General features: G+C 45.7%; 2 protein-coding genes across 2 annotated transcripts; both read left to right on the top strand.

Annotated features, from left to right (window-relative positions):
• The first annotated feature begins 15,622 nt into the window (after nt 1-15,622).
• On the top strand, nt 15,623-23,065 carry LOC142563356 (uncharacterized). Its single transcript, XM_075673919.1, has 4 exons — nt 15,623-16,133; nt 16,272-16,955; nt 17,118-17,610; nt 22,927-23,065. The coding sequence occupies exons 1-4, from the start codon at nt 15,623-15,625 to the stop codon at nt 23,063-23,065; spliced, it is 1,827 nt and encodes a 608-aa protein (XP_075530034.1).
• Nucleotides 23,066-42,625: 19,560 nt separating this feature from the next.
• LOC142564364 (uncharacterized) lies at nt 42,626-46,867 on the top strand. Its single transcript, XM_075675343.1, has 3 exons — nt 42,626-42,686; nt 43,094-43,150; nt 46,764-46,867. The coding sequence occupies exons 1-3, from the start codon at nt 42,644-42,646 to the stop codon at nt 46,865-46,867; spliced, it is 204 nt and encodes a 67-aa protein (XP_075531458.1). The 5' UTR covers nt 42,626-42,643.
• The last annotated feature ends 25,222 nt before the right edge of the window (nt 46,868-72,089 follow it).

Raw genomic sequence — 72,089 nt, 5'->3', positions numbered from 1 at the left:
TTACCGGTTCCTATGGTACTGTTTCGCCAGCTCGTATTCTTCTATGTGCGTAGTGTGCTGGTGCTATGCTTGCGCGAGACGCAAGAAGAAGTTAGGAAGGAGTGGAGCAATGACCAGTAGATAAATGTACCAAGCGGCGTCTTCCGTTTGCATAACAGAATGTTGATTGGGAGGACACTGAGTGGATCCGTTCAGCAACAACATTTAGCAAACGCTGTGTCGGATTTACTTAGACGATCTTGAGTGGCCCTAAGTTCCACGTAACTCCTGCATAAACATTCTTTTCTTTCCTTCTTAATCTACTTGTTTCTTCTTGCGTCCCTTTGCCGCCTTGTGACCCAACAATGGTGGTGAGCCGGATGATCCATAAGTGTTTTGCACATTTCAAAGACAATCTGCGGGGAACATAGCAGTAATAAAAGAGGTGTATGAGTTGTAGTTGCAAACAAACATTTCTGAACGAACAATATGACAGCGATTGATGTGTGCATATGATCAGTGGTTTAGTGCGATTTTTGGCTGTGTTCGTTATCAACATAAGACAGTATTTTGAAAAAGCTTCAGCCACCCTACTCTGAAATTTGTTATAAAGTCATCCCTGATCCAGTTTATGGTAGCATAGGCCAAGTCATTTTTCAAAATGAGATATTTAACAAAACCTAAAACGTCGTTTAAGCATGTGGTGAATGTAAATATGCGTTGCCATCACAAATAATTATGTATCCGGTTTCCGCCGCCTGAGTACATTGTCCTCAAAGGCTTCATCGCTTTACGATTTAATATCACCTGAAGCACGTGGATAACCCCGACCGAGAAATAGCAAAACGAACATAGCGCATCCGTTAACCAGCTACGCTAAACCTCGCCCCATGCACGTGAAATTCCGGGCTCGGAGAGATTTAAAGATGCTCAGTGTGTTGCCTTTGTCAGTCTTGCAGTTGCAGAGCAGTTGCAAGCGAAAGAGGCACGTAAGACAACGAAGCGCCACATACAGTTGATGAAACATATCGTCTTCCTTTTACATGCATTCATTGGGCTTATCAAAAGCAGTGAATGAGAGTAGCACGTGTGCCTGTCGTGGTACGATTGCAGTTGAAGTACACGATTTTACCGTTTAGAGAGACAGTTCACGAAGGAAGGTCACTATTGTCACTGAGGCCCTTTCGCTTTTCTGCAGTTCGCGCGTCTGGCTGCAAGGCCGACGCTTGCAAGAGTCACTGCAAGTCACTGGGCTCTCGCGGCGGATATTGCGACCAAGGCACGTGGTGCGTGTGCAACTAGTCAAGGAACGCTGGTCCAGTCTGATGACAATATAATGCTACTGTGCAAGCACACCGTGTTCTGTGTTGTTTTCACGTGCTTCCTAAGACAATACAATATGAATGCCACTTCTGCTCGCACAGCCGAAAATTTTCGAAGCTATTTTCAACACACACACAACGAATACGCCACGGACCTTCGTCATATCTTAAACTATTGCGCTTACTCGCGAGGTCAGTAATGATATTACTAAGGAGGTAGAGTGGGTCACTATTTAACAAAGCACACATTGAATGCCTTGCCATGAATGAAGAGACTAAGGCGTTAATTCTGTGCAAATTAATGTGTCTGTTATCGAAGTAGAAAATGCAAGCGAGCTTAGCAACGACAACTGGGATATGGGAGACGTGGGTGCCATTCAATGTAATTAAAAAACTGCAGCTAACAATAGACTATCTCTAAGCAGCAAAACTCCACGTTAGAAATATTTTGGCGCTTTGTTAATCTGTGCTTTTGATTTTGAGCTAATACGAGATAAAAAGAATAGCGGAACCTTTATTCAAGCAACGTTATCATTGGTGTTCTGGCATGATGTCTATCGCAGCATCTCCCATTCCGCAGACGATCACGCCATCTTTATAAAAGCGGTGGATGGTGAAGAGTTAGGGAAAGAGATGGCGAAGGGCCACGAAGATCAAGCGCATTACAACCTTTTTATATATAAAGGCGTTACTGTAAGAGAAGAATACAGTTCGAAGTGGCTGAAAGCTTTTAGGTCTGTTTTGCACCTGCACTGATAGATGTTGTTTATAAGCATGCTGTATCACGGCTCCGGGATGATATTTACGATTAAAGACAACCAACTGCGGAGTTTTCAAAGCATTAGGCCCGTGAATAACCTGATCAAATAGGTTGTGTGCGGCCATAGAGGGGTGTTGATTTTAAGAACGTAGTCGCAGCATGAGCAAATCTTGCAGTCTAAGTGTCCTATTATTAAATTTCGCATTACAGGCAGTCCACTACAGAGGAGTTGTCCACGATTGCTAAAATTTCATACCACCAAAGTAATCGGCAGAACATGAATGTTAGACTCGTTATAAACTTGAAGAAAAGAATAATGATGGGTGTAACGTTAAGGGATAAGAAGAGAGCAGATTGGGTGAGGGAGCAACCGCGAGGTAATGACATCTTAGTCTAAATCAAGAAACGAATTGGACATTGGCAGGGCATGTAATGAGGAGGGAAGATAACCGGTGATCATTAAGGGTTACAGACTAGATTCCAAGAAAATGGAAGCGCACCAGGTTGCGGCAGAAAGTTAGGCAGGGGGATGGGATTAAGAAGTTTCCAGGGACAATATGGCCACCATTAGCACATGCCCGGGGTTGTTGGAGAAGTATGACAGAGGCTTTGCACTTCAGTGTGCGTAGCCAGACTGGTTATGATAATGATGAAACTTGATCTAGCAAACGTATTCTTAAAGAACATCAGGACCATTGCGGACCTAATTTTCATGTTCACGGCCACACAGCTGAATTCACATTCAATTGTTATTAGCGGTCTATTACATGGGAACCAGTTTTGTGACGGTCTTCTTGCATAGCTACTATTTACAGGCCTTCTACTTTCTACCAGCTGCCATTGACTGGTAGTAGAAGCTTTGCAGGGCACAATAAATGGTGTTCCATAAGTGGCATGCGCTTTTCTTCAATCAGCTTCCTAGCACGAAGTCAGAAGGGCTCCCCCACTGTTGGTCTAATATGTAAACCTCGCATATTTCCTCTTAGATATAGAGACAACTCATGAGACTCAACTGAGAGGCTCGGTATTTGGTATGTTCGGAAGGCATCGGTCACAAGGTGTATGCCTAATCGTGAACAGGGTCCAGCGTCCTCAGGGAACTCGGTGTAGCATACTGATATAGGGTGGCGCCGTATTCTCAAGATGTACGTGTAAGGCTCTTGTATAGGTTGACGAGGAACTTTCGGTGGCCACCCTACGTTCTGTGCGACAAAAACTTCAGAAGTTTTATCATTTTTAGTCATTTACATTTAACGTATTTGATACGACGAATGAAGCTTAGCCATGAATCAAGTACAATGCCAGGAAATTTGCGTTCTTTGACAACAGGTATCTGCTGTCCGTGTGCCTTGAATTTGTGAAAGGGCACAAAGAAGAGAACGAAGAGAGTGAACAGGACGCGGCAGTTAATAACAACTCAACATTTCTTTATTCATCATACATTTTTTTATAACAAACAATTGCAGAGAGAGCCAAAGAATGTATTTATAGTCCTTTTAGCATTCTTGTCTCGTTCCGTATGGTAGTAGGCTGAGTGTAGGAATTTATACGTGAAAGAAACCTCTTCCAGTTTGCCTTCCTTGCTTGTCGTCGCATCCTTCTTCCCTGTGGTTTAGCATGCTTAAATTGAAAAAGAATTTCAGTAGTGGGACCTTCACGTAGTTTACACCAGGGTTTATTTGGTCTCCTTCGTGCCATCTGCGATTAGTATTCCACCAGGAAAGCCGTGTTTTGAATTAGCCGCCACCTGCTTGAGGAGTGACCTCAGCTGCGTCAATGATAAAGGCGATAAAGTATGATACGGCATGATTTATGCTAAAATTACTTCTAAAATACCGTGTTGAGTAAGTAGATTTCTTAAAACGTTTCCGATCAGGCAATGCCAATTTCCAGCGAGGGGCAATTGGAGGGGAGTCTTGTTGTGTTATTCAGATTAACATTAGTGGGAAGAGCTCAATTCCAAATGGATTTTTGATTACATGTCGTTCCAAGTCAAAGAAAAAGGAAGCGTAGCCAATGGACAGTTCTGTTGATGAATATTAATTATGGTGAAGATTACAATACATTGGTTAGGTCTGACTGAAGAGACACACTCTAGAAGTTACAAGGAGGTTTTCTATGAGGCCACCACGCACCTCGCATCGCGAGTCTCCCCACAACGTGTTGTGAGCGTTGAAATGACCCACTAGTATGTAGGATTGTGGAAGTGGATATATGAGCTTTCAAATCCTGTTTTACTGAGATGATTATTTGGCGGCATATTTCTGTAACGCAACAGTAATGAATTTATTAAAGAAATGCCCGAACTGATACAGCCTCAAGGACCCCAAGAACTCAAACAGCCTCACAGCTTCAAGGGCCACATGTTGGCAAGCTACAGAACTACGGTTAAACCACTGAATGACGCGAAAGCGTCGTCTCGGTGTTTCTGTTAAACAGCGTATTGCCGAAGAAAGTTGGGTTGTGTAGATTTAATGTATGTCTCTTAAACTCACAGCACATTGGAATGAACTTCTGTAGCATTTCTTTCATGCCGTCCAGGTTGCGGTCGGGTCTGGTGACGTTCCACTGTAATATAAAAATAACAGGAAAACTGTATTGGTGCACCCTTGTATTAGAGGATGATTTTTGTGGGAGGGGGTGAAGGGACAGCATTTGCAAAGTAAGCCGTGGAAAATTCGACGGCGAGGATAGCCCCCAATACTGAAGACCAACAAGGGGACGCTACTGTGCTGGATGAACACTTAGAAACGCCGGCTATGCATCAACGTTACAACCTAATATATATTTTCCCGAAACTACATATATTAGACAAGGTAACGGTTGCCGTCAGAAAATAAGAAGTTAAATGAACTGACTAGAAGACAGGAAAGATTGACAGTGAGAGAGAAAGACGAAGATATAACAATTCTTGGTCGCCATTCCACAAGGGAACAAAAACAATCCCCCAGTGTGGGTACGAGTCATTGTATCAGGCCATCATCACCATCATCAGAATAGGAAAATGCGACTACTGGTTTCCTCCAGATGGGTGAATCTGGAGCCGCCGCCTATGTGAAGCAGTGGCAAAGGAGGTATGTTGCCTCCGCCCGAGGTGGGGGGGGGGGCAGGTCTGGCTTAAAGCTCCAAACACGCAACTAATACGCTCGAGTAAATACAGTATTGCTGTTAAGCAAATGCATTCACGGGGTCTCGTTACTTAGAGTTTCTTAATCACGAAATTGCAATTTTTTTAGACACCTAACGCGGTAAGCAATATCTTGAGCCCTCCGGAAATTGTTCTAACTCGCCTGTCATTTACTAGAGCAGCAGTAAGCCGTAACAGCCGACACTGCCATAGAAGTAATTATTGGCGATGTGAACAAGTTCGTCCACCTGCGACACAGCAGTGGTTTTTTAGCGATGCGCGCATGGTTGTCCTATAATGCCACGACACTGCCTGTGTCCGCCCCTAAAAACACGCAGAGGCACAGCCACTTTCGGGCTGTGTGGGTCATAAATCTACACAGATAGGAAGTTCGAAACTTTCGAGACTTTACAGGTGGTAGAACATGCAGCCCTCAAGCGAACAACCCAAAAGGCGCTAAAGCGGCGAGGCGGTTTAGTTGGTTGTTGGATCCCACATTGTTGTTTGCAGCGCAGATTTTAACAATACACTGAGCGAAACATGTAGATTAGACGAGCGCGGGACTGCAAGAGCGCTGGCTAGTGCTCGTACAGTCTAATAATAATAATATTTGGGGTTTTACGTGCCAAAACCACTTTCTGATTATGAGGCACGCCGTAGTGGAGGACTCCGGAAATTTTGACCACCTGGGGTTCTTTAACGTGCACCTAAATCTAAGCACACGGGTGTTTTTGCATTTCGCCCCCATCGAAATGCGGCCGCCGTGGCCGGGATTCGATCCCGCGACCTCGTGCTCAGCAGCCCAACACCATAGCCACTGAGCAACCACGGCGGGTAGTGCTCGTACAGTCTATTTGCTTTCTCCTGTGCGTGTGTTCTTCAAGTCCGCTTTAAAAAACATGAATGCGGGAACTCTAAAGCCATATGTGATGTATGTTTTCATTCGTTTCGCCGTCACTGTCCCAGTTTATGGGTTCTGCCGCAAGGGCCTGCGTGTATTCACGAAATATATTTGACATGACAACAATAAAAGCAAGACGGAAACATAAAAACTGGCTTAAAAGGTATTACTGGAACAATATTTCAGGTGACGCCAGTCACTACGGCAGGGGTTACCATCACAAACTTATCTAATGCTTGTTCGCTCAAAATGACATCCCCGTAATGATCCATCAAGAATAGAGTCCGCTCCCTTAACGTTACACCCACCATTCTTCTTTGCAGAGCTCGGTGCGTCGTCCTCAATTTAAGTAGAACCCTTTTCGTAAGCCTCCAGGTTTCTACCCCGTACGTGAGTAGTGGTAAGACACAGTTGTTATAAACTTTTCTCTTGAGGGATAATGGCAACCTGCTGTTCATGATCTGAGAATGCTTGCTAATTGCACCCCAGCCCATTCTTATTCTTCTGATTCTTTCAGTCTCATGATCCGTATCCGCTGTCACTACCTGTCCTAAGTAGATGTATTCCCTTACCACTTCCAGTGCCTCACTACCTATCGTAAACTGCTGCTCTCTTCCGAGACTGGTAAACATGACTTTAGTTTTCTGCAGATTAATTTTTAGACCCACCCTTCGGCTTTGCCTCTCCAGCTCAGTGAGCATGCATTGCAGTTGGTCCCCTGTGTGACAGCTCGTATCTAAGCAAGGCAATATCATTAGCGATTCGCAAGTTACTAAGGTATTCGCCATTAACTCTTATCCCCAATTCTTCCCAATCTAGGTATCTGAATACCTCCTGTAAACACACTGTGAATAGCATTGGAGAGATCGTATCTGCCTGACTGACGCCTTTTTTTATTGAAATTTTGTTCCTTTCTTTATGGAGGACTACGGTGGCGTTGGAGCCGCTATAGATATCTTTCTGTATATTTACATACGGCTCGTCTACACCCTGATTCTGCAATGCCTCCATGATTGCTGAGGTTTTGACTGAATGAAGCGCTTCCTCGTAATCAATGAAAGCTATATATAAAGGTTGGTTATATTCCGCACATTTTTCTATCATCTGATTGATAGTGTGAGTATGTTCTATGGTTGAGTAGCCTTTACGGAATCCTGCCTGGTCCTTTGGTTGACGGAAGTCTAAGGTGTTCCTGATTCTATTTGCAATTACCTTAGAAAATACTTTGTAGGCAACGGACAGTAAGCTGATCGGTCTATAATTTTTCAAGGCTTTGGCGTCCCCTTTCTTATAGATAAGGATTATGCTAGCGTTTGTCCAAGATTCCGGTACGCTCGAAGTCATGAGGCATTGCGTATACAGGGTGGCCAGTTCCTTTAGAACAATCTGCCCACCATCCTTCAACAAATCTGCTGTTACCTGATCCTCCCCAGCTGCCTTCCCCCTTTGCATAGCTCGAAAGGCTTTCCTTACTTCTTCCGGCGTTACCTTAGGGATTTCGAATTCCTCTAGACTATTCTCACTTCAACTATTGTCGTGGGAGCCGCCGGTAGTGTATAAATCTGTATCGAACTCCTCAGCCACTTGAACTATCTCATTCATATTAGTAATGATATTGCCGGCTTTATCTCTTAACGCGTACATCTGATTCTTGCCAATTCCTAGTTTCTTGTTCACTGCTTTTAGGCTTCCTCCGTTCCTGAGAGCATGTTCAATTCAATCCATATTATACTTCCTTATGTCAGCTGTCTTACGTTTGCTGATTAACTTCGAAAGTTCTGCCATGTCTATTCTAGCTGTAGGGTTAGAGGCTTTCATACATTGGCGTTTCTTGATCAGATCTTTTGTCTCCTGCGATAGCTTACTGCTATCCTGTCTAACGGAGTTACCACCGACTTCTATTGCACACTCCTTAATGATGCCCACAAGATTGTCGTTCATTGCTTCAACACTAAGGTCCTCTTTCTGAGTTAAAGCCGAATACCTGTTCTGTAGCTTAATCTGGAATTCCTCTAGTTTCCCTCTTACCGCTAACTCATTGATCGGATTCTTATGTACCAGTTTCTTCCGTTCCCTCCTCAGGTCTAGCCTAATTCGTGTTCTTACCATGCTATGGTAACTGCAACGCACCTTGCTGAGGACGTCCACATCTTGTATGAAGCCAGGGTTAGCGCAGAGTATAAAGTCTATTTCATTTCTAGTCCCGCCGATCGGGCTCCTACACGTCCACTTTCGGATATCCCGCTTGCGGAAGAACGTATTCCATATCCGCATATTATTCTGTTCCGCAAACTCCACTAATAACTCTCCCCTGCTATTCCCAGTGCCTATGCCATATTCCACCACTGCCTTGTGTCCAGCCTGCTTCTTGCCTACCTTGGCATTGAAGTCGCCCATCAGTATACTGTATATTGTTTTGACTTTACCCATCGCCGATTCCACGTCTTCATAGAAGCTCTTATTAAGTTTCACAACAAGACCTGCCACCTTCTCGTTAATGCTATAGAATTTCTGTATGTTACCAGCTATATTCTTATTAATCAGGAATCCGACTCCAAGTTCTCGTCTCTCCGCTAAGCCCCGGTAGCACAGGACGAGCCCGCTTTTATTGCGAAAGCATTACTGCTCGCATCTTCGGCCCATTGGTGGTCGTGGCGCCTCCTTACACAGCTGCGCGTTACGTGGCCGTGTGACGTAACGCCAGACGGAGAGACGGGGCCCCAGCTCGCGGCATCGATGGTGGAGTCGAAGCCTTGCGCGCCACCGCTGCGGCGCTACCGAGAGAGGGCGCTCGCTGGTGTGACGTCACGCGGGTGTTCTACTTCTGCGCCACCGCTGCACTCTCTCTCTCTCCCTCTCTCTCTGTCTGTCTCTCTCTCTCTCTCTCTATACATATATATATATATATATATATATACATATATATATATATATATATATATATATATATATATATATATATATATATATATATATATATATGGTGCAGCGGTGTATATATAAACCAACGGTAGAATCAGGGAACAGCACAGAACAAAAGGTTGCAAAAGGAAGCTCAGAGAGAAACTTTTCTGGCGCATATCTTTAACTAATAACTAATTCATCCTTTGATAATAAAGTCGGCCTATTTGATCGTAATACTTTATTTCTTATCAGTTATGTTAAAAGAGACACGTACATGCGTCCCTTTTTATAGTTACCATCGCCACTACGCATTTCATCACTTCTGTCCGCTGCAGTGATCATGGCTAGGAAAGCTGCGCAAAGGTGGGAGCCCCAGATCAGAACGACAAATCTCCGAAAGAATGAATATTTTGCAAGCAGAGCTAAATAGCTTGTACTGATGTCATCCTGGGCACCGAAGTGGTGAACCGCCATATTGAGTAGCTGCAACCCTGTGCTAACGTGCAAGCTATTTGTAACTTCATCAAATGCTAAAGTAGGAGTCACCAGCGAATCACATGGCTTCTGACATGGTAACATTAGAGAGCATTGATGAGGGTATATTGCGTAATCTCACCGTTAAAATCATTGAACCTGCCATTCGTGCCTGAGTTTGCTCCTCTCTAGCACCTTTGTTTGTCTACTTTTCCATCTTTACGAGTTCAATTGACTTTTATGTTGAAAATGATTTTGTTATTAGTATCAAGCAATGCAGTCCCAACCGCCTTGGTTGCTCAGTGGCTATGGTGTTGTGCTGCTGAGCACGAGGTCGCGGGATTGAATCTCGGCCACGGCGGCCGCATCTCGATGGGGGCGAAATGTGAAAACACCCGTGTGCTTAGATTTACGTGCACGTTAAAGAACCCCAGATGGTCGAAATTTCCGGAGTCCTCAACTACGGCGTGCCTCATAATCAGAAAGTGGTTTTGGCACGTAAAACCCCAAATATTATTATAATTATTGCAGTCCCATTTGGCACGACACACTTACCTGCAAGTACTGTAAAGAGCAAGATCGCAGAGCCGAACCTCATGTTATCAATGGGTCTGACTTTCCTGCCTGCGTAGACAAAGAGAGTTGTGCATCACTTGTGAGTTACGAAACACAGCTTCCATAATCCCAAAACAGAAAGTCCATCTTCTATATACAATCAGTGACCTCAGCATTTAAAAAAATGTAAACATTTGTAGACCTGTTTGTTCTTTAATTAGCCTTCATTTAAAAAAAAACGTGTGCTTTTCTATAGCAGCGCTCCTTTAGGTCCCCGCTGTAACTATACTTAATAAGTGGCATTTTGTAAATGGGACACTACACCTAAGTGATGCTGTTCATGCGTGGAAGAGTGGCCTTCCACTGCGCAATGGTTACAGGAGCGAAAAATAGTTACGGCATTTGTATACTATGCTGGCGCAAAATGTCACCGCATTAGTTGTCAGTGTGATGTGAACTGCTTGCACATATAATGGAAGGTGATAATTAAGTTCCTTCTCGCTAAGTCTGCGCTGCTGTTTGAACCTTTTTGGAACGCTATAAGAACAATGAAATCGCTTATTCTGGCAATGGTGCTACTTCTAGAACAAAAAGCGCAATGACGGATTTCCAAGTGTGTCTCATGTGGAGTTTTCGAACACGAATGTATTGTACACATCGGCTCAAGCCCATCAAAGAACTCTTGTTATGCGTCACAATCACGAAAGCAATATTTTTGTTTGTACCTTCTGATTTAAAAAAAAATGTCCCAATTTGGTGTTCATGCTATATGAGCATGTGGTGCTCACGCAATGAAAGATCTACATATAACAAATACGGCATAAGATAACACACTACTAGTGGAAAGAACTAGCAAGAAGTAGCAGTAACAAGTAATGCAACCTATACAGGATACAAGGTGTCGAGTGCCCCCAGAGATAGGAAATACCTACCTCGGGAAACGAAATGCGGGTCTTACACGATGTAGTTAGTCGCGCAACAGATCAAGGCTGACAAAGACGACAACGAGTCTGTTTTAAATCTCTCTGTTTGCCGGGAGGTCAGATGCACGTGGTGAGAAAGTTGACGTGCCTGTTTACCAGTCATACTGTGTGCGGCTGATTGCATTTGCTGTAGGCTGAGCAATGCCCGTAAAGTTGATTTAAATCCTAAAGCGGCGAAGGCTTGGAGGATCATATACCCCAAACAAGGATACCAGTTATATATATATATATATATATATATATATATATATATATATATATATATATATATATATGTATGTAAAAGCCATCGACATTTATGTGCACGACATATTTCCAGTACGCTTTAGGTTTGATATATTCTCTCTTCTACAAAAGTAAGCAGGAATACATGCTTATACGAGCAATTAGAGAACCGTGTTTAGCACGATCTTCTACGACGTTTGATAATAATTTAGCTTACTGCTCTACGATGCTTCGACACAATGCCCAGTAAAGGAACACGAATACAGAAATACCTGTCGTCACTCAAGGAAGAATGGCGCGACCGAACAGGGATGAGATATAAAAACACGATCTATTGCGCACTAGCAGCAATGGTTTTTTGCAAGAAACACGCAAATTATATGCTCTGGCGCAAATACGTGTAACAAAATAAAGCTTAGTGGTTAAAAAATCAATTTCCGTGTTTGTGCAGACTCACCGTTGGCCTCGCGACACACATATTACCGGAGTTATGAATAAAGAATGCTTCGGCAACCTCCCTCGCTATCTTATTTTTGCTCCTGAATTTTTGCCACACTGAATCACTGAAGTTTTCTGTGCCACGATTACCTCGGCACAACTTATTTCAGCCGGCAGCTTCATCAGAACGGGTGGACTTACATCCACTTTACACAATCCTGACTCAATGTGCCTCCTGACCACCACACCGAGAAAGATGAATGGTGTTTTTGTCCATACTGTAGAATTGTGGAAAGCATTACACGGTCATGTTCGTTCATTGTCACTAAGTTGAATTCTTCGATCTTGTATATGTTAACCACCGATCTTGCATTACATCTTTTGTTATTCTTGTTTTCGCTTCTTCATTCTTTGTTAAATTTGTATTCTGTACTCCGCACTCTGAAATGGCCGTTCAGGCCTACTGTATGCAGAAATAAATAAAGGTAATAAATTTTAATGTGATGACTGTGCTAATTTGAAAGTAGGCAATTTAGCATTCAGAAGCCTTAATCCTACACTAACCAGAAGAACAGTATAAACCGAGGCAGGTGCACCATAACTAATATGCATCACAGCATACTAACATGTACGCGAGACAGCCCCAGCCTACAGTTCTGTGCACTCCAAGTAACTCTAGACTATAATGTTGTGTGAAAACCAGACAACGCTTGTATGTAGATGCCGTAGCATAAACCATCCTGATGTGCACACCACATGACACTACACCACCCTGATATGCCTAACAAAACACACGCAGTCACTGTCGTGTGCACAACAGAAGACACCAAGCTCCTCTGGTGTGCACACCAGAAAACACCAAGCCACTCTCCTTTGTACACCACAACACACCAGTCCACTTTGTCGTGCAGCCAATGTAACAGCAGAGCCTGCTGGTGTTTACACTAGAAAACATCAGAACACATCAAACCGGTCTCGCGTATTCTTCAACTGGGTTCGGTTCACCTATTATTGTTGTCCGCATCAGTTACAACACCGGATATCCAGGTACCTGCAAAATAATTCGAATAAAATACTTTCACAGCTCGGGGAATCTTCGCAATATACAGCGAAAATCACGATTTTAGAAGCGCATCGCACCTTGACGGTCACTTCCAATATTGCGGTCCACGTTACGGTTGCAATTAGTTTACGGCAAAAGCAAGCGGTTCACTTGTCTCACCGTCTGGTTTACGCTCACTTAATAAGCTGCAGCTTGTCCTAGAGAGGACAAAGGCGTGATTATACTAGACACAGCGGCACATACAATACAGTTATACAATATGCCGTTGAAACGATCAATCCAAAATAAGTACATTACTATCACAGTGATTAACACACGTGCCGGATGAAAATTCTTATGCAGAATTAGAAATGCAACAGTTGTTTGTGCAATCTGGCCTTCATGTGGGTTACGTGCGGTTATTGATAGCTAATGTATCACTCCGTGCAACATAAGAGCTTAATAATTGTGGAGCAGTTGCACTATCGCAAAGTTGCTTGCAGCAATGCAGATTGGCTTAAAGTGTAGAGCACACGTCAATTAGAATCAGATGAAATGAACTCTTTATTTTGGTATAAACAGGATACATTTATAGAGCCGTTGTGTACCGACACTATTGTCAAAGGCACAGACAGAGGTCCAGTAGAGGTTTAAGGCATATGCCTAGGTTCAAACCCTGTGATCGTCAGCTTTTGGTGCAGCCGACGGCGTCTGGGCATCCGCTGTCAAATACTGCAGAAAAGCAAGATGTTACTTGGAGGCACCTTCAACTAACATTCTCAAGTGAGTCAATGGAGACGAAAATACAACTTCCAACATCCCTAACGTGTGAAGCAAGAACATACGTAAATAAAAGTGCGCAATAGTTATGTGGTTATTAACCACAATAGTAAATGACTTTTGAAGTGAACACAGCGGAATTGTTAAGAACAAATGCTTGCTGAATCAGACAACGTAGTCAAATTTCGCGATACTACAGTTTGTTCCGGGCTCCAGAAAGCACGCGCCGACACCGCCACTTGCCGACAGTGCGGGATACAAAGCAATTCATATGAGTGAGATCTACAGCCTCGACATTGAAGGGACGGAACCGCCAGTTAAAAACGGGAAATCCATTAATGCGTTTGAGGTGTGTCTGACACAGCAGATTGATTTAGTATGACGAAATGAGGACACAGCCATATGAGATTTGTTATCAGTATAACGAAAGACAACCATGCGAACATATACAACATTTTCCAAAAAGAAGTGATGAAAGAGTATTTCAGTTCGCTCTATTGACACTGAACTTCCTTCTATGTGACGTATCAAGTGGCCCTACGCTTCACTGTGTCAACGGACATTCTGGTCGCAGTCTCAGCTATTTGGAATTTACTGAAAGATATATACAGGAAAATATTGTTGAAAAACAGTGTGTGTTTATTGTTGCCACATTCTGACGCAATCAAAGGCAATCTAGAACCATGCATGTCTACATGAATACAGACGGGAAAGTATGCCTGAATAGCTAAGTTTCACGTATGAAACGGCATTTTCACTTCATTAATTTATGCTCGCCTTAAAGGCCACGAGGCAATCCAAAAGGGAGGACTATAATCCTTGCGACAATGTTAGAACAAATGTACGTAGCAGTAAAGAAACAACAATAAAAAAACAAGCCAGGAACAATTGTGAAAAAAGGGGAGCATCGTGTTCGAGTAACAGTTGGTGGGATCGGTAAATAAGCAATGCGGTAATTTAACATTTCGGGGAATGATTTACGGTCAGTGCATGAGACGGTATCTTCTGGGAGACGGTACTAATATGTTATTGGGTCAGAGAAGAATGAAGTGTTCAAGGCAGATGATTGGGTGATAATGTTTGCTATGGGACGGCTTTGCCTTAAGCGGAAGGATGTACGTAAGGCTGTATATAACAGGAAATGGCTGGAGTGTGGATGGTAATAAAAGGTGTGAAGCAAGCAGAGACAAGACATGATCCGGTGGGAACCAAGTGATGATAGTTAAAGTGTACTTTTTCGTTCGGTGAAGCTCGTTTCACGAGAATAATAGGCGCCATTAGATATGCCTAAAATCATATAGGTTCCTGCAGACCGCACACGTTCTCACAGTCCGTCAGTAAAACAAGGTAGAGCCACAATTACTCTTAGATACCCCTTCACATCAGAAAAACTTCAATTTCTCAGTGTACCAGAAAACCTTAAATGCTGTAAAGCAGTGATTTGGGCTTGTTGGTAAGACATCGTGAGGCTTATAGCGCGTAAAAAAGACAAGGACGAACGTGCCTGTGTGTGTCACGTCTCACGTTCGTCCTTGTCTTTTTAACGCGCTATAAGCCTACCTGAAATGCTACTGTGGCGACGAGCGACCACGTAGACCGGTAAGGTCTCGGGCTGTATCAGGAGAGGAAGAACCGACACTCGATCTCTTAGCGTAGCATTCTTTTAAAATTAATCTCTTTCGGAACAGCGGTCAAGCGCAGAGCCACCTCCTCCCAGGGTACTGTTGAGGACGTGAACACGGCGGAGGCTGCCATGCAGAGGTCCTTGGACCGCATGCAAAAATCATTTGCCGAGCTGGTACAGAGTAACCAGGCTCTTCTACTCAGAGTGCAACTGCTTGAGAACGAGCTTGCCAAGCGATGTGACGTACACTACGGCGACGCCGCCAGGGCGGAGGCGGTGTCCAGTGAAATGCTACAAGACAACCAGCAGTCGTGGTCTGACGAGCAAGATGGCATCTCAGCCCAGCTCCGGTCCAACATGCCCAACCATGGCCAGACCGGATAGCAAACTCATCGTGTGGCAGTGGAACTGCGCCAGCTTTCGGAGGCGCAGGCCTCAATTGGTGCAGTTCATCAAGGCCCGGGAACCGCAAGAGAGGCCCCACGTCATTTTGCTACAGGAAACGGGAATGGAAACGATTTCTCTCCAGGGGTATCGAGCTGTCTCCTCGTTGGCGGAGAATGGGCTCGGCATCGCGATACTTATTGCAAATAAGTGCGCCTTCCAGGAGCACGATCTCCGTCTTGGCAACACCAAGCTGGAAGCGTTGCTCGTCGAGATCATACCAAACAGTTGGCTCAAGAACAGCGTCTTCGTTATCAATGTGTACTGCTCGCCTAGGGACAACCGGCAGACCTTCTACAGCCTAACAACCAAGGCATCGTCCAAGGCGCGGGAGACGCCGCTCGTTATGGCTGGAGATTTCAACGCGCCGCACGAAGCCTGGGGCTACGTGAGAAGCATTCTCAAAGGCTGCAGACTCCTGCAGGCAGCGACTGACAGCTCCCTAGAACTGATAACCGACCCCCATTACCCCACACGCATGGGAAACTCGGTCTCGAGAGACACCACCCCGGATCTGGCCTTCGTCAAGAACGCGCCGGGAGCGGAGTGGCACAACTTGGAAGAGAACCTGGGAAGTGACCACTACATCGTGGAAATCTCCCTACCGGTCAGCGCGGCCCCGCAGAGGGCCTTCGAAATAGTCGACTGGGACGCCTTCCGAAAGAGAAGGAAGGACGACCACGAAAAATACGAGTCGTTTGCGGACCTCGTAGCGCAGCTCAAGAAGGATGTAGCTGCGGTCACCAGGACCGTCGAAACGGACCTCAAGCTCGATCGCATGGACGCTCGATTGGCGCACCTGCTCGAAGCCAAGAATTCCCTCACGGCCAGATGGAAGACGCAGAAGCTGAATCGCAACCTCCGCAGGAGGATTGCGGCCCTCAACCACGAGATCGAATCGCACTGCAAGGAGCTCGGCCAGCAGCAATGGAACGAAGTATGCGCGTCCGTCGACGGCCAGATGCGTGCGGGAGGCAAGTGGAACCTCCTCAAGCAGTTATTGGACGACATCCAGTCTAAGAGAAACCACACTCTGGCTATCGATAGGCTGGTCCACAAGCTTAATAGCGAAGGCGCATCTGTGAACGAAGTGATGGACGAAGTCGCGCGTCGCTACCTCCCCATCGGGCAGACCGGGCCAGAAGATTACCCGGCCTATGGCGGCAAGGCGGACGAGGAGCTCGACGCCCCCTTCTCCGTCTCGGAAGTCAGAGCGGCCCTTCAAGGCCTCAACGGAAGATCGGCGCCCGGGCCGGATGGAATCTCGAACAGACTCCTTCGAAATTTAGACGACGGCTCGATCGAACTGCTCACCAAAGAAATAAACGATGTCTGGGAGGCCGGCATCGTACCGGATGCCTGGAAGGAAGCCTCGGTGATCCTAATTCCGAAGCCGGGCAAGACACCAGCCATAGACAGCCTGCGACCCATTTCGCTCACGTCTTGCGTGGGCAAGGTGGCGGAGCATGTCATCCACAACAGAATATCGAGGCATGTCGAGGAACGACACCTGCTCCCGCCGAATATGGTCGGCTTCAGACCCTCGCTGTCCACTCAAGAGGTCATGCTGCTGATCAAGAGGCAGATAGTCGACGTGGTCACGAGAGAGGTCCGAGGCATCTTGGCGCTGGACATCGCCAAGGCCTTCGACACGGTCAAGCACAAGCACGTCCTCGACTCTGTGACGAGATTGAACCTCGGCGAACGCTTTCACGCGTTCGTGAGCTCTTTTCTAAGGGATCGCAAGGCCACGATCAAATTGGGCCAGATCAAGTCGGACGGATACGCGCTGGGAGCCTGCGGCACGCCGCAGGGTGCGGTGTTATCTCCACTGCTCTTCAACATCTCCATGAGCGACCTATCAGTCCGACTCGACCGAATCGGGGCCGTCAATCTCAATCACGCTATCTACGCGGACGACATCACCGTCTGGTGCGGCGGTGGGTCGGACGCAGCGGTGAAGCGGGCCCTGCAAGAAGCCTTGCAAGTCACGGAAGAATTCCTCGAGGGCACGGGACTGGTCCTTTCGCCGACTAAGTCGGAACTCTTGCTGTATCGACCCGACAGAAAAGGCCGCAAGTTCGACACGACGCTGGACCAAGTACCGATCGAACTCAGAACGAAGACGGGTCAGCGCATCCAGAGGGTGGATTCTCTCAGAGTGCTCGGCCTGGTCCTCAATGCAAAGGGCAGCAACGCGCAAACGATCGCGCGCCTGAGTGCGAAGACGGAGAACATGCTCAGACTTGTTTCGCGAGTGACAAGCAGGAGGGGGGGCATCAGCGAAGCCAACCTCGTAAGGATCTACCACGCCTTCCTTATGAGCCATATCAACTACGTGGCTTCTGCGCTAAACTGGTCACGTTCGGAGGAGAACAAGATCGACGCACTCATGAGGAAGAGTATTAAACGAGTCCTCGGCATCCCCATGACGACCAGCACGGAGAAGTTGATGCAACTCGGGGTCCACAACACCCTGAGCGAAGTCGTCGAAGCGCAGAAAACGGCACAGATCGTTCGCCTCTCTACCACCAAGGCCGGCCGCCGAATACTCGAGATGGCGGGTCTGGCAGCCATGGCCGAGGAGTCGTGCGCCGTCCCGCTTTGCCAGAGTGAAAGGGAAACCTTTCGAGTCTCCCCCTTCCCGAGGAATGTTCATCCACAACACAACGAGGCCCGGCGCGCACCCAGAGCCCGAGCACTCATCAAGACTGCCCTGCAAACTCCAGAGCTCGCGTCCTTTGTCGACGCGGCGCGGTATCCCGGATCAAACTCGTACGTGGCCACGGTGGTTGACCCCCAGGGCAAGATCCTGAATGCGGCGTCTATACAACGCTCGACGGCGTCCGTCGCAGAGCAAGTCGCAGTGGCGCTGGCTCTGTGCGAACCCGGGCGCACGCATATCTTCACGGACTCCAGGTCGGCGGCAATGGCCTTTCTCGCCGGCTCTGTCTCGGCCGAGGCTGCGGCAGTGCTGAGGACCCGCAAGACAGGCACGGCCCGTCATGTCATCACTTGGTTCCCGGCTCACATGGGCCGGAACGTCTCCCCCGGCTCGATCAACCCTAATGAGCTGGCCCACGACCAGGCGCGAGGTCTCATCAACCGCGCCAGTCCGAGGCGCCCGGCTTCGCAGGGGATCGACCGAACCACGGACCCGCTGCTTACTTTCCACGAGATCACTACTCATTACCAGCTGGGACGCAGACAGTATCCGGCTCCTCACCCGAAGCTGGGCAGACCCCAGGCCTCGGTGCTGAGAATGCTGCAGACGGGCTCCTTTCCGTCTCGCTCGAGGCTGAGCCACTACACTCCGGATGTGGATCCCCGCTGCCCAGACTGCGGCGAGGAACAGTCGATCTTGAACCACACGCTGTGGCAATGTTCTGCGTTGCGCCACTCGCCTTTAAACCGGCAAGAAGACTGGGATGAAGCCGTCAAGAGCAACGACCTTCAAGTCCAGCTTCGGGTTGTCCAAAGGGCCTGCGACAGGGCTGAAGATCACGGTCTTCCGCCCCCGGCGCAGGTGCAGCCCGCGACTACGGCAACGTAGTCCCTTAGGACCAATTAAAGTTTCTTGTCTGTCTGTCTGAGTCTTTCGGAACGCTAGCCCGCGCCGGAGCGTGCCAGCCGCTCGAGCCTCGTGTACACGCGAGCGTCTACGTCATCTCTCGTGCGACGCCGATGCTGCTACCGCTACAGAGGGCTCCGCCCCCCCCCCTAGAGAGGAGGAAAGTTCGACGAACGATGGAAAGTCCACGTTACGCGGCGTGTCTGGGCGTTGGTCTGGGGTGTCACGTGCGCAGGCGGCGGCGTAGGATGCAGCAGGGTGGCGTCGCACATTGGTGGAGCTGATGGCACGGCTGCTTCGATGTAGGCAGGTTTGAGACGTTCCAGGGCAATCTTGTCTGATCGGACGTTCACAACAAAAGTCGTCGGACGACGCTCTAGAACACAATATGGACCGGAGTAGTGTGGCCGCAAAGGCTTCCGCACAGCACAGTTACGTACGAAAACGTGGGTAGCAGAAGTGAGTGCGGGAGAAACGTACGGGGACCTTGCTTCTTGTGAACATGTAGGTACGGGGCGCATCTGGCTGAAGAAGGCTTGCAGTTCGGCAACGGATTCGGCAGGTGGTGGCATAGGCGTTTTGGGGGGGATGACAAAGAAACCGCACGGAAGGCGTAGGTGAGTGCCGTAAACTAGCTCGGCACAGGAGCAACCTAAGTTGCTCTTGAGTGTGGCTCTGATGCCAAGTAAGACGAGGGGCAAATGCAGGACCCACTTCTCCGGCAATTTATGCGCCAGAAGGGAGGCCTTGAGATGCCGGTGAAAACGTTCAACTAGTCCATTGGATTGCGGGTGGTAAGCAGTTGTGCAAAAACGTGTCGTTCCCAGTAGTTTGAGTAGCTCGTTGAAGAGTGCTGAATCAAACTGCCGACCGCGATCCCTGATTGTTGTGGATGGGCAGCCGAACCTTGCAATCCACGTAGACACGAAAGCTGCTGCAACAGTGGGCGCTGAAATGTCAGATATAGGTGTAAGTTCTGGCCACCGTGTATAACGGTGGATGAATGTCAGTATGTAGCAGTGACCTTTCGAAGGTGGGAGAGGGCCGACAAGGTCCAACTGTACGGTGTCAAGAAGAGCATCTGGTGGAAAAAAACACTTGGCAGGCGGAATGGGGTGACGCTGGGTCATCGAACGTTGACGCGACAAACAGCAGCGAACCCAATCGCAAACTTGCGCGTTTAGCCGAGGCCAAACGAAACGACTGGAAGGAAGTTTCTGTGTCGCGCGCATGCCACGGTGCGACAGGTTGTGCACGGTTTCGAATAGATGTCTTCCGAGGGATGCCGGAGTGTATGGTCTAGGTTGGTCCGTAGAAGCGTCGCAGACGACGGACCTACCATCTGGGGTCACAACGACGTCTTCCAATTTCAGGGACGTTGACGAATTCCGGAGTGTACGAAGTTCAGTGTCGTCACGCTGTTGACTGGCGAGTAAGTCGGCCTCGATGATTAAAGGTTCCGATGTCAACGTGGAAACGACATTGACACGACTGAGAACGTCAGCTGGAACGTTGACGGTGCCCTTGATGTGGCGGAACGTTGTTGTAAACTTCAGAGATGTAAGAAAGGTGTGGAATCTCGCGGGGCGAGTAACACGACAGCACTTCTCTAAATGCAACGTCACGCAAAGGAACGCTACATTGTCGTTGCGTCGTAGCCGCGACCACATTGCGCCAGAAGAAGGCCCGCCGCCTTCAGGTGCCAGGAATCGGCGCTCAGCAACTGCACGCGAGCAGAAGTAGTTGAGAGGAGCAACGTTGTCGCATCGGCTAATGAAGTATGGTAAGTCATGCAAATGAAGCTATTTCTGCTCCGTTTAAAGACACTTAAGCAGAATAAATCGTACGCATTCCTCAACTTTCATCATAACTTAAAGTTTTTATCGGTAGCGAAGCTTTTGCCACATATGTATTTCCAGAAGCATAAGACCTTTCTGAAAATGGGAAAGGCGCTACTGCATACCGCCCCTGAACAAATGGGCTCTGTGACTAAACAACCCACTCTGATTGATGGGCTGAAAGGCACGTTTCTGCCAACTATTGCGAATTCCAGAACCACTTGCATTGAATTGCGTGTGCTTAGAACTGTTGCCCTCATGATACCAGTGGTCGGAGTGAAGGTTGTTGCCCTTCCTAAACGTCAGTAAACTTCTATTGTTCCTTACACGTGATTCTGTTCTGCAACCTGTTTCACTGCAGGGTTCGGTGATTAAAAGTTTTCACGCACACTCACATACAGACATGTACACACAAACACACACACACACACACACACACACACACACACACACACACACACACACACACACACACACACACACACACACACACACACACACACACACACACACACACACACACACACACACACACACATATATGGCACCGCATCTGTGAATACCATAATGCTTTGCGGAACGCTGAACAATGTTTTCATTTACGTACTATACCGCCGATTTCCGTACGGTGTGGTATTTGCACAATTTTTTTACATCTGGTCTTCGTACATGCCTTGCTGACCCTGCAATGTTTTACCACAACAAGCCAAAGTAAGTTAGAAAACCTTTCTCTTGCAGAGTTTTTCGTTGCAATCCCTGCAAACTGCTCTAATTATGCAAGCTTACCGGTTCCTATGGTACTGTTTCGCCAGCTCGTATTCTTCTATGTGCGTAGAGTGCTGGTGCTATGCTTGCGCGAGACGCAAGAAGAAGTTAGGAAGGAGTGGAGCAAAGACCAGTAGATAAATGTACCAAGCGGCGTCTTCCGTTTGCATAACACAATGTTGATTGGGAGGACACTGAGTGGATCCGTTCAGCAACAACATTTAGCAAACGCTGTGCCGGATTTACTTAGACCATCTTGAGTGGCCCTAAGTTCAACGTAACTCCTGCATAAACATTCTTTTCTTTCCTTCTTAATCTACTTGTTTGTTCTTGCGTCCCTTTGCCGCCTTGTGACCCAACAATGGTGGTGAGCCGGATGATCCATAAGTGTTATGCACATTTCAAAGACAATCTGCGGGGAACATAGCAGTAATAAAAGAGGTGTATGAGTTGTAGTTGTAAACAAACATTTCTGAACGAACAATATGACAGCGATTGATCTGTGCATATGATCAGTGGTTTAGTGCGATTTTTGGCTGTGTTCGTTATCAACATAAGACAGTATTTTGAAAAAGCTTCAGCCACCCTACTCTGAAATTTGTTATAAAGTCATCCCTGACCCAGTTTATGGTAGCATAGGCCAAGTCATTTTTCAAAATGAGATATTTAACAAAACCTAAAACGTCGTTTAAGCATGTGGTGAATGTAAATATGCGTTGCCATCACAAAGAATTATGTATCCGGTTTCCGCCGCCTGAGTACATTGTCCTCAAAGGCTTCATTGCTTTACGATTTAATATGACCTGAAGCACGTGGATAACCCCGACCGAGAAATAGCAAAACGTACATAGCGCATCCGTTAACCAGCTACGCTAAACCTCGCCCCGTGCACGTGAAATTCCGGGCTCGGAGAGATTTAAAGATGCTCAGTGTGTTGCCTTTGTCAGTCTTGCAGTTGCAGAGCAGTTGCAAGCGAAAGAGGCACGTAAGACAACGAAGCGCCACATACAGTTGATGAAACATATCGTCTTCCTTTTACATGCATTAATTGGGCTTATCAAAAGCAGTGAATGAGAGTAGCACGTGTGCCTGTCGTGGTACGATTGCAGTTGAAGTACACGATTTTACCGTTTAGAGAGACAGTTCACGAAGGAAGGTCACTATTGTCACTGAGGCCCTTTCGCTTTTCTGCAGCTCGCGCGTCTGGCTGCAAGGCCGACGCTTGCAAGAGTCACTGCAAGTCACTGGGCTCTCGCGGCGGATACTGCGACCAAGGCACGTGGTGCGTGTGCAACTAGTCAAGGAACGCTGGACCAGTCTGATGACAATATAAAGCTACTGTGCAAGCACACCGCGTTCTGTGTTGTTTTCACGTGCTTCCTAAGACAATACAATATGAATGCTACTTCTGCGCGCACAGCCGAAAATTTTCGAAGCTATTTTCAACACACACACAACGAATACGCCACGGACCTTCGTCATATCTTAAACTATTGCGCTTACTCGCGAGGTCAGTAATGATATTACTAAGGAGGTAGAGTGGGTCACTATTTAACAAAGCACACATTGAATGCCTTGCCATGAATGAAGAGACTAAGGCGTTAATTCTGTGCAAATTATTGTGTCTGTTATCGAAGTAGAAAATGCAAGCGAGCTTAGCAACGACAACTGGGATATGGGAGACGTGGGTGCCATTCAATGTAATTAAAAAACTGCAGCTAACAATAGACTATCTCTAAGCAGCAAAACTCCACGTTAGAAATATTTTGGCGCTTTGTTAATCTGTGCTTTTGATTTTGAGCTAATACGAGATAAAAAGACTAGCGGAACCTTTATTCAAGCAACGTTATCATTGGTGTTCTGGCATGATGTCTATCGCAGCATCTCCCATTCCGCAGACGATCACGCCATCTTTATAAAAGCGGTGGATGGTGAAGAGTTAGGGAAAGAGATGGCGAAGGGCCACGAAGATCAAGCGCATTACAACCTTTTTATATATAAAGGCGTTACTGTAAGAGAAGAATACAGTTCGAAGTGGCTGAAAGCTTTTAGGTCTGTTTTGCAGCTGCACTGATAGATGTTGTTTATAAGCATGCTGTATCAAGGCTCCGGGATGATATTTACGATTAAAGACAACCAACTGCGGAGTTTTCAAAGCATTAGGCCCGTGAATAACCTGATCAAATAGGTTGTGTGCGGCCATAGAGGGGTGTTGATTTTAAGAACGTAGTCGCAGCATGAGCAAATCTTGCAGTCTAAGTGTCCTATTATTAAATTTCGCATTACAGGCAGTCCACTACAGAGGAGTTGTCCACGATTGCTAAAATTTCATACCACCAAAGTAATCGGCAGAACATGAATGTTAGACTCGTTATAAACTTGAAGAAAAGAATAATGATGGGTGTAACGTTAAGGGATAAGAAGAGAGCAGATTGGGTGAGGGAGCAACCGCGAGGTAATGACATCTTAGTCTAAATCAAGAAACGAATTGGACATTGGCAGGGCATGTAATGAGGAGGGAAGATAACCGGTGATCATTAAGGGTTACAGACTAGATTCCAAGAAAATGGAAGCGCACCAGGTTGCGGCAGAAAGTTAGGCAGGGGGATGGGATTAAGAAGTTTCCAGGGACAATATGGCCACCATTAGCACATGCCCGGGGTTGTTGGAGAAGTATGACAGAGGCTTTGCACTTCAGTGTGCGTAGCCAGACTGGTTATGATAATGATGAAACTTGATCTAGCAAACGTATTCTTAAAGAACATCAGGACCATTGCGGACCTAATTTTCATGTTCACGGCCACACAGCTGAATTCACATTCAATTGTTATTAGCGGTCTATTACATGGGAACCAGTTTTGTGACGGTCTTCTTGCATAGCTACTATTTACAGGCCTTCTACTTTCTACCAGCTGCCATTGACAAGGTAGTAGAAGCTTTGCAGGGCACAATAAATGGTGTTCCATAAGTGGCATGCGCTTTTCTTCAATCAGCTTCCTAGCACGAAGTCAGAAGGGCTCCCCCACTGTTGGTCTAATATGTAAACCTCGCATATTTCCTCTTAGATATAGAGACAACTCATGAGACTCAACTGAGAGGCTCGGTATTTGGTATGTTCGGAAGGCATCGGTCACAAGGTGTATGCCTAATCGTGAACAGGGTCCAGCGTCCTCAGGGAACTCGGTGTAGCATACTGATATAGGGTGGCGCCGTATTCTCAAGATGTACGTGTAAGGCTCTTGTATAGGTTGACGAGGAACTTTCGGTGGCCACCCTACGTTCTGTGCGACAAAAACTTCAGAAGTTTTATCATTTTTAGTCATTTACATTTAACGTATTTGATACGACGAATGAAGCTTAGCCATAAATCAAGTACAATGCCTAGAAATTTGCGTTCTTTGACAACAGGTATCTGCTGTCCGTGTGCCTTGAATTTGTGAAAGGGCACAAAGAAGAGAACGAAGAGAGTGAACAGGACGCGGCAGTTAATAACAACTCAACATTTTTTTATTCATCATACATTTTTTTATAACAAACAATTGCAGAGAGAGCCAAAGAATGTATTTATAGTCCCTTTAGCATTCTTGTCTCGTTCCGTATGGTAGTAGACTGAGTGTAGGAATTTATACGTGAAAGAAACCTCTTCCAGTTTGCCTTCCTTGCTTGTCGTCGCATCCTTCTTCCCTGTGGTTTAGCATGCTTAAATTGAAAAAGAATTTCAGTAGTGGGACCTTCACGTAGTTTACACCAGGGTTTATTTGGTCTCCTTCGTGCCATCTGCGATTAGTATTCCACCAGGAAAGCCGTCTTTTGAATTAGCCGCCACTTGCTTGTGGAGTGACCTCAGCTGCGTCAATGATAAAGGCGATAAAGTATGATACGGCATGATTTATGCTAAAATTACTTCTAAAATACCGTGTTGAGTAAGTAGATTTCTTAAAACGTTTCCGATCAGGCAATGCCAATTTTCAGCGAGGGGCAATTGGAGGGGAGTCTTGTTGTGTTATTCAGATTAACATTAGTGGGAAGAGCTCAATTCCAAATGGATTTTTGATTACATGTCGTTCCAAGTCAAAGAAAAAGGAAGCGTAGCCAATGGACAGTTCTGTTGATGAATATTAATTATGGTGAAGATTACAATACATTGGTTAGGTCTGACTGAAGAGACACACTCTAGAAGTTACAAGGAGGTTTTCTATGAGGCCACCACGCACCTCGCATCGCGAGTCTCCCCACAACGTGTTGTGAGCGTTGAAATGACCCACTAGTATGTAGGATTGTGGAAGTGGATATATGAGCTTTCAAATCCTGTTTTACTGAGATGATTATTTGGCGGCATATTTCTGTAACGCAACAGTAATGAATTTATTAAAGAAATGCCCGAACTGATACAGCCTCAAGGACCCCAAGAACTCACACAGCCTCACAGCTTCAAGGGCCACATGTTGCCAAGCTACAGAACTACGGTTAAACCACTGAATGACGCGAAAGCGTCGTCTCGGTGTTTCTGTTAAACAGCGTATTGCCGAAGAAAGTTGGGTTGTGTAGATTTAATGTATGTCTCTTAAACTCACAGCACATTGGAATAAACTTCTGTAGCATTTCTTTCATGCCGTCCAGGTTGCGGTTGGGTCTGGTGACGTTCCACTGTAATATAAAAATAACAGGAAAATTGTATTGGTGCACCCTTGTATTAGAGGATGATTTTTGTGGGAGGGGGTGGAGGGACAGCATTTGCAAAGTAAGCCGTGGAAAATTCGACGGCGAGGATAGCCCCCAATCCTCAAGACCAACAAGGGGACGCTACTGTGCTGGATGAACACTTAGAAACGCCGGCTATGCATCAACGTTACAACCTAATATATATTTTCCCGAAACTACATATATTAGACAAGGTAACGGTTGCCGTCAGAAAATAAGAAGTTAAATGAACTGACTAGAAGACACGAAAGATTGACAGTGAGAGAGAAAGACGAAGATATAAGAATTCTTGGTCGCCATTCCACAAGGGAACAAAAACAATCCCCCAGTGTGGGTACGAGTCAATGTATCAGGCCATCATCACCATCATCAGAATAGGAAAATGCGACTACTGGTTTCCTCCAGATGGGTGAATCTGGAGCCGCCGCCTATGTGAAGCAGTGGCAAAGGAGGTATGTTGCCTCCGCCCGAGGTGGGGGGGGGGGCAGGTCTGGCTTAAAGCTCCAAACACGCAGCATCGGGAACCCCTAGAATCAATCTTTGCCCAGACAAGGTTATGTCGCGCAAGGCTACACGCGGGAGGGCCCAACAGAGATGTGCTTGGGTACGTGGTGTCGGAGAACGTCAAATGCCTGCTTACGCAGACGTTCCTGTGGGTTTGGGAAACCTTGTCACGTGGGTACAATTCTGCACAACATTAGATAAACAGAAAGGATTTTTCTCGTCATTTTAGATTCTTCACATTCCCAGTAGCACATGTGGCGGTGCTAGTCGGTTCATACTGCTAGTAGACCACAAATATTTTTTATTGCTTAGTGCAGAAAGGAAGGATGGAGGGAACTAGAGAAACCTTGTTCCCTTCCATCTTGGAATGAAAAAAAGGCTTCCTTGCCTTCTTTCGTCCCTCCTTGTTTGCACTAAGCGATCGTAAGTATCTATGGTCTGCTGAGCATTGCCAGCTGCCCACTCATGCCTACTTACTCAAGTTGGCGTCAAAGACCCACGCACGAGGGACACTCCCACGTGCAGCAATTCGCTGCTTTGCGATGCCCGGAGAGAGGGATCCTGTCGATTACCCACCGCAAAGTGCTACAACCTTGAAGGCTCCTCGGCAGAGAAAACGAAGCCATTTGGCCATGGTTACGCTTAGATAGCTCTTCCGGACTGACACATACGGGGGAAATCGGCAGTCGCCTTTTCCTATCGCCTTCTTTGAACTTGCACTTGGCCTTTTCTTTCCCTATCTGGCCTGTCATCTTTTTTCATCAGTGTTTTTCGTACTTCATGGTGACGTGGCTTCACGCTTTGTAATTTGCCTCCATAGTACCCGAGTAGAAGGCTATAGTAGCTTTGTATGGCTAACGTTATAATAAATAATCTCATAGTGGGTGCTGCGGTGGATGAAAGCCATAGGGTCCAAACATATGCTTTAGTATCGTAAAATCCCAAACATCAGTAAACAATAAATGACAGGCACTGAAATGCGACTGGACTGAAGCAAGACAAATATTTGTAAGCCGTGCGAGAATTTCTCAATGTTTTTTTCTTGTCGCTTCATAAAGCAAGAACATAAGATTTATGACATGTCCCCATTTGCTGTCGTGACAATCACTACGTAGAAAAGAGCTTTAAGGGAAAGATGCCTTGCTTGTCAAAAAAAAAGCCAGTACAGGACTGTCTACAGTGCGAACCTCAGGTGTACGCTGACTTGACCGGATGAAACGTATACAAGACGAGGAAAAATGGTAACCCTAGAGTACACAGCTGCGTATGCAATTAACGGACAGTTACCGGTTGAATCGGTATGGTTAAAATCGGCAAGTCACAAACCTCCGCAATGAACAGATGTCCAAACTTGAAAATGGAATTGTGCAGTCTCAGATCATTGTGTCTTCTCTGAAATGATTTGCAGAAGACTGTTATTCACTCACTAAAGTAAATGAATTGGTAACGGTGGAATATTTCATACGCCACTGTATTGCTCGTTCGCGAGATGCATAAGAATTGATAGTGCATTAAGATGAGATAATTATATTAAAATAAGATAGCGTCTCACTGTGACAGTAAAGACCACACATTTCAGAGCAGACCAATGGGCGTCGTTTATTGCCAGGCAGTCGTGGACTAGCCTGAATATTAGGTGCACAAGCAGATTAGCAGTCGAGATCAAACGCATGCGTCTAATCCAAAGCCCTTGTCATGGCAGCTTTGGGTACATGCAGTGTGTTCTGAGCATCCGGTGCCTTGTGCTGCTGGAATGTGATGATAATGATTTGCTAACATTTCAACTAATACGCTCGAGTAAATACAGTATTGCTGTTAAGCAAATGCATTCACGGGGTCTCGTTACTTAGAGTTTCTTAATCACGAAATTGCAATTTTTTTAGACACCTAACGCGGTAAGCAATATCTTGAGCCCCCCGGAAATTGTTCTAACTCGGCTGTCATTTACTAGAGCAGCAGTAAGCCGTAACAGCCGACACTGCCATAGAAATAATTATTGGCGATGGGAACAAGTTCGTCCACCTGCGACACAGCGCTGGTTTTTTAGCGATGCGCGCATGGTTGTCCTATAATGCCACAACACTGCCTGTGTCCGCCCCTAAAAACACGCAGAGGCACAGCCACTTTCGGGCTGTGTGGGTCATAAATCTACACAGATAGGAAGTTCGAAACTTTCGAGACTTTACAGGTGGTAGAACATGCAGCCCTCAAGCGAACAACCCAAAAGGCGCTAAAGCGGCGAGGTGGTTGTGTTGGTTGCTGGATCCCACATTGTTGTTTGCAGCGCAGATTTTAACAATACACTGAGCGAAACATGTAGATTAGACGAGCGCGGGACTGCAAGAGCGCTGGCTAGTGCTCGTACAGTCTATTTGCTTTCTCCTGTGCGTGTGTTTTTCAAGTCCGCTTTAAAAAACATGAATGCGGGAACTCTAAAGCCATATGTGATGTGTGTTTTCATCCGTTTCGCCGTGACTGTCCCAGTTTATGGGTTCTGCCGCAAGGGCCTGCGTGTATTCACGAAATATATTTGACATGACAACAATAAAAGCAAGACGGAAACATAAAAACTGGCTTAAAAGTTATTACTGGAACAATATTTCAGGTGACGCCGGTCACTACGGCAGGGGTTACCATCGCAAACTTATCTAATGCTTGTTCGCTCAAAATGACATCCCCGTAATGATCCATCAAGAATAGAGTCCGTTCCCTTTTTTCGTGGTGCGAAGCTATCGAACCCATTAGATGCAGTAATCCCTGATACCAAGGGGCACCAAACGCGGGAGAAATTGGTTATAGTAATAGTGCATATATATATATATATATATATATATATATATATATATATATATATATATATATATATATATATATATAACAGATCCCTTAACGTGACACCTACCATTCTTCTTTGCAGAGCTCGTTGCGTCGTCCTCAATTTAAGTAGAACCCTTTTCGTAAGCCTCCAGGTTTCTACCCCGTACGTGAGTAGTGGTAAGACACAGTTGTTATAAACTTTTCTCTTGAGGGATAATGGCAACCTGCTGTTCATGATCTGAGAATGCTTGCTAAACGCACCCCAGCCCATTCTTATTCTTCTGATTCTTTCAGTCTCATGATCCGTATCCGCAGTCACTACCTGTCCTAAGTAGATGTATTCCCTTACCACTTCCAGTGCCTCACTACCTATCGTAAACTGCTGCTCTCTTCCGAGACTGGTAAACATGACTTTAGTTTTCTGCAGATTAATTTTTAGACCCACCCTTCGGCTTTGCCTCGCCAGGTCAGTGAGCATGCATTGCAGTTGGTCCCCTGTGTGACAGCTCGTATCTAAGCAAGGCAATATCATTAGCGAATCGCAAGTTACTAAGGTATTCGCCATTAACTCTTATCCCCAATTCTTCCCAATCTAGGTATCTGAATACCTCCTGTAAACACACTGTGAATAGCATTGGAGAGATCGTATCTCCCTGACTGACGCCTTTTTTTATTGAAATTTTGTTGCTTTCTTTATGGAGGACTACGGTGGCGTTGGAGCCGCTATAGATATCTTTCTGTATATTTACATACGGCTCGTCTACACCCTGATTCTGCAATGCCTCCATGATTGCTGAGGTTTCGACTGAATGAAGCGCTTCCTCGTAATCAATAAAAGCTATATATAAAGGTTGGTTATATTCCGCACATTTTTTTATCATCTGATTGATTGTGTGAGTATGTTCTATTGTTGAGTAGCCTTTACGGAATCCTGCCTGGTCCTTTGGTTGACGGAAGTCTAAGGTGTTCCTGATTCTATTTGCAATTACATTAGAAAATACTTTGTAGGCAACGGACAGTAAGCTGATCGGTCTATAATTTTTCAAGTCTTTGGCGTCCCCTTTCTTATAGATTAGGATTATGCTAGCGTTTGTCCAAGATTCCGGTACGCTCGAAGTCATGAGGCATTGCGTATACAGGGTGGCCAGTTCCTTTAGAACAATCTGCCCACCATCCTTCAACAAATCTGCTGTTACCTGATCCTCCCCAGCTGCCTTCCCCCTTTGCATAGCTCGAAAGGCTTTCCTTACTTCTTCCGGCGTTACCTTAGGGATTTCGAATTCCTCTAGACTATTCTCACTTCAACTATTGTCGTGGGAGCCGCCGGTAGTGTATAAATCTGTATCGAACTCCTCAGCCACTTCAACTATCTCATTCATATTAGTAATGATATTGCCGGCTTTATCTCTTAACGCGTACATCTGATTCTTGCCAATTCCTAGTTTCTTCTTCACTGCTTTTAGGCTTCCTCCGTTCCTGAGAGCATGTTCAATTCAATCCATATTATACTTCCTTATGTCAGCTGTCTTACGTTTGCTGATTAACTTCGAAAGTTCTGCCATGTCTATTCTAGCTGTAGGATTAGAGGCTTTTATACATTGGCGTTTCTTGATCAGATCTTTTGTCTCCTGCGATAGCTTACTGCTATCCTGTCTAAGGGAGTTACCACCGACTTCTATTGCACACTCCTTAATGATGCCCACAAGATTGTCGTTCATTGCTTCAACACTAAGGTCCTCTTTCTGAGTTAAAGCCGAATACCTGTTCTTTAGCTTGATCTGGAATTCCTCTAGTTTCCCTCTTACCGCTAACTCATTGATCGGATTCTTATGTACCAGTTTCTTCCGTTCCCTCCTCAGGTCTAGCCTAATTCGTGTTCTTACCATGCTATGGTAACTGCAACGCACCTTGCTGAGGACGTCCACATCTTGTATGAAGCCAGGGTTAGCGCAGAGTATAAAGTCTATTTCATTTCTAGTCTCGCCGCTCGGGCTCCTCCACGTCCACTTTCGGATATCCCGCTTGCGGAAGAACGTATTCCATATCCGCATATTATTCTGTTCCGCAAACTCCACTAATACCTCTCCCCTGCTATTCCTAGTGCCTATGCCATATTCCACCACTGCCTTGTGTCCAGCCTGCTTCTTGCCTACCTTGGCATTGAAGTCGCCCATCAGTATACTGTATATTGTTTTGACTTTACCCATCGCCGATTCCACGTCTTCATAGAAGCTCTTATTAAGTTTCACAACAAGACCTGCCACCTTCTCGTTAATTCTATAGAATTTCTGTATGTTACCAGCTATATTCTTATTAATCAGGAATCCGACTCCAAGTTCTCGTATCTCCGCTAAGCCCCGGTAGCACAGGACGAGCCCGCTTTTATTGCGAAAGCATTACTGCTCGCACTTTCGGCCCATCGGTGGTCATGGCGCCTCCTTACACAGCTGCGCGTTACGTGGCCGTGTGACGTCACGCCAGACGGAGAGACGGGGCCCCAGCTCGCGGAATCGATGGTGGAGTCGAAGCCTTGCGCGCCACCGCTGCGGCGCTACCGAGAGAGGGCGCTCGCTGGTGTGACCTCACGCGGGTGTTCTACTTCTGCGCCACCGCTGCACTCTCTCTGTCTCTCTCTCTCTCTCTCTCTCTCTCTCTCTCTCTCTCTCTATATATATATATATATATATATATATATATATATATATATATATATATATATATATATATATATATATATATGGTGCAGCGGTGTATATATAAACCAACGGTAGAATCAGGGAACAGCACAGAACAAAAGGTTGCAAAAGGAAGCTCAGAGAGAAACTTTTCTGGCGCATATCTTTAACTAATAACTAATTCATCCTTTGATAATAAAGTCGGCCTATTTGATCGAAATACTTTATTTCTTATCAAATATGTTAAAAGAGACACGTACATGCGTCCCTTTTTGTAGTTACCATCGCCACTACACATTTCATCACTTCTGTCCGCTGCAGTGATCATGGCTAGGAAAGCTGCGCAAAGGTGGGAGCACCAGATCAGAACGCCAAATCTCCGAAAGAACGAATATTTTGCAAGCAGAGCTAAATAGCTTGTACTGATGTCATCCTGGGCACCGAAGTGGTGAACCGCCATATTGAGTAGCTGCAACCGTGTGCTAACGTGCAAGATATTTGTAACTTCATCAAATGCTAAAGTAGGAGTCACCAGCGAATCACATGGCTTCTGACATGGTAACATGAGAGAGCATTGATGAGGGTATATTGCGTAATCTCACCGTTAAAATCATTGAACCTGCCATTCGTGCCTGAGTTTGCTTTTCTCTAGCACCTTTGTTTGTCTACTTTTCCATCTTTACGAGTTCAATTGACTTTTATGTTGAAAATGATTTTGTTATTATTATCAAGCAATGCAGTCCCACCCGCCTTGGTTGCTCAGTGGCTATGGTGTTGGGCTGCTGAGCACGAGGTCGCGGGATTGAATCTCGGCCACGGCGGCCGCATTTCGATGGGGGCGAAATGCGAAAACACCCGTGTGCTTAGATTTACGTGCACGTTAAAGAACCCCAGGTGGTCAAAATTTCCGGAGTCCTCAACTACGGCGTGCCTCATAATCAGAAAGTGGTTTTGGCACGTAAAACCCCAAATATTATTATAATTATTGCAGTCCCATTTGGCACGACACACTTACCTGCAAGTACTGTAAAGAGCAAGATCGCAGAGCCGAACCTCATGTTATCAATGGGTCTGACTTTCCTGCCTGCGTAGACAAAGAGAGTTGTGCATCACTTGTGAGTTACGAAACACAGCTTCCATAATCCCAAAACAGAAAGTCCATCTTCTATATACAATCAGTGACCTCAGCATTTAAAAAAATGTAAACATTTGTAGACCTCTTTATTTTTTAATTAGCCTACATTTAAAAAAAAAACGTGTGCTTTTCTTTAGCAGCGCTCCTTTAGGTCCCCGCTGTAACTATACTTAATAAGTGGCATTTTGTAAATGGGACACTACACCTAAGTGATGCTGTTCATGCGTGGAAGAGTGGCCTTCCACTGCGCAATGGTTACAGGAGGGAAAAATAGTTACGGCATTTGTATACTATGCTGGCGCAAAATGTCACCGCATTAGTTGTCAGTGTGATGTGAACTGCTTGCACATATAATGGAAGGTGATAATTAAATTCCTTCCCGCTAAGTGTGCGCTGCTGTTTGAACCTTTTTGGAACGCTATAAGAACAATGAAATCGCTTATTCTGGCAATGGTGCTACTTCTAGAACAAAAAGCGCAATGACGGATTTCCAAGTGTGTCTCTTGTGGGGTTTTCGAACACGAATGTATTGTACACATCGGCTCAAGCCCATCAAAGAACTCTTGTTATGCGTCATAATCACGAAAGCAATATTTTTGTTTGTACCTTCTGATTTAAAAAAAAATGTCATAATTTGGTGTTCATGCTATATGAGCATGTGCTGCTCACGCAATGAAAGATCTACATATAACAAATACGGCATAAGATAACACACTACTAGTGGAAAGAACTAGCAAGAAGTAGCAGTAACAAGTAATGAAACCTATACAGGATACAAGGTGTCGAGTGCCCCCAGAGATAGGAAATACCTACCTCGGGAAACGAAATGCGAGTCTTACACGATGTACTTAGTCGTGCAACAGATCAAGGCTGACAAAGACGACAACGAGTCTGTTTTAAAGCTCTCTATATGCCGGGAGTTGAGATGCACGTAGTGAGAAATTTGACGTACCTGTTTACCAGTCATACTGTGTGCGGCTGATTGCATTTGCTGTAGGCTGAGCAATGCCCGTAAAGTTGATTTAAATCCTAAAGCGGCGAAGGCTTGGAGGATCATATACCCCAAACAAGGATACCAGTTATACATATATATATATGTAAAAGCCATCGACATTTATGAGCACGACATATTTCCAGTACGCTTTAGGTTTGATATATTCTCTCTTCTACAAAAGTAAGCAGGAATACATGCTTATACGAGCAATTAGAGAACCGTGTTTAGCAAGATCTTCTACGACATTTGATAATAATTTAGCTTACTGCTCTACGATGCTTCGACACAAAGCCCAGTAAAGGAAAACGAATACAGAAATACCTGTCGTCACTCAAGGAAGAATGGCGCGACCGAACAGGGATGAGATATAAAAACACGATCTATTGCGCACTAGCAGCAATAGTTTTTTGCAAGAAACACGCAAATCATATGCTCTGGCGCAAATACGTGTAACAAAATAAAGCTTAGTGGTTAAAAAATCAATTTCTGTGTTTGTGCAGACTCACCGTTGGCCTCGCGACACACATATTACCGGAGTTATGAATAAAGAATGCTTCGGCAACCTCCCTCGCTATCTTATTCTTGCTCCTGAATTTTTGCCACACTGAATCTCTGAAGTTTTCTGTGCCACGATTACCTCGGCAAAACTTATTTCAGCTAGCAGCTTCATAAGAACGGGTGGACTTACATCTACTTTACACAATCCTGACTCAATGTGCCTCCTGACCACCACACCGAGAAAGATAAATGGTGTTTTTGTCCAAACTGTAGAATTGTCGAAAGCTTTACACGGTCATGTTCATTCATTGTCACTAAGTTGAATTCTTCGATCTTGTATATGTTAACCACCGATCTTGCATTACATCTTTTCTTATTTTTGTTTTCACTTCTTGATTCTTTGTTAAATTTGTATTCTGTACTCCGCACTCTGAAATGGCCGTTCAGGCCTACTGTATGCAGAAATAAATAAAGGTAATAAATTTTAATGTGATGACTGTGCTAATTTGAAAGTAGGCAATTTATCATTCAGAAGCCTTAATCCTACACGAACCAGAAGAACAGTATAAACCGAGGCAGGTGCACCAAAACTAATATGCATCGCAGCATACTAACATGTACGCGAGACAGCCCCAGCCTACAGTTCTGTGCACTCCAAGTAACTCTAGACTATAATGTTGTGTGAACACCAGACAACGCTGGTATGTAGATGCGGTAGCATAAACCATCCTGATGTGCACACCACATGACACTAAACATGCCTAACATATGCCTAACAAAACACACACAGTCACTGTCGTGTGCACAACAGAAGACACCAAGCTCCTCTGGTGTGCACACCAGAAAACACCAAGCCACTCTCCTTTGTACACCGCAACACACCAGTCCACTTTGTCGTGCACCCCATGTAACAGCAGAGCCTACTGGTGTTTACAGTAGAAAACATCAGAACACATCAAACCGGTCTCGCGTATTCTTCAACTCGGATCGGTTCACCTATTATTGTTGTCCGCATCAGTTACAATACCGGATAGCCAGGTACCTGCAAAATAATTCGAATAAAATACTTTCACAGCTCGGGGAATCTGCGCAATATACAGCGAAAATGACGATTTTAGAAGCGCATCGCACATTGACGGTCACTTCCAATATTGCGGTGCACGTTCCGGTTGCAATTAGTTTACGGCAAAAGCAAGCGGTTCACTTGTCTCACCGTCTGGTTTACGCTCACTTAATAAGCTGCAGCTTGTCCTAGAGAGGACAAAGGCATGGTTATACTAGACACAGCGGCACATACAATACATTTATACAATATGCCCTTGAAACGATCAATCCAAAATAAGTACATTACTATCACAGTGATTAACACACGTGCCGGATGAAAATTGTTATGCAGAATTAGAAATGCAACAGTTGTTTGTGCAGTCTAGCATTCATGTGGGTTACGTGCGGTTATTGATAGCTAATGTTTCACTCCGTGCAACATAAGAGATTAATAATTGTGGAGCAGTTGCACTATCGCAAAGTTGCGTGCAGCAATGCAGATTGGCTTAAAGTGTAGAGCACACGTCAATTAGAATCAGATGAAATGAACTCGTTATTTTGATATAAACAGGATACATTTATAGAGCCGTTGTGTACCGAGACTATTGTCAAAGGCACAGACAGAGGTCCAGTAGAGGTTTAAGGCATATGCCTAGGTTCAAACCCTGTGATCGTCAGCTTTTGGTGCAGCCGTCGGCGTCTGGCCATCCGCTGTCATATACTGCAGAAAAGCAAGATGTTACTTGGAGGCATCTTCAACTAACATTCTCAAGTGAGTCAATGGAGACGAAAATACAACTTCCAGCATCCCTAACGTGTGAAACAAGAACATACGTACATAAAAGTGCGCAACAGTTATGTGGTTATTAACCACAATAGTAAATGACTTTTGAAGTGAACACAGCGGAATTGTTAAGAACAAATGCTTGCTGAATCAGACAACGTAGTCAAATTTCGCGATACTACAGTTTGTTCCGGGCTCCAGAAAACACGCGCCGAAACCGCCACTTGCCGACAGTGCGGGATACAAAGCAATTCATATGAGTGAGATCTACAGCCTCGACATTGAAGGGACGGAACCGCCAGTTAAAAACGGGAAATCCATTAATGCGTTTGAGGTGTGTCTGACACAGCAGATTGATTTAGTATGACGAAATGAGGACACAGCCATATGAGATTTGTTATCAGTATAACGAAAGGCAAGCATGCGAACATATACAACATTTTCTAAAAAGGAGTGATGAAAGAGTATTTTCAGTTCGCTCTATTGACACTGAACTTCCTTCTATGTGACGTATCAAGTGGCACTACGCTTCACTGTGTCAACGGGCATTCTGGTCGCAGTCTCAGCTATTTGGAATTTACTGAAAGATATATACAGGAAAATATTGTTTAAAAACAGTGTGTGTTTATTGTTGCCACATTGGGACGCAATCAAAGGCAATCTAGAACCATGCATGTCTACATGAATACAGACGGGAAAGTATGCCTGAATAGCTAAGTTTCACGTATGAAACGGCATTTTCATTTCATTTAATTTATGTTCGCCTTAAAGGCCACGAGGCAATCCAAAAGGGAGGACTATAATCCTTGCGACAATGTTAGAACAAATGTACGTAGCAGTAAAGAAGCAACAATAAAAATACAAGCCAGGAACAATTGTGAAAAAAGGGGAGCATCGTGTTCGAGTAACATTTGGTGGGATCGGTAAATAAGCAATGCGGTAATTTAACATTTCGGGGAATGATTTACGGTCAGTGCATGAGACGGTATCTTCTGGGAGACGGTTCTAATATGTTATTGGGTCAGAGAAGAATGAAGTGTTCAAGGCAGATGATTGGGTGATAATGTTTGCTATGGGACGGCTTTGCCTTAAGCGGAAGGATGTACGTAAGGCTGTATTTAACAGGAAATGGCTGGAGTGTGGATGGTAATAAAAGGTGTGAAGCAAGCAGAGACAAGACATGATCCGGCGGGAACCAAGTGATGATAGTTAAAGTGTACTTTTTCGTTCGGTGAAGCTCGTTTCACGAGAATAATAGGCGCCATTAGATATGCCTAAAATCATATAGGTTCCTGCAGACCGCACACGTTCTCACAGTCCGTCAGAAAAACGAGGTAGAGCCACAATTACTCTTAGATACCCCTTCACATCAGATTCGTCAAATTCTCAGCGTACCAGAAAACCTGAAATGCTGTAAAGCAGTGATTTGGGCTTGTTGGTAAGACATCGTGAGGCTTATAGCGCTTTAAAAAGACAAGGACGAACGTGCCTGTGTGTGTCATGTCTCACGTTCGTCCTTGTCTTTTTAATGCGCTATAAGCCTACCTGAAATGCTACTGTGGCGACGTGCGACCACGTAGACCGGTAAGGTCTCGGGCTCTATCAGGAGAGGAAGAACCGACACTCGATCTCTTAGCGTAGCATTCTTTTAAAATTAATCTCTTTCGGAACGCTAGCCCGCGCCGGAGCGTGCCAGCCGCTCGGGTCTCTTGTAGACGCGAGCGTCTACGTCATCTCTCGTGCGACGCCGATGCTGCTACCGCTACAGAGGGCTTCCTCCCTTAGAGAGGAGGAAAGTTCGACGAACGATGGAAAGTCCACGTGACGCGGCGTGTCTGGGCGTTGGTCTGGGGTGTCACGTGCGCAGGCGGCGGCGTAGGATGCAGCAGGGTGGCGTCGCACATTGGTGGAGCTGATGGCGCGGCTGCATCGATGTAGGCAGGTTTGAGACGTTCCAGGGCAATCTTGTCTAATCGGCCGCTGACGTTCACAACAAAAGTCGTCGGACGACGCTCTAGAACACAATATGGCCCGGAGTAGTGTGGCCGCAAAGGCTTCCGCACAGCACAGTTACGTACGAAAACGTGGGTAGCAGAGGTGAGTGCGGGAGAAACGTACGGGGACCTTGCTTCTTGTGAACATGTAGGTACGGGGCGCATCTGGCTGAAGAAGGCTTGCAGTTCGGCAACGGATTCGGCAGGTGGTGGCATAGGCGTTTTGGGGGTGATGACAAAGAAACCGCACGGAAGGCGTAGGTGAATGCCGTAAACTAGCTCGGCACAGGAGCAACCTAAGTTGCTCTTGAGTGCGGCTCTGATGCCAAGTAAGACGAGGGGCAAATGCAGGACCCAATTCTCCGGCAATTTATGCGCCATAAGGGAGGCCTGGAGATGCCGGTGAAAACGTTCAACTAGTCCATTGGATTGCGGGTGGTAAGCAGTAAGCAGTAAGAGTGCTGAGTCAAACTGCCGATCGCGATCTCTGATTGTTGTGGATGGGCAGCCGAACCTTGCAATCCACGTAGACACGAAAGCTGCTGCAACAGTCGGCGCTGAAATGTCAGATATAGGTGTAAGTTCTGGCCACCGTGTATAACGGTGGATGAATGTCAGTATGTAGCAGTGACCTTTCGAAGGTGGGAGAGGGCCGACAAGGTCCAACTGTACGGTGTCAAGAAGAGCATCTGGTGGGAAAAAACACTTGGCAGGCGGAATGGGGTGACGCTGGGTCTTCGAACGTTGACGCGACAAACAGCAGCGAACCCAATCGCAAACTTGCGCGTTTAGCCGAGGCCAAACGAAACGACTGGAAAGAAGTTTCTGTTTCGCGCGTATGCCAGGGTGCGACAGGTTGTGCACGGTTTCGAATAGATGTCTTCCGAGGGATGCCGGAATGTATGGTCTAGGTTTGTCCGTAGAAGCGTCGCAGACGACGGACCTACCATCTGGGGTCACAACGACGTCTTCCAATTTCAGGGACGTTGACGAATTCCGGAGTGTACGAAGTTCAGTGTCGTCACGTTGTTGACTGGCGAGTAAGTCGGCCTCGATGATTAAAGGTTCCGATGTCAACGTGGAAACGACATTGACACGACCGAGAACGTCAGCTGGAACGTTGTCGGTGCCCTTGATGTGGCGGAACGTTGTTGTAAACATCAGAGATGTAGGAAAGGTGTCGAATCTCGCGGGGCGAGTAACACGACAGCACTTCTCTAAATACAACGTCACGCAAAGGAACGCTACATTGTCGTTGCGTCGTAGCCGCGACCACATTGCGCCAGGAGAAGGCCCTCGGCCTTCAGGTGCCAGGAATCGGCGCTCAGCAACTACACGCGAGCAGAAGTAGTTGAGAGGAGCAACGTTGCGTATCGGCTAATGAAGTATGGTAAGTCATGCAAATGAAGCTATTTCTGCTCGGTTTAAAGACACTTAAGTAGAATAAATCGTACGCATTCCTCAACTTTCATCATAACTTAAAGTTTTTATCGGTAGCGAAGCTTTTGCCACATATGTATTTCCAGAAGCATAAGACCTTTCCGAAAATGGGAAAGGCGCTCCTGCATACCACCCCTGAACAAATGGGCTCTGTGACTGAACAACCCACTCTGATTGATGGGCTGAAAGGCACGTTTCTGCCAACCATTGCGAATTCCAGAACCACTTGCATTGAATTGCGTGTGCTTAGAACTGTTGCCCTCATGATACCAGTGGTCGGAGTGAAGGTCGTTGCCCTTCCTAAACGTCAGTAAACTTCTATTGTTCCTCACACGTGATCTGTTCTGCAACCTGTTTCACGGCAGGGTTCGGTGATTAAAAGTTTTCACGCACACTCACATACAGACATGCACACACACACACACACACACACACACACACACACACACACACACACACACACATATATATATATATATATATATATATATATATATATATATATATATATATATATATATATATATATATATGGCACCGCATCTGTGAATGCCGTAATGCTTTGCGGAACGCTGAACAATGTTTTCATTTACGTACTATACCGCCGATTTCCGTACGGTGTGGTATTTGCACAATTTTTTTACATCTGGTCTTCGTACATGCCTTGCTGACCCTGCAATCTTTTTACCACAACAAGCCAAAGTAAGTTAGAAAACCTTTCTCTTGCAGAGTTTTTCGTTGCAATCCCTGCAAACTGCTCTAATTATGCAAGCTTACCGGTTCCTATGGTACTGTTTCGCCAGCTCGTATTCTTCTATGTGCGTAGAGTGCTGGTGCTATGCTTGCGCGAGACGCAAGAAGAAGTTAGGAAGGAGTGGAGCAAAGACCAGTAGATAAATGTACCAAGCGGCGTCTTCCTTTTGCATAACAGAATGTTGATTGGGAGGACACTGAGTGGATCCGTTCAGCAACAACATTTAGCAAACGCTGGGTCGGATTTACTTAGACCATCTTGAGTAGCCCTAAGTTCCACGTAACTCCTGCATAAACATTCTTTTCTTTCCTTCTTAATCTACTTGTTTGTTCTTGCGTCCCTTTGCCGCCTTGTGACCCAACAATGGTGGTGCGCCGGATGATCCATAAGTGTTATGCACATTTCAAAGACAATCTGCGGGGAATATAGCAGTAATAAAAAAGGTGTATGAGTTGTAGTTGTAAACAAACATTTCTGAACGAACAATATGACAGCGATTGAAGTGTGCATATGATCAGTGGTTTAGTGCGATTTTTGGCTGTGTTCGTTATCAACATAAGACAGTATTTTGAAAAAGCTTCAGCCACCCTACTCTGAAATTTGTTATAAAGTCATCCCTGATCCAGTTTATGGTAGCATAGGCCAAGTCATTTTTCAAAATGAGATATTTAACAAAACCTAAAACGTCGTTTAAGCATGTGGTGAATGTAAATATGCGTTGCCATCACAAAGAATTATGTATCCGGTTTCCGCCGCCTGAGTACATTGTCCTCAAAGGCTTCATTGCTTTACAATTTAATATGACCTGAAGCACGTGGATAACCCTGACCGAGAAATAGCAAAACGTACATAGCGCATCCGTTAACCAGCTACGCTAAACCTCGCCCCGTGCACGTGAAATTCCGGGCTCGGATAGATTTAAAGAGGCTCAGTGTGTTGCCTTTGTCAGTCTTGCAGTTGCAGAGCAGTTCAAGACTTCGTCTGATCACCGAATCTTATCTTTTTAGGTGAGATTTTTTTATATCACTACGGGTTGTAAATATATTCTCGTCTGCATTGGCCCTGTCACTAGGTGCACTATGGCCTTGTCTTTGAACAAGTAGTGCTCTTCTCCTTTTTTATGTGCCCTCTGCGACATCAGTGCGGAATCATCAGTTGCATCAGTGCGGAATGTTATTATAGCATAAACACATATATTCGGGAAATTTCATGTACAAAGTTTCAATTTTCAAATTAAAGCAGAGCTTTCGCGATTATGATTGTCAAAGTAAGTCCATTCGTGAGCTTTACGTAAAAGTTAAAGAAAGTCCTGCTGCATGCATGAGCATTAGACAAGACTGTTTTATAAGTCTTTAAGTTGTTTTTTGTTCTCGAAGTGTAAGAATTCTTATAGTTCAACCAGAAAAAGAACTTGCTCACGTGTAATTTATATATATATTTTTTGAAATGCATAAACATGCAGATTGTTTAGTGCACTTGAAATTCTGTGCTGCCATACGCTGTGTGTTCTAAGCCACGGAAAATGTCAATTTTGTTCTTGCTCGCAGGACACAGCCAGACTTCTCGCTAAGATGAGGTTCACCTCTGCCATCTTCCTGGTTGCAGTAATAGCAGGTAAACAGACTATGCCAATTAGCAACGCAATCAATATAACAAAAAAGATATCCCATGGCGCACTGGAGGCGAATTGCCCTCCTAAACACAGAGCAGTGGACAAACGGTGATGCGGCCGAGAAACAATTTCTGGCACATATTTTACGTGCAAGCATACTGCAGAGGTTTCAGGAGAATTCAAGCGAATTGATACTCTGTCGTGTGTCTTATTGAATGCGAATCGATCGATTCGCATTCAATTGACTCCACCGTACTGAACTCCACCGTTGACTCCACCGTTGACTCCACCGTTGACTCCACCGTTGACTCCACCTTACTGAACGGTGGAGTCAACAGATCCTTAAAAAAAGGACGTTGATGTTCTCTAGGATTTTCTGTTGATATCTTTTTTGCCCTTCTGCATGCAGCGTTCGTGGTCATGATCACTGCAACAGGAGAAAGATCCGAGGAGCGCAGTGAAGAAGGTACGTATAATATTGAGGTATATGTTTGTGTTGTAAGGTATTTATTACCAATATATTCTTCGGAAGCTCAGATACGACTGTATCAGGAAGCGTTGAGTTCGTCGCTGGCCAAGATTAAACAACTGAAATATTTCTGCCAGAGTTCGATTTTGCATATCTCCCTCTCTCTCTCTCTGTCACTGTATATATATATATATATATATATATATATATATATATATATATATACATATGTGTGTGTGTGTGTTTGTTTCAATTTGAACTTTCAACAGTGTTAAAGGTTGCCTGTCGCAGAGAGAACCATTTAAGTTCATAAGCTGGTGTGCTCGAAGACGCGGACATTATTTGCACAAAAATTTAAGTGTACCATCAGCTAATACATTCGCTAATTATGTTTTTAATAAGTTCACTATGCTTTAACTAATTACCTTATGCTCCATATTGCACTTTATAACTTCTAGCCATGGAGTTCGAAAAGCGGATCCACTTGGAACGAATTCTCAGGATAACACCGGTTTCAGAATAATAATTCCCCAAACAGTGAAAAAGGAATGCATTGGCGTTCCAACTACTCTTTTTTTTGCTTAAACGCATAAAATGATGTTTCGATAAGAAAGTAACTAGAACGGCAATGTATTTCTCGGCAAAGTTCGGTAATTAAGATCTAGAAACTGGTGTCTACTGAGAATTCATTCCATGTGGACCCTGCATGAGAACTAACGACACGGCGCTAGAATATTTAAATTGCAATGTGGTCATATTGGACATATGGCAATATGGCCCATATTGTTTTTAAAAACCCAAATATTGATTTTTATTCAGTCGGTTATGCCTTTATATTTTTGTACAATAACGTCCTCTCCTTCGACAAAGTTGAAAAAATTTTGAAAGCGCTAGCTGAAACACCCGGTATATATACCGGGTGTTTCGTGCTACATGAACCCCGGGTTTTAAAGAACTGTTTATCCGCGGCTTTATGAGACCAAAGGCATATGGTCTGCCGTCATTTGGCGCTCTATAGAATAACTTATGTATTCCGCTTAATTAGTTACTTAGTAAGGTCAATACTGGAAAATTTTTTTATATTTGCTTTTGGACCAAGTGCGTTACGTTACGTTTTTGAGGGCATTTCAAGACGGCCGATCCAATTTTTTGTGGCAACGTACAGTCGCGATCACTTGAAGGTGATCGCGCGAGCATCGACTGGCGGGCCTTCCAAGCAGCATAGCGGCCGATTTCGGAACTGCGAAGATAAAAATTGCACGGCCTTCTTCCCCTATTATGCTCTTCCAGGCTGCAACCATCACCCCCAAGACCAACTCGCCACATTTTTGTGTTTGTTTCCCTTTCATGACAAAGATCTGTGTGCGTCGCTTCCTCATGCATATCTTGGCCTAACAATGACGCCTCTGTGCAAAAGCTCATAACGCAGTCGAAATGAATTCGCAGGCTATGCCTTGAACGCTGACGGGAGTGACACCTTTTCAGGGAACACCGAAAGAGTGAGAGGGGAGCTATCTGATGTTTCCCTCTCGACCAACGTTGATGACGTAACGTGGCGCTGCTCCTAGTTTTGGTCGCCGCTCGAGCGATCACCTTCAAATTGATCGCGACTGTACATGCTTCGAGGTGATTTTCTCCGACGTTTAAAGAAAATCCGCGATGTTATTAACAAAACCATGTGACTGCGCTCGTGTGCTATGGTATTGCAGCGGGCTCAACAGTGCGTCTAGCTTATCGCTTCTGAAGGACGACGGTGCTTCCTTTCCGCGGGCCACCGTCAAAGATGATGACGCACTCGTAAGACCACGCCTGGAGCCGCAACCGCTGACTTCGCCACAATCCGCGACCGCGGTTCTTTCTCACGAAGCGTGGTCGGGAGGGTTGCAATACGGTAGCGCGTGTGCGCCGTCACGTAAGACTTATTTAATATTTTGGGCTCTCTAAACGCCGGAAAATATCTTCGTGCAGCATGTACAGTCGAACAAAAAAGTTCACGGACCAAGAGATCTGACCCAAAGCTGAATGTCTCCTCAGTCTCAAAACACAACCCGTTATTCCCACTTTTAGCCTTTTGTGGCATATGCGAACAACATTGTGATGCACAATTTTACTGGCTGCTTTTAAGGGCTGCTCGTATATTTTGAATTTTCTGAGATACCGTGGTTCGTAAACTTTCTTGGTCGACTGTACGTACGTTGCCCAAAAAATGGTATCGGTAGTTTTCTAATGCCCTTTAGAACGTAAGAAAACCCACTTGGCCCTAATATGATTAAAAATTTATTAATTTGTTCTAGTTAATTATTTAAGTAGGCGCTATGCAAAAATACCCTGAGATGCACCACATGACCGCAAACAAATGTCCTTGGTTTCATTCAGTTGCAGTTAACCACTTCTTTAAATACTTGGCTCAAGTTACGTGAAACACCCTGTATATAGGCGACATGTCGCTTTGATTTAGCGGATGTGGTGTTGCCCTGCTAAGTACGAGACCGCGGCATGGAAATTGTGCCACTGCTCTCGCATTTCGATGAAGGCGAAGTGCAAAAACGCCCGTGCCCCGTGCATTGTGGGCACGTTCCAGAACCACAAGTGTTGAGAATTCCAGAGTCCTCCACTACGGCGTTCTAACTATAATAGAGTTGCTCTGGCATATGAAACCCTAGAATTTAATTTTTATTATATGTAGATACATCGGACCGCATGACATGCTCTTCAAGCAAACATAGTTTCCTACCTTGACAGCTTTTTTCTTATCAATTGTTTCACAAGAAGCAAGGAAGGCGCACCAGTGGAGTATGTTTCGGTGGCTCCGGTATGTAGCAGTGAAAGTAAATTGTCGGATGAAGAGGGGCATTGCCTGGGTCTGCGATTGGTCCTCTTCGCCTAGCTCAGCTTGTGGTGGCGGGTGAAAATTAGCGGCAGCGACCTACGGAAGGACAAAACTACCGGTAAAACTTACATTCTGCGAGGGACAGCTGCCAGAGTGATGCTGGATGCGTGCCAAACGTGCTCGAGAACGTTAAACCACAACCTGACAATTTCAATCACCCGCAAAGAAAGCTGTTGTCGCAGGCAGCTCTGATTTTTCTATGCAGGAGAGTTTGGTGAAGCGCAAACATTTTTCTTATATATATATATATGTATATATATATATAAATATATATATATATATATATATATATATATATATATATATATATATATATATATATATATATATATATATATATATATATATAGAGAGAGAGAGAGAGAGAGAGAGAGAGAGATAGATAGATAAGCCTTCTTGTAACAAACGAGGTAAAGTTTCTTATTAATTACATTTCCGTCTACTGCATAGATATAAGCTTTAAAAGTCAGAATTAGCCGCACCAACCACTCATTCAAAGCGAAAGAGGCACGTAAGACAACGAAGCGCCACATAAAGTTGATGAAACATATCGTCTTCCTTTTACATGCATTCATTGGGCTTATCAAAAGCAGTGAATGAGAGTAGCACGTGTGCCTGTCGGGGTACGATTGCAGTTGAAGTACACGATTTTACCGTTTAGAGAGACAGTTCACGAAGGAAGGTCACTATTGTCAATGAGGCCCTTTCGCTTTTCTGCAGCTCGCGCGTCTGGCTGCAAGGCCGACGCTTGCAAGAGTTACTGCAAGTCACTGGGCTCTGGCGGCGGATATTGCGACCAAGGCACGTGGTGCGTGTGCAACTAGTCAAGGAATGCTGGACCAGTCTGATGACAATACAAAGCTACTGTGCAAGCACACCGTGTTCTGTGTTGTTTTCACGCGTTTCCTAAGACAAAAACAATATGAACGCTGCTTCTGCGCGCAGAGCCGAAAATTTTCGAAAGTATTTTCAACACACACACAACGATTACGCCACAAACCTTCGTCATATCTTGAACGATTGCGCTCACTCACGAGGTCAGGAATGATATTACTAAGGAGGTAGAGTGGGTCACTATTTAACAAAGCACACATTGAATGCCTTGCCATGAATGAAGAGACTAAGGCGTTCATTTTGTGCAATTTGGTGTGTCTGGTATCGAAGTAGAAAATGCAAGCGAGCTTAGCAACGACAACGGGGATAAGGGAGACGTGGGTGCCGTTCAATATAATTAAAAAACTGCAGTTAAAGATTGACTATCTCTAAGCATCAAAACTCCGCGTTAGACATATTTTTGACGCTTTGTTAATCTGTTCTTTTGATTTTGAGCTAATACGAGATAAAAAGAATAGCGGAACCTTTATTCAAGCAACGTTATCATTGGTGTTCTGGCATGATGTATACCGCAACATCTCGTATTCCGCAGTTGATCAAGCCATTTTTATAAAAGCGCTGGGTGGCGAAGAGTTAGGGAAAGAGATGGCGAAGGGCCATGAAGATCAAGCGCATTACATCTTTTTTATATATAAAGGCGTTACTGTAAGAGAAGAATACAGTTCGAAGTGGCTGAAAGCTTTTAGGTCTGTTTTGCACCTGCACTGATAGATGATGTTTATAAGCATGCTGTATCACGGCTCCAGGTCGGTATTTACGATTAAAGACAACCAACTGCGTATTTTTCAAAGCATTAGGCCCGTGACTAACCTGATCAATAGGTTGTGTGTGGCCATAGAGGGGTGTTGATTTTAACAACGTAGTCGCAGCATGAGCAAATCTTGCAGTCTAACTGTCCTATTATTAAATTTCGCACTACAGGCAGTCCACTACAGAGGAGTTGTCCGCGATTGCTAAAATTTCATACCACCAAAGTAATCGGCAGAACATGAATGTCAGGCCCGTTATAAACTTGAAGAAAAGAATAATGATGGGTGTAACGTTAAGGGATAAGAAGAGAGCAGATTGGGTGAGGGAGCAAACGCGAAGTAATGACATCTTAGTTTAAATCAAGAAACGAATTGGACATTGGCAGGGCATGTAATGAGGAGGGAAGATAACCGGTGATCATTAAGGGTTACAGACTAGATTCCAAGAAAATGGAAGCGTAGCAGGTTGCGGCAGAAAGTTAGGCTGGGGGATAGGATTAAGAAGTTTGCAGGGACAATATGCCACCATTAGCACATGCCCTGGATTTTTGGAGAAGTTTGACAGAGGCCTTTGAACTTCAGTGTGCGTAGCCAGGCTGGTTATGATAATGATGAAACTTGATTTAGCAGGTTTTGTTTGGCTACTTGGTAAATTGTAATCGAACGCAACGCAAACGTATTTTTAAAGGACATCAGGACCATTGCGGACCTAATTTTCATGTTCACGGCCACACAGCTGAATTCACATTCAATTGGTATTAGCGGTCTATTACATGGGAACCAGTTTTGTGACGGTCTTCTTGTATAGCTACTATTTACACCCTTCTACTTTCTACCAGCTGCCATTGACAAGGCGGTTGAAGCATTGCAGGGCACAATAAATGGTGTTCCATAAGTGGCATACGCATTTCTTCACTCAGCTTTCTAGCACGAAGTCAGAAGGGCTCCCTCACTGTGGGTCAAATATATAAACCTCGCATACTTCCTCTGTAGATATAGAGACAACTCATGAGACTCAACTGAGAGGCTCGTATTGGGCTTGTTCGGAAGGCATCGGTCCCAAGGTGGATGCCTAATCGTGAACAGGGTCCAGCGTCCTCAGGGAACTCGGTGTAGCAGACTGATATAGGGTGGCGCCGTATTCTCAAGATGTACGTGTAAGGCTGTTGTACAGGTTGAAGAGGCACTTTCGGTGGCCACCCTATGTTGTGTGCGACGAAAACTTAAGAAGTTTTCCCGTTTTTAGTCATTTACATTTAACGTATTTGATATGACGAATGAAGCTTAGCCATGAATCAAGTATAACACCTAGAAATATGCGTTCTTTGATAACAGGTAACTGTTGTCCGTGTATCTTGAATCTGTGAAAGGGCACAAAGAAGAGAACGAATAGAGTGAACAGGACGCGGCAGTTAATAACAACTAAACATTTGTTTATTTATCATACATTTTTTATAATTCATCAGGAAGGACACATCTAGGCGCCCACTATACAGAATGCGGCGGTTATTCTGTTTTTGAATACACAGAATATCTTCAAAAGCACTAATCAGCTGCGCCGCCGCCATACTTAATTTATGTGTACATGTTTGTTTCCTTACAATAAAATTTCTGAGATCTGAGTAATCCCCTCGTCCTGTCCGCTCTCTTCGTTCGTGTCTTTTTTTTCAATATCCAAGCAAACCCACTAGCCCAGTTATACATTCTGTTATATTATGTTGTCCGTGTAGCTTGGTAACTGACTCTGGGACGAGCCTTGAGTTCCTTGAAGAAGAAAACTGGTAATTTTGTTGGGGCTAACCTTACAGCCTTTTGTTCTGCCCATTTTGACGCTTTGTTTGCAATAAGCTGCATTTGTCGCTGGCACACTGAAAGGTTTTCCTGCGTCTACCACGCTATTTACATCGTCATTTACTAAAGGCAACGGATGTATATTAGGACTCATTGTTGGACGAGTTGGTGCATATTAGCAAACGTTTCTGGACTGTGCGAACAAACAATTGCAGAGAGAGCAAAGAATGTATTTATAGTCCCTTTAGCATTCTTGTCACGTTCCGTATGGTAGTAGACTGAGTGTAGGAATTTATACGTGAAAGAAACCTCTTCCAGTTTGCCTTCCTTGCTTGTCGTCGCATCCTTCTTCCCTGTGGTTTAGCATGCTTAAATTGAAAAAGAATTTCAGTAGTGGGACCTTCACGTAGTTTACACCAGGGTTTATTTGGTCTCCTTCGTGCCATCTGCGATTAGTATTCCACCAGGAAAGCCGTCTTTTGAATTAGCCGCCACTTGCTTGAGGAGTGACCTCAGCTGCGTCAATGATAAAGGCGATAAAGTATGATACGGCATGATTTATGCTAAAATTACTTCTAAAATACCGTGTTGAGTAAGTAGATTTCTTAAAACGCTTCCGATCAGGCAATGCCAATTTCCAGCGAGGGGCAATTGGAGGGGAGTCTTGTTGTGTTATTCAGATTAACATTAGTGGGAAGAGCTCAATTCGAAATAGATTTTTGATTACATGTCGTTCCAAGTCAAAGAAAAAGGAAGCGTAGCCAATCGACAGTTCTGTTGATGAATATCAATTATGGTGAAGATTACAATACATTGGTTAGGTCTGACTGAAGAGACACACTCTAGAAGTTACAAGGAGGTTTTCTATGAGGCGACCACGCACCTCGCATCGCGAGTCTCCCCACAACGTGTTGTGAGCGTTGAAATGACCCACGAGTATGTAGGATTGTGGAAGTGGATATGTGAGCTTTCAAATCCTGTTTTACTGAGGTGATTATTTGGCGGCATATTTCTGTAACGCAACAGTAATGAATTTATTAAAGAAATGCCCGAACTGATACAGCCTCAAGGACCCCAAGAACTCACACAGCCTCACAGCTTCAAGGGCCACATGTTGGCAAGCTACAGAACTATGGTTAAACCACTGAATGACGCGAAAGCGTCGTCTCGGTGTTTCTGTTAAACAGCGTATTGCCGAAGAAAGTTGGGTTGTGTAGATTTAATGTATGTCTCTTAAACTCACAGCACATTGGAATGAACTTCTGTAGCATTTCTTTCATGCCGTCCAGGTTGCGGTCGGGTCTGGTGACGTTCCACTGTAATATAAAAATAACAGAAAAATTGTATTGGTGCACCCTTGTATTAGAGGATGATTTTTGTGGGAGGGGGTGGAGGGACAGCATTTGCAAAGTAAGTCGTGGAAAATTCGACGGCGAGGATAGCCCCCAATCCTCAAGACCAACAAGGGGACGCTACTGTACTGGATGAACACTTAGAAACGCCGGCTATGCATCAACGTTACAGCCCAATATATATTTTCCCGAAACTACATATATTAGACAAGGTAACGGTTGCCGTCAGAAAATAAGAAGTTAAATGAACTGACTAGAAGACAGGAAAGATTGACAGTGAGAGAGAAAGACGAAGATATAAGAATTCTTGGTCGCCATTCCACAAGGGAACAAAAACAATCCCCCAGTGTGGGTACGAGTCATTGTATCAGGCCATCATCACCATCATCAGAATAGGAAAATGCGACTACTGGTTTCCTCCAGATGGGTGAATCTGGAGCCGCCGCCTATGTGAAGCAGTGGCAAAGGAGGTATGTTGCCTCCGCCCGAGTTGGGGGGGAGGCAGGTCTGGCTTAAAGCTCCAAACACGCAGCATCAGCAACCCCTAGAATCAATATTTGCCCAGACAAGGTTATGTCGCGCAAGGCTACACGCGGGAGGGCCCAACAGAGATTTGCTTGGGTACGTGGTGTCGGAGAACGTCAAATGCCTGCTTACGCAGACGTTCCTGTGGGTTTGGGAAACCTTGTCACGTGGGTACAATTCTGCAGAACGTTAGATAAACAGAAAGGATTTTTCTCGTCATTTTAGATTGACACATTCCCAGTAGCACATGTGGCGGTGCTAGTCGGTTCATACTGCTAGTAGACCACAAATATTTTTTATTGCTTAGTGCAGAAAGGAAGGATGGAGGGAACTAGAGAAACCTTGTTCCCTTCCATCTTGGAATGAAAAAAAGGTTTCCTTGCCTTCTTTCGTCCCTCCTTGTTTGCACTAAGCGATCGTAAGTATTTATGGTCTGCTGAGCATTGCCAGCTGCCCACTCATGCCTACTTACTCAAGTTGGCGTCAAAGACCCACGCATGAGGGACACTCCCACGTGCAGCAATTCGCTGCTTTGCGATGCCCGGAGAGAGGGATCCTGTCGATTAACCAACGCAATGTGCTACAACCTTGAAGGCTCCTCGGCAGAGAAAACGAAGCCCTTTGGCCATGGTTACGCTTAGATAGCTCTTCCGGACTGACACATACAGGGGAAATCGGCAGTCGCCTTTTCCTATCGCCTTCATTGAACTTGCACTTGGCCTTTTCTTTCCCTATCTGGCCTGTCATCTTTTTTCATCAGTGTTTTTCGTACTTCATGGTGACGTGGCTTAACGCTTTGTAATTTGCCTCCATAATTTGCCGTTATAATAAATAATCTCATAGTGGGTGCTGCGGTGGATGGCAGCCATAGGGTCCAAACATATGTTTTAGTATCGTAAAATCCCAAACATCAGTAAACAATAAATGACAGGCACTGAAATGCGACTGGACTGAAGCAACAAAAATATTTGTAAGCCGTGCGAGAATTTCTCAATGTTTTTTCTTGTCGCTTCATAAAGCAAGAACATAAAATTTATGACATGTCCCCATTTGCTGTCGTGACAATCACTACGTAGAAAAGAGCTTTAAGGGAAAGATGCCTTGCTTGTCAAAAAAAGCCAGTACAGGACTGTCTACAGTGCGAACCTCAGGTGTACGCTGACTTGACCGGATGAAACGTATACAAGACGAGGAAAAATGGTAACCCTAGAGTACACAGCTGCGTATGCAATTAACGGACAGTTACCGGTTGAATCGGTATGGTTAAAATCGGCAAGTCACAAACCTCCGCAATAAACAGATGTCCAAACTTGAAAATGGAATTGTGCAGTGTCAGATCATTGCGTTTTCTATGAAATGATTTGCAGAAGACTGTTATTAACTCACTAAAGTAAATGAATTGGTAACGGTGGAATATTTCATACGCCACTGCATTGCTCGTTCGCGAGATGCATAAGAATTGATAGTGCATTAAGATGAGATAATTATATTAAAATAAGATAGCGTCTCACTGTGACAGTAAAGACCACACATTTCAGAGCGGACCAATGGGCGTCGTTTATTGCCAGGCAGTCGTGGACTAGCCCGAATATTAGGTGCACAAGCAGATTAGCAGTCGAGATCAAACGCATGCGTCTATTCCAAAGCCCTTGTCATGGCAGCTTTGGGTACATGCAGTGAGTTCTGAGCATCCGGTGCCTTGTGCTGCTGGAATGTGATGATAATGATTTGCTAACATTTCAACTAATACGCTCGAGTAAATACAGTATTGCTGTTAAGCAAATGCATTCACGGGGTCTCGTTACTTAGAGTTTCTTAATCACGAAATTGCAATTTTTTTAAACACCTAATGCGGTAAGCAATATCTTGAGCCCTCCGGAAATTGTTCTCACTCGCCTGTCATTTACTAGAGCAGCAGTAAGCCGTAACAGCCGACACTGCCATAGAAGTAATTATTGGCGATGGGAACAAGTTCGTCCACCTGCGACACAGCACTGGTTTTTTAGCGATGCGCGCATGGTTGTCCTATAATGCCACAACACTGCCTGTGTCCGCCCCTAAAAACACGCAGAGGCACAGCCACTTTCGGGCTGTGTGGGTCATAAATCTACACAGATAGGAAGTTCGAAACTTTCGAGACTTTACAGGTGGTAGAACATGCAGCCCTCAAGCGAACAACCCAAAAGGCGCTAAAGCGGCGAGGTGGTTTAGTTGGTTGCTGGATCCCACATTGTTGTTTGCAGCGCAGATTTTAACAATACACTGAGCGAAACATGTAGATTAGACGAGCGCGGGACCGCAAGAGCGCTGGCTAGTGCTCGTGCAGTCTATTTGCTTTCTCCTGTGCGAGTGTTTTTCAAGTCCGCTTTAAAAACATCAATGCGGGAACTCTAAAGCCATATGTGATGTGTGGGTTCATTCGTTTCGCCGTGACTGTCCCAGTTTATGGGTTGTGCAGCAAGGGCCTGCAGGTATTCAGGAAATTTTTTTGACATGACCCCAATAAAAGCAAGACGGAAACATAAAAACTGGCTTAAAAATTATTACTGGAACAATAGTTCAGGTGACGCCTGTCACTACGGCAGGGTTTACCATCGCAAACTTATCTAATGCTTGTTCGCTCAAAATGACATCCCCGTAATGATCCATCAAGAATAGAGTCCGTTCCCTTTTTTAGTGGTGCGAAGCTATCGAACCCATTAGATCCATTAATCCCTGATACCAAGGGGCACCAAACGCGGGAGAAATAATGGGGTATATATATATATATATATATATATATATATATATATATATATATATATATATATATATATATATATATATATATATATGTATATATAACAGATTCCTTAACGTTATACCTATCATTCTTCTTTGCAGAGCTCGTTGCGTCGTCCTCAATTTAAGTAGAACCCTTTTCGTAAGCCTCCAGGTTTCTACCCCGTACGTGAGTAGTGGTAAGACACAGTTGTTATAAACTTTTCTCTTGAGGGATAATGGCAACCTGTTGTTCATGATCTGAGAATGCTTGCCAAACGCACCTCAGCCCATTCTGATTCTTCTGATTCTTTCAGTCTCATGATTCGTATCCGCAGTCAATACCTGTCCTAAGTAGATGTAATCCCTTACCACTTCCAGTGCCTCACTACCTATCGTAAACTGCTGTTCTCTTCCGTGACTGGTAAACATTACTTTAGTTTTCTGCAGATTAATTTTTAGACCCAACCTTCAGCTTTGCTTCTCCAGGTCAGTGTGCATGCATTGGAGTTGGTCCCCTGTGTTACTAAGCAAGGCAATATCATCAGCGAATCGCAAGTTACTAAGGTATTCACCTTTAACTCTTATCCCCAATTCTTCCCAATCTAGGTATCTGAATACCTCCTGTAAATACGCTGTGAATAGCATTGCAGAGATCGTATCTCCCTGCCTGACGCCTTTCTTTATTGGAATTTTGTTACTTTCTTTATGGAGGACTACGGTGGCTCTGGAGCCGCTATAGATACCTTTCTGTATATTTACATGCGGCTCGTCTACACCCTGATTCTTCAATGCCTCCATGATTGCTGAGGTTTCGACTGAATGAAGCGCTTCCTCGTAACCAATGAAAGCTATATATAAAGGTTGGTTATATTCCGCACATTTTTCTATCACCTAATTGATAGTGTGAATATGCTCTATTGTTGAGTAGCCTTTACGGAATCCTGCCTGGTCCTTTGGTTGACGGAAGTCTAATGTGTTCCTGATTCTATGTGCAATTACCTTAGAAAATACTTTGTAGGCAACGGACAGTAAGCTGATCGGTCTATAGTTTTTCAAGTCTTTGGCGTCCCCTTTCTTATAGATTAGGATTATGTTAGCGTTTTTCCAAGATTCCGGTACGCTCGAAGTCATGAGGCATTGCGTATACAGGGTGGCCAGTTCCTCTAGAACAATCTGCCCACCATCCTTCAACAAATCTGCTGTTACCTGATCCTCCCCAGCTGTTCTCCTCCTTTGCATAGCTCGAAAGGCTTTCCGTACTTCTTCCGGCGTTACCTGTGGGATTTCGATTTCTTCTAGACTATTTTCTCTTCTATTATCATCGTGGCTCCCTCTGGTACTGTATAAATCTCTATAGAACTCCTCAGCCACATGAACTATCTCATCCATATTAGTAATATATTGCCGGCTTTGTCTCTTAATGCATACATCTCAGTCTTGCCAATTCCTAGTCTCTTCTTCACTGCTTTTAGGCTACCTCCGTTCCTGAGAGCATGTTTAATTCTATCCATATTATACTTCATTATGTCAGCTGTCTTACGCTTGTTGATTAACTTCGAAAGTTCTTCCAGTTCTATTCTAGCTGTAGGGTTACAGGCTTTCATACATTGGCGTTTCTTGATCAGATCTTTCGTCTCCTGCGATAGTTTACTCGTATCCTGCCTAACGGAGTTTCCACCGACTTCCATTGCACACTCCTTAATGATGCCCACAAGATTGTCGTTCATTGCTTCAACACAAAGGTCCTCTTCCTGAGTTAAAGCCCAATACCTGTTCTGTAGCTTGATCTGGAATTCGTCTAGTTTCCCTCTTACCGCTAACTGATTGATCGGATTCTTATGTACCAGTTTCTTCCGTTCCCTCCTCAGGTCTAGCCTAATTCGTGTTCTTACCTTCCTATGGTAACTGCAACGCACCTTGCTGAGCACGTCCACATCTTGTATGAAGCCAGGGATAGCGCAGAGTATAAAGTCTATTTCATTTCTAGTCTCGCCGCTCGGGCTCCTCCACGTCCACTTTCGGATATCCCGCTTGCGGAAGAATGTATATTTAATATCCGCATATTATTCTGTTCCGCAAACTCCACTAATAACTCTCTCCTGCTATTCCTAGTGCCTATGCCATATTCCCCCACTGCCTTGTCTCCAGCCTGCTTCTTGCCTACCTTGGCATTGAAGTCGCCCATCGGTATACTGTATATTGTTTTGACTTTACCCATCGCCGATTCCACGTCTTCATAGAACCTCTTATTAAGTTTCACAACAAGACCTGCCACCGTCTCGTTAATGCTATAGAATTTCTTTATGTTACCAGCTATATTCTTATTTATCAAGAATCCGACTCCAAGTTCTCGTCTCTCCGCTAAGCCCCGGTAGCACAGGTCGAGCCCGCTTTTATTGCGAAAGCAATACTGCTCGCACTTTCGGCCCATCGGTGGTCGTGGCGAGTCCTTACACAGCTGCGCGTTACGTGGCCGTGTGACGTCACGCCAGACAGAGAGATGGGGCCCCAGCTCGCGGCATCGATGGTGGAGGCGAAGCCTTGCGCGCCACTGCTGCGGCGCTACCGAGAGAGGGCGCTCGCTGGTGTGACGTCACGCTAGGAGGAAAAATGCGGCTACAGCTCGGCTCCTCGCAGTGGTCGGCGCGCTGCCTTGCGCTATGTCGGATGATGTATAGCCATAAGTTTAACAAAGGGCAACCATGTCCACACCATCACCCGAACCAAGGCGCAGCCAAGGGTATTGCTTTCGCAATCTTCCAGGCTTAACCAAGCTAAGCGTTCAGCCAATTTTTTTAGCACTGTATATGCTTATTTTGGCCTCCTAACTTCACTGAGCCCTATTATATCCCATTTACTGCCCTCTAATTCCTCCAATAGCACTGCTAGACTCGCCTCACTCGATAAAGTTCTAGCGTTAAACGTTGCCAGGTTCATGTTCCAATGGCGGCCTGTCCGGAGCCAGAGATTCTTAGCACCCTCTGCTGTGTCGCAGGTCTGACCGCTGCCGTGGTGAGTTGCTTCGCAGCTGCAGGAGACTTATGGCCCGGGTTTGATTGTTGTGTTCATATAGGAGGTTGTGGCCAAGTACTGCACCAAGGTGGCCAATCCTCCTCCGGTGAGGGAGTGCGTTACCGGTTCCGGTTACCGGGATCAGGCCACACTCCCGGCTTGTTTATGCAATTTTAAGAACACTCGTGTTTTTCTTTTTTTATCCGGTGGTAAATTGTGCGGCGCCGGGATTCGAACTACGGACTTCTTGCACGCGAGGCGGGTGTTCTACTTCTGTGCCACCGCTGCACCCTACATATATATATATATATATATATATATATATATATATATATATATATATATATATATATATATATATATATATATATATATATATATATTGTCACAGTCGGTTAATGTGAAAGAAGACGACGCTGATGGTGGTCTTAGAGACGACGAAGAAGAGTTTAGCATCATCGCTGCTCTACGCTTGTTGGCTCAGCCATTAAAAGCCACTTGTAAATAGACGAACGCTTCTTCCTTCCCGTAACATCATTGGTGGACGTGCGGGGTAATCACTTGAGCAAGACGGAGCTCCGCAGCGGACGTAACCTGGCCGCCATGTCATCCGAAGGAGAGAGTTCCACCGCGGCCCCGGCGTCGCCACCGACGGTCATCCTGGCTCAGCCTCGCGACCCAGGCATGTTTTCCGGGCTTGACAACGTTGACGTTGACGACTGGTTGCAGAATTATGAACGGGTCAGCGCACACAACAGGTGGGATCACACGCTTATGCTGGCTAATATAATATTCTACCTCAAGAAAACAGCACGGGTCTGGTTCGAAACACATGAAGAAGAGATTACGAGTTGGGACCAGTGTAAACAGAAGCTTAGAGATTTGTTCGGCAAACCCGTCGGCCGCCAACGTGCTGCGAAGAAGGACCTTGGGACCCGTGTACAGACGTCCACTGAATCTTACGTGGCGTATATCCAGGACGTCCTCGCTCTTTGCCGCAAAGTAGATAACAATATGGCAGAGGCAGACAAGGTCAGCCACGTCTTAAAGGGCATCGCGGACGACGCGTTTAACCTGCTTGTTTATAAGAACATCACCACGGTCAATGAGATAATTCACGAATGTCGCCGCTTTGAAGACGCGAAGAGTCGCCGCATAGTTCGACAGTTTACTCGTCTACCTAATACCGCAGCTTCGTCGACGTGCGAAGACATTGGTCCACCGCGTGAGTCCACCTCCAGCGAGAACGTCGTACGTATCGTTCGGCGAGAAATCGAAGCAGCGTCTCCTTCCACGCCAGTCACGCAGTGCTTTGACGATTCCCGGCCGCTTGTGTCCCTCATTCAGTCGGTCATTCGCCAAGAACTTGCCAATGTAGGTCTTCCATCCATCTGCTCCGCCAGCCGTCCTGACTTTGCTTCGTCTACTGCCTCTGCCCCTGTTCACCGGAGCCAATACGGTCCATATCCGAGCTATCGCAACCCGGCCGAATGGCGCACCCATGACGATAGACCCATCTGCTTTTCCTGTGGACGTGTGGGCCACATCTCTCGCCACTGTCGAAGTTCCTGGCCAGCCCACTCACGACCAAGCTTTCCCGCCTACCGCCGCTCCCCACTGAATCCTCGCCCGCCATCACTCTCCACCGAGGTTGAAGACGCACCTGACAACGCTCGAGCCACCGCGACCAGCCGATCGCCATCACCACATAGTCGCCGCTCCCGTTCGCCCCAGCTGCGTCGCTCTCCATCCCCAGCTTACCGTCGCCGCTCTCCGACGGGAAACTAACTGGGGCAGCTCCTGGAGGTGACGCTGCTCTAGAACACCGGCCTGAAATTCCTCTGCTGACCCTGCCTACTAATCGGAACCTTCTGGACGTGGACGTGGATGGTTTGCCCGTTACGGCACTCATCGACACTGGAGCCCAAATTTCCATCATGAGTGCGGAGCTTCGAACGCGCTTGAAAAAAGTACTTACCCCTGCTCCGACTCGACTGCTCCAGGTCGCCGATGGTGGTACTCCGGCTGTGCTTGGAATGTGTACTGCTCGTGTCAGTGTCGCCGGTCGCCACACGTCCGTTTTGTTTAGTGTGCTTGAACATTGCCCTCATAATGTGATCCTCGGACTCGACTTTTTGTCTGCCCATTCCGCTCTGATTGACTGTTCCGCCGGTGTTGTACAACTTGACCTACCCCTACCTGTTCCCATTGACCTTCCGGCTCAAGCTCCAGCTCAACTTTGTTCCGCGGATTTTATACGCCTGCCATCTCTTGCAGCAACCTTCATCCCTGTTTTAGCCAGCCCACCTGTACCTGACGGAGGCTATGTCCTTACTCCCTCGACGTCAGTCCTGCTTTCTTACAATGTCTCCTTCCCACACACCATCGTTTCTGTTGCGGCCAATCAGACATGTCTTCCCATCCTAAATTTCGGACAGAGCCCACAAGTAGTTCCTCGAGGCATGTCTCTTGCCACGTTGTCTCCAACGCACGAGTGCCACATTTCTGCTCTATCTGTTGCGCCGTCTTCGACCACTGCTCATTCTGCGCCTTCTGCATCAGTACCGACCGACGACTTCACAAAGATGATTGCACCGGACCTCTCAACCCAACAAGCCGCACAGCTCCGTGGCCTCCTCGAGTCCTACTCCGACATTTTCGATCTGAACGATCGCCCTTTGCGTCAAACTACGGTCGTGACACATCGGATAAATACCGGCGATGCAGCACCTGTTCGCAGACGCCCATACCGGGTGTCGCCCTCTGAGCGACAAGTTATCCAGAGCAAGGTTGACAAGATGCTTGCCAAAGGGATTATTGAAAACTCTTCCAGCCCGTGGGCGTCCCCTGTTGTTCTCGTCAAAAAGAAGGATAACAGCTGGCGATTCTGCGTTGACTATCGTCATCTAAACACGATCACCAAGAAAGATGTGTATCCACTTCCCCGCATTGACGATGCTCTGGATTGTCTCCATGGTGCCACTTATTTTTCATCTATAGACCTTCGCTCTGGATATTGGCAAATTGCCGTGGACGAAATGGACCGTGAAAAGACCGCATTCGTCACACCAGACGGCCTGTATCAGTTCCGGGTAATGCCTTTTGGCTTGTGCAATGCCCCGGCGACCTTTGAACGGATGATGGACATGCTCTTGCGTGGTTTGAAATGGTCCATCTGTTTGTGCTATCTGGATGACGTCATCGTATTCTCTTCAACTTTTGCGACTCATCTTGAAAGACTTTCATCTGTTCTTTCTGTTTTTCGCACCGCTGGCTTGCAGCTCAACTCGTCCAAGTGTCACTTCGGTCACCGCCAAATAACTATGCTCGGACACCTCGTCGATTCATCAGGCATTCGCCCCGACCCCGCTAAAGTTCACGCTGTGCAGAATTTCCCCGTACCAACTTGTGCCAAAGATGTTCGCAGCTTTATTGGCCTATGCTCGTACTTCCGCAGGTTTGTGGAAAATTTTGCCCATGTTGCCCGTCCCCTGACTGACCTCCTGAAGAAAGACGTTCCTTTCTCTTGGGGCTCTCAACAAGCGTCTGCTTTCTCGCAGCTCATCACGCTGCTCACCACACCTCCTGTTCTCGCCCATTTTGACGCCTCCGCTCCGACAGAAATCCGCACTGACGCTAGTGGCTACGGCATCGGCGCAGTTTTAGCTCAACGCCAATGTGGGCACGACCGCGTCATCGCCTACGCCAGCCGCCTCCTCTCTCCCGCAGAGCGCAATTACTCGATTACTGAGCGCGAGTGTCTCGCCCTCATTTGGGCGGTGGGCAAGTTCAGACCCTATATATATGGTCGGCCATTTACAGTCACCACCGACCACCACGCCCTTTGTTGGCTTTCCTCCCTTAAGGATCCCAACGGACGCCTCGGTCGCTGGGCCCTACGGCTGCAGGAATACACATACACTGTGGTGTACAAGTCGGGTCGTCTACATCAGGACGCCGACTGCCTGTCTCGAAATCCCGTCGATGTACCGGACGGCTTAGTGGATGTCGCACCGATCTGCGTTCTTTCGCTCTCTGCCTTGCAAGACATTGGCGCTGAACAACGACGAGATGAGTCGTTACACCCAATTATCGAACGCCTGCTCTCTGATCCGTCTGACCCATCCCTCCACATGTTCCCGCTACAAAATGGCATCCTGTATCGCCGCAACATGCACCCCGACGGGCCCGAGCTCCTGACCGTCATTCCGTCTCATCTGCGACAGACTGTACTGCAGCAGCTGCACGACGTTCCCACCGCTGGACACCTTGGCGTTACGCGGACCTATGACCGAATTCGGCGACGGTTTTTCTGGCCCCGTCTCAACCGCTCCGTTCGCCGCTATGTTGCCGCGTGTGAGTCGTGTCAACGCCGGAAAAAACCAGCTGTGCCTCCTGCCGGACTGCTGCAGCCTTTGGATATACCGGCCGACCCTTTTTTTCGCGTTGGCGTTGATCTTCTCGGACCATTCCCTATGTCGACTGCCGGAAATAGGTGGATTGCCGTCGCTACGGACTATACAACTCGCTATGCCATTACTAGAGCCCTACCGACCAGCTGCGCTACAGACGTCGCTGATTTCTTGCTTCACGACGTCATCTTGCACCACGGTGCACCTCGTCAACTTCTCACCGATCGCGGCAGATACTTTCTTTCCAAAGTCATAGACGAGCTACTTCGATCATGTGCTACTAAACACAAACTTACTACCGCTTACCATCCTCAAACTAACGGTCTTACCGAACGCCTGAACCGCACATTAACTGACATGCTCGCAATGTATGTTTCCTCCGATCATAGCGACTGGGACATTGCTCTACCATTTGTCACGTTCGCCTACAATTCCTCGCGCCACGACACAGCTGGCTATTCCCCCTTCTATCTCCTCTTCGGCCGTGAGCCAACTTTGCCTTTCGAGACCCTCCTCTCGACCACGCTCGATTCGCCGACAGAGTACACTCGGGATGTCATAACCACAGCGACCCAAGCACGCCAGATTGCCCGCATTCGTCTTTCTGCTTCACAGACACGCCAGAAGTGCCGTTACGACCAGCGCCATCACGACGTGCATTATGAACCAGGTGCCCTGGTGCTAGTCTGGTATCCAACTCGGCACGTTGGTCTTTCGGAGAAATTCCTCTCGCGATACCATGGCCCTTACCGCATCCTTCGCCAGGTGACCCCTGTCACGTATGAAGTGTCTCCGTTGGATGCCACGATGCCTTCACCTCTCTCTGACATCATCCATGTCAGCCGTCTCAAACCTTACCTTTCTCGGACAGCTGAGCCGCACCAATCAGGTGCTTTTTCCGACGGGGGTGATGTCACAGTCGGTTAATGTGAAAGAAGACGACGCTGATGGTGGTCTTAGAGACGACGAAGAAGAGTTTAGCATCATCGCTGCTCTACGCTTGTTGGCTCAGCCATTAAAAGCCACTTGTAAATAGACGAACGCTTCTTCCTTCCCGTAACAATATATATATATATATATATACGGTGCAGCGGTGTATATATAAACCAACGGTAGAATCAGGGAACAGCACAGAACAAAGAGGTTGCAAACGGAAGCTCAGACAGAAACTTTTCTGGCGCATATGTTTAATTGATAACTAATTCATCCTTTGATAATAAAGTCGGCCTATTTGATCGTAATACTTTATTTCTTATCAAATATGTTAAAAGAGACACGTACATGCGTCCCTTTTTGTAGTTACCATCGCCACTACGCATTTCATCACTTCCGTCCGCTGCCGTGATCATGGCTACGAAAGCTGCGCAAAGGTGGGAGCACCAGATCAGAACGACAAATCTCCGAAAGAACGAATATTTTGCAAGCAGAGCTAAAAGCTTGTACTGACGTCATCCTGGGCACCGACGTGGTGAACGGCCATATTGAGTAGCTGCAACCGTGTGCTAACGTGCAAGCTATTTGTAACTTCATCAAATGCTAAAGTAGGAGTCAACAGCGAATCACATGGCTTCTGACATTGTAACATGAGAGAGCATTGATGAGGGTATATCGGGTAATCTCACCGTTAAAATCATTCAACCTGCCATTCGTGCCTGAGTTTGCTCCTCTCTAGCACCTTTGTTTGTCTACTTTTCCATCTTCACGAGTTCATTTGACTGTTATGTTGAAAATGATTTTGTTTTTAGTATCAAGCAATGCAGTCCCACCCGCCGTGGTTGCTGAGTGGCTATGGTGTTGGGCTGCTGAGCACGAGGTCGCGGGATTGAATCCCGGCCACGGCGGCCGCATTTCGATGGGGGCGAAATGCGAAAACACCCGTGTGCTTAGATTTAGCTGCACGTTAAAGAACCCCAGGTGGTCAAAATTTCCGGAGTCCTCCACTACGGCGTGCCTCATAGTCAGAAAGTGGTTTTGGCACGTAAAACCCCAAATATTATTGTTATAATGCAGTCCCATTTGGCACGACACACTTACCTGCAAGTACTGTGAAGAGCAAGATCGCAGAGCCGAACCTCATGTTATCAATGGGTTTGACTTTGCTGCCTGCGTAGACAAAGAGAGTTGTGCATCACTTGTGAGTTACGAAACACAGCTTCCATAATCCCAAAACAGAAAGTCCATCTTCTATATACAATCAGTTACCTCAGCATTAAAAAAAATGTAAACATTTGTAGACCTGTTTATTCTTTAATTAGCCTTCATTTAAAAAAACGTGTGTTTTGTATAGCAGCGCTCCTTTAGGTCCCCGCTGTAACTATACTTAATAAGTGGCATTTTGTAAATGGGACACTACACCTAAGTGATGCTGTTCATGCGCGGAAGAGTGGCCTTCCACTGCGCAATGTTTACAGGAGGGAAAAATAGTTACGGCATTTGTATACTATGCTGGCGCAAAATGTCACCGCATTAGTTTTCAGTGTGATGTGAACTGCTTGCACATATAATGGAAGGTGATAATTAAGTTCCTTCTCGCTAAGTGTGCGCTGCTGTTTGAACCTTTTTGGAACGCTATAAGAACAATGAAATCGCTTATTCTGGCAATGGTGCTACTTCTAGAACAAAAAGCGCAATGACGGATTTCCAAGTGTGTCTCTTGTGTAGTTTTCGAACACGAATGTATTGTACACATCGGCTCAAGCCCATCAAAGAACTCTTGTCATGCGTCATAATCACGAAAGCAATATTTTTGTTTGTACCTTCTGATTTAAAAAAATGTCATAATTTGGTGTTCATGCTATATGAGCATGTGGTGCTCACGCAATGAAAGATCTACATATAACAAATACGGCATAAGATAACACACTAGTAGTGGAAAGAACTAGCAAGAAGTAGCAGTAACAAGTAATGCAACCTATACAGGATACAAGGTGTCGAGTGCCCCCAGAGATAGGAAATACCTAGCTTGGGAAACGAAATGCGAGTCTTACACGATGTACTTAGTCGTGCAACAGATCAAGGCTGACAAAGACGACAACGAGTCTGTTTTAAAGCTCTCTATATGCCGGGAGTTGAGATGCACGTAGTGAGAAATTTGACGCACCTGTTTACCAGTCATACTGTGTGCGGCTGATTGCATTTGCTGTAGGCTGAGCAATGCCCGTAAAGTTGATTTAAATCCTAAAGCGGCGAAGGCTTGGCGGATCATATACCCCAAACAAGGATACCAGTTATATATATATATATATATATATATATATATATATATATATATATATATATATATATATATATATATATGTAAAAGCCATCGACATTTATGTGCACGACATATTTCCAGTACGCTTTAGGTTTGATATATTCTCTCTATTACAAAAGTAAGCAGTAATACATGCTTATACGAGCAATTAGAGAACCGTGTTTAGCAAGATCTTCTACGACGTTTGATAATAATTTAGCTTACTGCTCTACGATGCTTCGACACAAAGCCCAGTAAAGGAAAACGAATACAGAAATACCTGTCGTCACTCAAGGAAGAATGGCGCGACCGAACAGGGATGAGATATAAAAACACGATCTATTGCGCACTAGCAGCAATGGTTTTTTGCAAGAAACACGCAAATTATATGCTCTGGCGCAAATACGTGTAACAAAATAAAGCTTAGTGGTTAAAAAATCAATTTCTGTGTTTGTGCAGACTCACCGTTGGCCTCGCGACACACATATTACCGGAGTTATGAATAAAGAATGCTTCGGCAACCTCCCTCGCTATCTTATTTTTGCTCCTGAATTTTTGCCACACTGAATCGCTGAAGTTGTCTGTGCCACGATTACCTCGGCACAACTTATTTCAGCCAGCAGCTTCATCAGAACGGGTGGACTTACGTCCACTTTACACAATCCTGACTCAATGTGCCTCCTGACCACCACACCGAGAAAGATGAATGGTGCTTTTTGTCCATACTGTAGAATTGTGGAAAGCTTTACACGGTCATGTTCGTTCATTGTCACTAAGTTGAATTCTTCGATCTTGTATTTGTTAACCACCGATCTTGCATTACATCTTTTGTTATTTTTGTTTTCGCTTCTTGATTCTTTGTTAAATTTGTATTCTGTACTCCGCACTCTGAAATGGCCGTTCAGGCCTACTGTATGGAGAAATAAATAAAGGTAATAAATTTTAATGTGATGACTGTGCTAATTTGAAAGTAGGCAATTTAGCATTCAGAAGCCTTAATCCTACACTAACCAGAAGAACAGTATAAACCGAGGCAGGTGCCCGAAAACTAATATGCATCACAGCATACTAACATGTACGCGAGACCGCCCCAGCCTACAGTTCTGTGCACTCCAAGTAACTCTAGACTATAATGTTGTGTGAAAACCAGACAACGCTGGTATGTAGATGCCGTAGCATAAACCATCCTGATGTGCACACCACATGACACTACACCACCCTGATATGCCTAACAAAACACACACAGTCACTGTCGTGTGCACAACAGAAGACACCAAGCTCCTCTGGTGTGCACACCAGAAAACACCAAGCCGCTCTCCTTTGTACACCACAACACACCAGTCCACTTTGTCGTGCACCCAATGTAACAGCAGAGCCTGCTGGTGTTTACACTAGAAAACATCAGAACACATCAAACCGGTCTCGCGTATTCTTCAACTGGGTTCGGTTCACCTATTATTGTTGTCCGCATCAGTTACAACACCGGATAGCCAGGAACCTGCAAAATAATTCGAATAAAATACTTTCACAGCTCGGGGAATCTTCGCAATATACAGCGAAAATCACGATTTTAGAAGCTCATCGCACCTTAACGGTCACTTCCAATATTGCGGTGCACGTTACGGTTGCAATTAGTTTACGGCAAAAGCAAGCGGTTCGCTTGTCTGACCGTCTGGTTTACGCTCACTTAATAAGCTGCAGCTTGTCCTAGAGAGGACAAAGGCGTGATTATACTAGACACAGCGGCACATACAATACAGTTATACAATATGCCGTTGAAACGATCATTCCAAAATAAGTACATTACTATCACAGTGATTGACACACGTGCCGGATGAAAATTCTTATGCAGAATTAGAAATGCAACAGTTGTTTGTGCAATCTGGCCTTCATGTGGGTTACGTGCGGTTATTGATAGCTAATGTATCACTCCGTGCAACATAAGAGCTTAATAATTGCGGAGCAGTTGCACTATCGCAAAGTTGCTTGCAGCAATGCAGATTGGCTTAAAGTGTAGAGCACACGTCAATTAGAATCAGATGAAATGAACTCTTTATTTTGGTATAAACAGGATACATTTATAGAGCTGTTGTGTACCGAGACTATTGTCAAAGGCACAGACAGAGGACCAGTAGAGGTTTAAGGCATATGCCTAGGTTCAAACCCTGTGATCGTCAGCTTTTGGTGCAGCCGTCGGCGTCTGGGCATCCGCTGTCAAATACTGCAGAAAAGCAAGATGTTACTTGGAGGCGCCTTCAACTAACATTCTCAAGTGAGTCAATGGAGACGAAAATCCAACTTCCAACATCCCTAACGTGTGAAACAAGAACATACGTACATAAAAGTGCGCAATAGTTATGTGGTTATTAACCACTATAGTAAATGACTTTTGAAGTGAACACAGCGGAATTGTTAAGAACAAATGCTTGCTGAATCAGACAACGTAGTCAAATTTCGCGATACTACAGTTTGTTCCGGGCTCCAGAAAACACGCGCCGACACCGCCACTTGCCGACAGTGTGGGATACAAAGCAATTCATATGAGTGAGATCTACAGCCTGGACATTGAAGGGACGGAACCGCCAGTTAAAAACGGGAAATCCATTAATGCGTTTGAGGTGTGTCTGACACAGCAGATTGATTTAGTATGACGAGATGAGGACACAGCCATATGAGATTTGTTATCAGTATAACGAAAGACAACCATGCGAACATATACAACATTTTCTAAAAAGGAGTGATGAAAGAGTATTTTCAGTTCGCTCTACTGACACTGAACTTCCTTCTATGTGACGCATCAAGTGGCACTACGCTTCACTGTGTCAACGGGCATTCTGGTCGCAGTCTCAGCTATTTGGAATTTACTGAAAGATATATACAGGAAAATATTGTTGAAAAACAGTGTGTGTTTATTGTTGCCACATTGGGGCGCAATCAAAGGCAATCTAGAACCATGCATGTCTACATGAATACAGACGGGAAAGTATGCCTGAATAGCTAAGTTTCACGTATGAAACGGCATTTTCACTTCATTTAATTTATGCTCGCCTTAAAGGCCACGAGGCAATCCAAAAGGGAGGACTATAATCCTTGCGACAATGTTAGAACAAATGTACGTAGCAGTAAAGAAACAACAATAAAAAAACAAAGCCAGGAACAATTGTGAAAAAAGGGGAGCATCGTGTTCGAGTAACAGATGGTGGGATCGGTAAATAAGCAATGCGGTGATTTAACATTTCGGGGAATGATTTACGGTCAGTGCATGAGACGGTATCTTCTGGGAGACGGTTCTAATATGTTATTGGGTCAGGGAAGAATGAAGTGTTCAAGGCAGATGATTGGGTGATAATGTTTGCTATGGGACGGCTTTGCCTTAAGCGGAAGGATGTACGTAAGGCTGTATTTAACAGGAAATGGCTGGAGTGTGGATGGTAATAAAAGGTGTGAAGCAAGCAGAGACAAGACATGATCCGGCGGGAACCAAGTGATGATAGTTAAAGTGTACTTTTTCGTTAGGTGAAGCTCGTTTCACGAGAATAATAGGCGCCATTAGATATGCCTAAAATCATGTAGGTTCCTGCAGACCGCACATGTTCTCACAGTCCGTCAGTAAAACAAGGTAGAGCCACAATTACTCTTAGATACCCCTTCACATCAGAAAAACTTCAATTTCTCAGTGTACCAGAAAACCTGAAATGCTGTAAAGCAGTGATTTGGGCTTGTTGGTAAGACATCGTGAGGCTTATAGCGCGTTAAAAAGACAAGGACGAACGTGCCTGTGTGTGTCACGTCTCACGTTCGTCCTTGTCTTTTTACCGCGCTATAAGCCTACCTGAAATGCTACTGTGGCGACGAGCGACCACGTAGACCGGTAAGGTCTCGGGCTGTATCTGGAGAGGAAGAACCGACACTCGATCTCTTAGCGTAGCATTCTTTTAAAATTAATCTCTTTCGGAACGCTAGCCCGCGCCGGAGCGTGCCAGCCGCTCGAGCCTCGTGTAGACGCGAGCGTCTACGTCATCTCTCGTGCGACGCCGATGCTGCCACCGCTACAGAGGGCTCCGCCCCCCCTAGAGAGGAGGAAAGTTCGACGAACGATGGAAAGTCCACGTGACGCGGCGTGTCTGGGCGTTGGTCTGGAGTGTCACGTGCGCAGGCGGCGGCGTAGGATGCAGCAGGGTGGCGTCGCACATTGGTGGAGCTGATGGCGCGGCTGCTTCGATGTAGGCAGGTTTGAGACGTTCCAGGGCAATCTTGTCTGATCGGCCGTTGACGTTCACAACAAAAGTCGTCGGACGACGCTCTAGAACACAATATGGCCCGGAGTAGTGTGGCCGCAAAGGCTTCCGCACAGCACAGGTACGTACGAAAACGTGGGTAGCAGAAGTGAGTGCGGGAGAAACGTACGGGGACCTTGCTTCTTGTGAACATGTAGGTACGGGGGGCATCTGGCTGAAGAAGGCTTGCAGTTCGGCAACGGATTTGGCAGGTGGTGGCATAGGCGTTTTGGGGGTGATGACAAAGAAACCGCACGGAAGGCGTAGGTGAGTGCCGTAAACTAGCTCGGCACAGGAGCAACCAAAGTTGCTCTTGAGTGCGGCTCTGATGCCAAGTAAGACGAGGGGCAAATGCAGGACCCACTTCTCCGGAAATTTATGCGCCATAAGGGAGGCCTTGAGATGCCGGTGAAAACGTTCAACTAGTCCATTGGATTGCGGGTGGTAAGCAGTTGTGCAAAAACGTGTCGTTCCCAGTAGTTTGAGTAGCTCGTTGAAGAGTGCTGAGTCAAACTGCCGACCGCGATCCCTGATTGTTGTGGATGGGCAGCCGAACCTTGCAATCCACGTAGACACGAAAGCTGCTGCAACAGTGGGCGCTGAAATGTCAGATATAGGTGTAACTTCTGGCCACCGTGTATAACGGTGGATGAATGTCAGTATGTAGCAGTGACCTTTCGAAGGTGGGAGAGGGCCGACAAGGTCCAACTGTACGGTGTCAAGAAGAGCATCTGGTGGAAAAAAACACTTGGCAGGCGGAATGGGGTGACGCTGGATCTTCGAACATTGACGCGAGAAACAGCAGCGAACCCAATCGCAAACTTGCGCGTTTAGCCGAGGCCAAAGGAAACGACTGGAAAGAAGTTTCTGTTTCGCGCGTATGCCAGGGTGCGACAGGTTGTGCACGGTTTCGAATAGATGTCTTCCGAGGGATGCCGGAATGTATGGTCTAGGTTTGTCCGTAGAAGCGTCGCAGACGACCGATCTACCATCTGGGGTCACAACGACGTCTTCCAATTTCAGGGAGGTTGACGAATTCCGGAGTGTACGAAGTTCAGTGTCGTCACGCTGTTGACTGGCGAGTAAGTCGGCCTCGATGATTAAAGGTTCCGATGTCAACGTGGAAACGACATTGACACGACTGAGAACGTCAGCTGGAACGTTGTCGGTGCCCTTGATGTGGCGGATCGTTGTTGTAAACTTCAGAGATGAAAGAAAGGTGTCGAATCTCGCTGGGCAAGTAACACGACAGCACTTCTCTAAATGCAACGTCACGCAAAGGAACGCTACATTGTCGTTGCGTCGTAGCCGCGACCACATTGCGCCAGGAGAAGGCCCGCCGCCTTCAGGTGCCAGCAATCGGCGCTCAGCAACTACACGCGAGCAGAAGTAGTTGAGAGGAGCAACGTCGTCGTATCGGCTAATGAAGTATGGTAAGTCATGCAAATAAAGCTATTTCTGCTCCGTTTAAAGACACTTAAGTAGAATAAATCGTACGCATTCCTCAACTTTCATCATAACTTAAAGTTTTTATCGGTAGCGAAGCTTTTGCCACATATGTATTTCCAGAAGCATAAGACCTTTCTGAAAATGGGAAAGGCGCTACTGCATACCACCCCTGAACAAATGGGCTCTGTGACTGAACAACCCACTCTGATTGATGGGCTGAAAGGCACGTTTCTGCCAACCATTGCGAATTCCAGAACCACTTGCATTGAATTGCGTGTGCTTAGAACTGTTGCCCTCATGATACCAGTGGTCGGAGTGAAGGTCGTTGCCCTTCCTAAACGTCAGTAAACTTCTATTGTTCCTCGCACGTGATTCTGTTCTGCAACCTGTTTCACTGCAGGGTTCGGTGATTAAAAGTTTTCACGCACACTCACATACAGACATGTACACACAAACACACACACACACACACACACACAAACACACACAAACACACACACACACACACACACACACACACACACACACACACACACACACACACACACACACACACACACACACACACACACACACACACACACACACACACACACATATATGGCACCGCATCTGTGAATGCCATAATGCTTTGCGGAACGCTGAACAATGTTTTCATTTACGTACTATACCGCCGATTTCCGTACGGTGTGGTATTTGCACAATTTTTTTACGTCTGGTCTTCGTACATGCCTTGCTGACCCTGCAATGTTTTACCAGAACAAGCCAAAGTAAGTTAGAAAACCTTTCTCTTGCAGAGTTTTTCGTTGCAATCCCTGCAAACTGCTCTAATTATGCAAGCTTACCGGTTCCTATGGTACTGTTTCGCCAGCTCGTATTCTTCTATGTGCGTAGAGTGCTGGTGCTATGCTTGCGCGAGACGCAAGAAGAAGTTAGGAAGGAGTGGAGCAACGACCAGTAGATAAATGTACCAAGCGGCGTCTTCCGTTTGCATAACAGAATGTTGATTGGGAGGACACTGAGTGGATCCGTTCAGCAACAACATTTAGCAAACGCTGTGTCGGATTTACTTAGACCATCTTGAGTGGCCCTAAGTTCCACGTAGCTCCTGCATAAACATTCTTTTCTTTCCTTCTTAATCTACTTGTTTGTTCTTGCGTCCCTTTGCCGCCTTGTGACCCAACAATGGTGGTGAGCCGGATGATCCATAAGTGTTATGCACATTTCAAAGACAATCTGCGGGGAACATAGCAGTAATAAAAGAGGTGTATGAGTTGTAGTTGTAAACAAACATTTCTGAACGAACAATATGACAGCGATTGATGTGTGCATATGATCAGTGGTTTAGTGCGATTTTTGGCTGTGTTCGTTATCAACATAAGACAGTATTTTGAAAAAGCTTCAGCCACCCTACTCTGAAATTTTTTATAAAGTCATCCCTGATCCAGTTTATGGTAGCATAGGCCAAGTCATTTTTCAAAATGAGATATTTAACAAAACCTAAAACGTCGTTTAAGCATGTGGTGAATGTAAATATGCGTTGCCATCACAAAGAATTATGTATCCGGTTTCCGCCGCCTGAGTACA

This window comes from Dermacentor variabilis, chromosome 11 (genome assembly GCF_050947875.1).
Source record: "Dermacentor variabilis isolate Ectoservices chromosome 11, ASM5094787v1, whole genome shotgun sequence".
In the NCBI taxonomy this organism is placed as follows: domain Eukaryota; kingdom Metazoa; phylum Arthropoda; class Arachnida; order Ixodida; family Ixodidae; genus Dermacentor; species Dermacentor variabilis.
Note: the sequence above shows the minus strand (reverse complement) of the source record. Positions and strands in the feature narration are given on the sequence as shown.

What these genes read in the sequence shown, in the direction of transcription:
- LOC142563356 (XM_075673919.1), top strand. Translation starts at nt 15,623, where the DNA reads ATGGAAACGATTTCTCTCCAGGGGTATCGAGCTGTCTCCTCGTTGGCG. An exon ending in CTTGGAAGAGAACCTGGGAA is followed by an intron (nt 16,134 to 16,271) that starts GTGACCACTACA and finishes CGGACCTCGTAG; the next exon opens with CGCAGCTCAAGAAGGATGTA. An exon ending in GATCCTAATTCCGAAGCCGG is followed by an intron (nt 16,956 to 17,117) that starts GCAAGACACCAG and finishes TGTCCACTCAAG; the next exon opens with AGGTCATGCTGCTGATCAAG.
- LOC142564364 (XM_075675343.1), top strand. Translation starts at nt 42,644, where the DNA reads ATGAGGTTCACCTCTGCCATCTTCCTGGTTGCAGTAATAGCAG. An exon ending in CCTGGTTGCAGTAATAGCAG is followed by an intron (nt 42,687 to 43,093) that starts GTAAACAGACTA and finishes TTCTGCATGCAG; the next exon opens with CGTTCGTGGTCATGATCACT. An exon ending in CGAGGAGCGCAGTGAAGAAG is followed by an intron (nt 43,151 to 46,763) that starts GTACGTATAATA and finishes GCTTTTCTGCAG; the next exon opens with CTCGCGCGTCTGGCTGCAAG.